The following is a 72,089-nucleotide window of genomic DNA, read 5'->3' on the forward strand; positions in this document are numbered from 1 at the left end:
TCCCGGCCCGCAGCAGCTCTCTACTCCCAGACCCCGTGGGACAGAGACCTTACCGCCTGGTCAGGTGGGCACTCCTGAGGCTGCAGAGCGGAAGAGACCACCAACACTGCCCACCCCAGCCCACATCCCTGGCCCAAGAGGAAACTGTATAAGGCCTCTGGGCTCCCGTGGGAGAGGGCCCAGGAGCGGCAGGACCCCTGCCTGAGACACCGCCGGAACCTGAAGGAAACAGACCGGATAAACAGTTCTCTGCACCCAAATCCCGTGGGAAGGAGAGCTAAACCTTCAGAGAGGCAGACTCGCCTGCGAAACCAGAAGAGACTGCTCTCTGCACACATTACTGATTCCAGAGGAAAGCACCAGAATCCATCTGGAACCCTGGTGCACGGAGGCTCCCGGAAGGGGCGGCGCAGATCCTCCTGGTCGCTGCCGCCGCGGAGAGCTGGTGGGCAGCACCCCGAGAGCGAACTTGAGCCTCGGGACCACAGGTAAGACCAACTTTTCTGCTGCAAGTGACCTGCCTGGTGAACTCAAGGCACAGGTCCACAGGAACAGCTGAAGACCTGTAGGGAGGAAAAACTACACACCCGAAAGCAGAACACTCTGTCCCCATAACTGACTGAAAGAGAGGAAAACAGGTCTACAACACTCCTGACACACAGGCCTATAGGACAGTTTAACCACTGTCAGAAATAGCAGAACAAAGTAACACTAGAGATAATCTGATGGCGAGAGGCAAGCGAAGGAACCCAAGCAACAGAAACCAAGACTACATGGCACCATCGGAGCCAAATTCTCCCATCAAAACAAACATGGAATATCCAAACACACCAGAAAAGCAAGATCTAGATTCAAAATCATATTTGACCATGATGCTGGAGGACTTCAAGAAAGACATGACTAACTCCCTTAGAGAACAAGTAGAAGCTTACAGAGAGGAATCGCAAAAATGCCTGAAAGAATTCCAGGAAAACATAAATAAACAAGTAGAAGCCCATAGAGAGGAGATACAAAAATCCCTGAAAGAATTCCAGGAAAACACAATCAAACAGTTGAAGGAATTAAAAATGGAAATAGAAGCAATCAAGAAAGAACACATGGAAACAACCCTGGATATACAAAAACAAAAGAAGAGACAAGGAGCTGTAGATATGAGCTTCATCAACAGAATACAAGAGATGGAAGAGAGAATCTCAAGAGCAGAAGATTCCATAGAAATCATTGACTCAACTGTCAAAGATATTGTAAAGCTGAAAAAGCTGCTGGTCCAAAACATACAGGAAATCCAGGACTCAATGAAAAGATCAAACCTAAGGATAATAAGTATAGAAGAGAGTGAAGACTCCCAGCTCAAAGGACCAGTAAATATCTTCAACAAAATCATAGAAGAAAACTTCCCTAATCTAAAAAAAAGAGATACCCATAGGCATACAAGAAGCCTACAGAACTCCAAATAGATTGGACCAGAAAAGAAACACCTCCCATCACATAATAGTCAAAACACCAAACGCACAAAATAAAGAAAGAATATTAAAAGCAGTAAGGGAAAAAGGTCAAGTAACATATAAAGGCAGACCTATCAGAATCACACCAGACTTTTCGCCAGAAACTATGAAGGCCAGAAGATCCTGGACTGATGTCATACAGACCCTAAGAGAACACAAATGCCAGCCCAGGTTACTGTATCCTGCAAAACTCTCAATCAACATAGATGGAGAAACCAAGATATTCCATGACAAAACCAAATTTACACAATATCTTTCTACAAATCCAGCACTACAAAGGATAATAAATGGTAAAGCCCAACATAAGGAGGCAAGCTATACCCAAGAAGAAGCAAGAAACTAATCGTCTTGGCAACAAAACAAAGAGAAGAAAAGCACACAAACATAACACACCCAAATATGAATACAACCGGAAGCAATAATCACTATTCCTTAATATCTCTCAACATCAATGGCCTCAACTCCCCAATAAAAAGACATAGATTAACAAACTGGATACGCAACGAGGACCCTGCGTTCTGCTGCCTACAGGAAACACACCTCAGAGACAAAGACAGACACTACCTCAGAGTGAAAGACTGGAAAACAGCTTTCCAAGCAAATGGTCAGAAGAAGCAAGCTGGAGTAGCCATTCTAATATCAAATAAAGTCAATTTTCTACTAAAAGTCATCAAAAAAGATAAGGAAGGACACTTTATATTCATCAAAGGAAAAATCCACCAAGATGAACTCTCAATCCTAAATATCTATGCCCCAAATACAAAGGCACCGACATATGTAAACGAAACCTTACTAAAGCTCAAAACACACATTGCACCTCACACAATAATAGTAGGAGACCTCAACACCCCACTCTCATCAATGGACAGATCATGGAAACAGAAATTAAACAGAGACGTAGACAGACTAAGAGAAGTCATGAGCCAAATGGACTTAACGGATATTTATAGAACGTTCTACCCTAATGAAAAGGATATACCTTCTTCTCAGCTCCTCATGGTACTTTCTCCAAAATTGACCATATAATTGGTCAAAAACGGGCCTCAACAGGTACAGAAAGATAGAAATAATCCCATGTGTTATCGACCACCACGGCCTAAAAGCTGGTCTTCAATAACAATAAGGGAAGAATGCCCACATATACATGGAAATTGAACAATGCTCTACTCAATGACAACCTGGTCAAGGAAGAAATAAAGAAAGAAATTAAAAACTTTTTAGAATTTAATGAAAATGAAGGTACAACATACCCAAACTTATGGGACACAATGAAAGCTGTGCTAAGAGGAAAACTCATAGCGCTGAGTGCCTGCAGAAAGAAACAGGAAAGAGCATATGTCAGCAGCTTGACTGCACACCTAAAAGCTCTAGAACAAAAAGAAGCAAATACACCCAGGAGGAGTAGAAGGCAGGAAATAATCAAACTCAGAGCTGAAATCAACCAAGTAGAAACAAAAAGAACCATAGAAAGAATCAACAGAACCAAAAGTTGGTTCTTTGAGAAAATCAACAAGATAGATAAACCCTTAGCCAGACTAACGAGAGGACACAGAGAGCGTGTCCAAATTAACAAAATCATAAATGAAAAGGGAGACATAACTACAGATTCAGAGGAAATTCAAAAAAAAAATCATCAGATCTTACTATAAAAAGCCTATATTCAACAAAACTTGAAAATCTGCAGAAATGGACAATTTCCTAGACAGATACCAGGTACCAAAGTTAAATCAGGAACAGATAAACCAGTTAAACAACCCCATAACTCCTAAGGAAATAGAAGCAGTCGTTAAACGTCTCCCAACCAAAAAGAGCCCAGGTCCAGACGGGTTTAGTGCAGAATTCTATCAGACCTTCATAGAAGACCTCATACCAATATTATCCAAACTATTCCACAAAATTGAAACAGATGGAGCACTACCGAACTCCTTCTATGAAGCCACAATTACTCTTATACCTAAACCACACAAAGACCCAACAAAGAAAGAGAACTTCAGACCAATATCCCTTATGAACATCGACGCCAAAATACTCAACAAAATTCTGGCAAACCGAATCCAAGAGCACATCAAAACAATCATCCACCATGATCAAGTAGGCTTCATCCCAGGCATGCAGGGATGGTTTAATATACGGAAAACCATCAATGTGATCCATTATATAAACAAACTGAAAGAACAAAACCACATGATCATTTCATTAGATGCTGAGAAAGCATTTGACAAAATTCAACACCCCTTCATGATAAAAGTCCTGGAAAGAATAGGAATTCAAGGCCCATACCTAAACATAGTAAAAGCCATATACAGCAAACCAGTGGCTAACATTAAACTAAATGGAGAGAAACTTGAAGCAATCCCACTAAAATCAGGGACTAGACAAGGCTGCCCACTCTCTCCCTACTTATTCAATATAGTTCTTGAAGTTCTAGCCAGAGCAATCAGACAACAAAAGGAGGTCAAGGGGATACAGATCGGAAAGAAGAAGTCAAAATATCACTATTTGCAGATGATATGATAGTATATTTAAGTGATCCCAAAAAGTTCCACCAGAGAACTACTAAAGCTGATAAACAACTTCAGCAAAGTGGCTGGGTATAAAATTAACTCAAATAAATCAGTAGCCTTCCTCTACAAAAAAAAGAGAAACAAGCGAGAAAGAAATTAGGGAAACGACACCCTTCATAATAGACCCAAATAATATAAAGTACCTCGGTGTGACTTTAACCAAGCAAGTAAAAGATCTGTACAATAAGAACTTCAAGACACTGAAGAAAGAAATTGAAGAAGACCTCAGAAGATGGAAAGATCTCCCATGCTCATGGATTGGCAGGATTAATATAGTAAAAATGGCCATTTTACCAAAAGCGATCTACAGATTCAATGCAATCCCCATCAAAACACCAATCCAATTCTTCAAAGAGTTAGACAGAACAATTTGCAAATTCATCTGGAATAACAAAAAACCCAGGATAGCTAAAACTATCCTCAACAACAAAAGGACTTCAGGGGGAATCACTATCCCTGAACTCAAGCAGTATTACAGAGCAATAGTGATAAAAAAACTGCATGGTACTGGTACAGAGACAGACATATAGACCAATGGAATAGAATTGAAGACCCAGAAATGAACCCACACACCTATGGTCACTTGATTTTTGACAAAGGAGCCAAAACCATCCAATGGAAAAAAGATAGCATTTTCAGCAAATGGTGCTGGTTCAACTGGAGGTCAACATGTAGAAGAATGCAGATCGATCCATGCTTATCACCCTGTACAAAGCTTAAGTCCAAGTGGATCAATGACCTCCACATCAAACCAGACACACTGAAACTAATAGAAGAAAAACTAGGGAAGCATCTGGAACACATGGGCACTGGAAAAACTTTCCTAAACAAAACACCAATGGCTTATGCTCTAAGATCAAGAATCGACAAATGGGATCGCATAAACTGCAAAGCTTCTGTAAGGCAAAGGACACTGTGGTTAGGACAAACGGCAAACCAACAGATTGGGAAAAGATCTTTACCAATCCTACAACAGATAGAGGCCTTATATCCAAAATATACAAAGAACTCAAAAAAGTTAGACAAGAGGGGAGACAAATAACCCTATTAAAAAATGGGGTTCAGAGCTAAACAAAGAATTCACAGCTGAGGAATGCCGAATGGCTGAGAAACACCTAAAGAAATGTTCAACATCTTTAGTCATCAGGGAAATGCAAATCAAAACAACCCTGAGATTTCACCTCACACCAGTGAGAATGGCTAAGATCAAAAACTCAGGTGACAGCAAATGCTGGCGAGGATGCGGAGAAAGAGGAACACTCCTCCATTGTTGGTGGGGTTGCAGACTGGTACAACCATTCTGGAAATCAGTCTGGAGGTTCCTCAGAAAATTGGACATTGAACTGCCTGAGGATCCAGCTATACCTCTCTTGGGCATATACCCAAAAGATGCCCCAACATATAAAAAAGACACGTGCTCCACTATCTTCATCGCAGCCTTATTTATAATAGCCAGAAGCTGGAAAGAACCCAGATTCCCTTCAACAGAGGAATGGATACAGAAAATGTGGTACATCTACACAATGGAATATTACTCAGCTATCAAAAAACAACGACTTTATGAAATTTGAGGCAAATGGTTGGAACTGGAAAATATCATCCTGAGTGAGCTAACCCAATCACAGAAAGACATACATGGTATGCACTCACTGATAAGTGGCTATTAGCCCAAATGCTTGAATTACCCTAGATGCCTAGAACAAATGAAACTCAAGGATGATCAAAATGAATGCTTCACTCCTTCTTTAAAAGGGGAACAAGAATACCCTTGGCAGGGAAGAGAGAGGCAAAGATTAAAACAGAGACTGAAGGAACACCCATTCAGAGCCTGCCCCACATGTGGCCCATACATATACAGCCACCCAATTAGACAAGATGGATGAAGCAAAGAAGTGCAGACCGACAGGAGCCGGATGTAGATCGATCCTGAGAGACACAGCCAGAATACAGCAAATACAGAGGCGAATGCCAGCAGCAAACCACTGAACTGAGAATGGGACCCCCGTTGAAGGAATCAGAGAATGAACTGGAAGAGCTTGAAGGGGCTTGAGACTCCATATGTACAACAATGCCAAGCAACCAGAGCTTCCAGGACTAAGCCACTACCTAAAGACTATACATGGACTGACCCTGGACTCTGACCTCATAGGTAGCAATGAATATCCTAGTAAGAGCACCAGTGGAAGGGAAGCCCTGGGTCCTTATAAGACTGAACCCCAGTGAACTAGACTGTCGGGGGAGGGCGCAATGGGGGAGGGTGGGGAGGGAACACCTATAAGGAACGGGTAGAGGGAAGGTGATGTTTGCCCGCAAACCGGGAAAGGGAATAACACTCAAAATGTATATAAGAAATACTCAAGTTAAAAAAAAAAAAAAAAGAAAGAAAGAAAGAAAATAGCCAAATCGCAGCAGGAGCTGCCACTCGGCCTACAACTGGACCCTTCTGGTCTCCATCAATGCCAAGAGCTGGGGCTGTTCCTCAGCCCTCAGACACAAAACTTACCTGCAGAGAGTTGCTCTGCCAGGAGCACTCTACCCCTAAGCCTGCAGCCCACAGGTAGAAGGCCACTTTCTCCCCATTGACTGTCTAAAGAGGGACATACCCAGAGTGCACAGGGTTCTGGAGCCACAGGGTGGCCTGGGATGTGACCCTTCTCATTTCTATCTGCACCCAGAGCTGGGGCTGTTCCACAACTCTCAGACCCAAAACCTGCCCTGAGAGAGCTGGTCTTCCAGGAGTGCTCTCACTCCACAAATCACAGGCTCACAGACTCACAGGCCCACAGGAAGGACAAGCTCCAGTCAGAGACAGCAAGACTAACTAACATCAGAGATAACTAGATGGCAAGAGGCAAGCATGAGAACCTAAGCACCAGAAACCAAGACTACTTGGCATCATCAGAACCCAGATCTCCCACCACAGCAAATACTGGATATCCCAAGACATGGAAAAAGCAACATTTGGATTTAAAATAACATCTTATGATGATGATAGAGGACTTTAAGAAGGACATAAATAATTCCATTAAAGAAAATCAAGACAACACAGGTAAACAGGTAGAAGCTCTTAAAGAGGAAACACAAAATTCCCTTAAAGAATTATAGGAAAACACATAGGTGAAGGAATTGAGCAAAACAATCCAGGATCTAAAACTGGAAAGAGAAACAATAAAGAAATCACAATGGGGGACAATCCTAGAGATAGAAAATCTAAGAAACATATCAGGAAACAGATCATAGATGCAAGCCTCACCAACAGAATACAAGTGACTGAAGAGAGAATCTCAGGGGCAGAAGATACCATAGAAAATATTGACACAATAGTCAAAGAAAGTACAAAATGGCAAAAAGATCCTAATCCAAAACATCCAGTAAATCTAGGACAGAATGAAAAGATCAAGCCAAAGAATAATAGGTATAGAAGAGAATGAAGATTTTCAACTTAAAGGGCCAGTAAATATCTTTAACAAAATTGTAGAAGAAAACTTCCCTAACCTAAAGAAAGGGATGCCCCAGAACATACACGAAACCTATTGAACTCCAAAAAGATTGCACTAGAAAATAAATCCCTCCCATCACATAATAGTCAAAACACAAATACACAAAACAAAATAAGAATTTTAAAAGCAGTAAGGAAAATGGGTCAAGAAGCATATAAAGGCAAACCTATCAGAATTATAACAGATTTCTCACCAGAGACTATGAAAGCCAGAAGATCCCGGAAAGATCAAAAAGACCCTAAGAGAACACAAGTGCCAGCCTAGGCTACTATATCCAGCAAAACTCTCAATTAACATAGATGGAGAAACCAAGATATTCCATGACAAAATCAAATTTACACAATATCTTTCCACAAATACCGTCCTACAAAGGTTTCCTCTTTCTAACACAAGGAGGAAAACTATACTCTAGAAAAAGGAAGAAAGTAATCTTCTTGCAACAAACTCAAAAGAAGATAGCCATGCAAAGATGATTCCACCTCGAACAACAGAAGTGATAGGAAACAACACTCATTGATCCGTAATATCTCTTAACATCAATAGATTCAATTCTCCAATAAAAGGACACAGACTGGATACCAAAACAGGACACAGTATTTTCCTGCATACAGCAAACACACCTCAGTGACAAAGACAGACACTATCTCAGAGTAGAAGGCTGGGAAAATATTTTCAAGAAAATGGTCCCAAGAAACAAGCTAGAGTAGCCATTCTAATATCAAATAAAATCAACTTTCAAGCAAAAGTTATCAAAAAGATAAGGAAGGACATGTCGTTCTCATCAAAGGAAAAATCAAGCCAGTTGAACTCTCAATTCTGAATATCTATCCTCCAAATGAAAGGGCACCTACATTCATAAAAGAAAGTTTACAAAAGCTCAAAGCATACACAATACTAGTAGGAGACCTCAACACCCCACGCTCATCAATAGACAGATCATGGAAACAGAAACTAAACAGAGACACAGTGAAACTAACAGAAGTTACGAACCAAATGTATTTAACAGATATCTATAGAATATTTCATACTAGAAAAAAAGAATATACCTTCTTCTCAGCACTGAATGGTACCTTCTCCATAATTGACCGTATAATTGGTCACAAAACAAGCCTAAACAATTACAAGAAGATTGAAATAATTCCATGTACCCTATAAGAACACCATAGACTAAGACTGGTATTCAATAAAAACAAAAACCATAGAAAGCTCACATATACATGGAAACTGAACAATACTCTACTCAGTGATAACTTGGTCAAGGAAGAAATCAAGAAAGAAATTAAAGACTTTTTTGAATTTAATAACAATGAAGGTAGAACGTATACAAATTTATGGGATTCAAAGAAAGCAGTGCTAAGAAGAAAACTCATAACTCTGTGTGCCTCCAAAAAGAAATTGGAAAGAGTATACACTAACAGTTTGACAGCACTCCTGAAAGCTCTAGAACAAAAAGAAGTAAATTCATAAAGAGGAGTTGACAGGAAATAATCAAACTCAGACTGGAAATCAACCAAGTAGAAACAAAAATAACTATACAAAGAATCAACAAAACAAGAAGCTGGTTCTTTGAGAAAATCAACAAGATATATGAACACTAAGCCAGACTAACCAGAAGGAAGAGAGACAGTATCCAAATTAACAAAACCAGAAATGAAGAGTGAGACATAACAATGGAAAACGAAGAAATCCAAAATATCATCAGGTCCTAATACAAAAGCCCATATTCAACAAAACTGGAAAATCTGGAGGAAATGCACAATTCTTGAGACAGATACCAGGTATGAAAGTTAAAGCAAAATCAAACAAACCATATAAACAGTTCTCTCACTCCTAAAGAAACAGAAGCAGTTATTAAAAGTCTCCCGACCAAAGAAAAGCCCAGGACAAGATGAGTTTAGTGCAGAATTCTATCAGACTTTCAAAGAAAGCCTAATACCAATACTCTTCAAATTTTTTTCACAAATAGAAACAGAAGGAACATCATTGAATTCCTTTTTGAAGCAAAAATTATGATTAGACCTAAACCACACAAAGATGTTAACAAGAAAGAAAACTTCAGACCAATTTCCCTCATGAATATTGATGCAAAAATACTTTATAAAATAGTTGCAAACTGAATCCAAGAGCACAACAATCACCCAACATGATCAAGTAGGCTTGATCCCAGGGATGCAAGGATGGTTCAATATACAGAAATCCATCCATGTAATACACTATGTAAACAAACTCAAATAAAAAAAAACACCACATGAACATTTCATTAGATACTGATAAATCACTTGATAAAATTCAACACTCTTCATGTTAAAAGTATTGGAAAGAACAGGAATTCAAGGCCCATAGCTAAACACAGTAAAAGCAATATACAGCAAACCAGTAGCCAACATTAAATAGAGAAAAGAATGAAGCAATCCCACTAAATTCTGGGACTAGACAAGGCTGCACACTCTCTCCTGACCTATTCAATATAGTACTTGAAGTCTTAGCAAGAGGAATTAGACAACAAAAAGAGGTCAAAGGGATATTAGAAAGGAAGAAATCAAAATATCACTATTTGCAGATATGATAGTATACTTAAGTGACAACAAAAATTCCACCAGAGAACTCTGATAAATAACTTCAGCAAAGTGACTGGAAATAAAATTAACTCAAATCAGTAGGCTTCCCCTACACAAAGGATAAACAGGCTGAGAAAGTAATTAGAGAAATAAAATCCTTCACATAGTCACAAATACTATAAAATAACTTGTGGTGACTCTAAGCAAATAAAAGATCAGTACGATTAGAGCTTCAAGTCTCTGAAGAAAGAAATTGAAGAGGATCTCAGAAGATAGAATTATCTCCTATGTTCATGAATTAGCAGGATTAATATAACAAAAAGGCCATCTTGCAGAAAACAATCAGCAAATTTAAATCAATACTCATCAAATTTCAAATTCAATACTTCATGCAATTAAAAAGAGCAATTTGCATTCATTTGCAAAAGAAAAACCTCCAAGATAGTGAAAACTATTCCAATATTAAAAGAACTTCTGGGGAAATTGCCATACCTGATCTCAAGCTGTATTACAGAGCAATCATGATAAAAAGTGCATGGTATTGGTACAGAGACAGACAGGTATATCAATGGAATAGATTGAACACTGAGAAATAAACCTACACACCTATGGTTATTTAATCTTACACAAAGGAGTTAAAACTATGCAATGGGAAAAAGATAGCATTTTCAACATGTGGTTCTAGATCACCTGGAGGTCAGCATGAAGAAGAATATAAGTTGACTGATTCTTATCTGATTGTACAAGGCTGTAGCCCATGTAGATCAAAGACCTCCACATAAAACCAGATACAGTCAAACGAATAGAAGAAAAAGTAGAGAAGAGCCTTGAACACATAGATAGACACAAGGGAAAAATTTCCTGAACAGAACACCAACGGCTCATGCTTAAGATCAAGAATCAACATATGGGACCTCATAAAATTGCCAAACACTCTGGAAGGGAAAGAACATGATCAATAAGACAAAATGATAACCAAAAGATTTGGAAAAGTTCTTTACCAATCCTACATCTGATAGAGGGCTAATATCTACACAAAGAACTCAAGAAATTAGACTAAAGAGAATCAAATAATCCTATCAAAAATGGGGTACAGTGCTAGCAAAGAATTCTCAACAGAAGAATCCTGAATGGCTGAGAAGCACCTAAGAAATGTGGACCACAACAAACAAAGAGAAGGTACTGACCCATCCAGTTGAATTAGGAAAAAGCTGGAAGAAGCTAAGGAGGATGCAATCCTGTAGGAGGACTAGCAGTCTCAAATAACCTAGACCCCTGAGATCTCTTAGACACTGGATCACCAAAAAGGAAGCATACACCAGCTGAGATGAGGCCTCCAACACAAATATGGCAGAGGACTCCCTGGTTTGTGTTCATTCATAACAGATGCACCTAATCCGCAGGAGCCTGGAGGCCCCAGGAAGATTAAAGGTCAAGTGGGGTGGGTAATGTGAGGACATGCTTGTGGAGACGGGTAGAGGGCAAACCAGGGGGGGCAGGGAGGGAGTACTTATGGGATGTGGAACCTGCAGGGGTTGCCTACCATCGTGGACTAGCATGCACATGATGTGGAGGCACAGTGTCTTGCACTCTGTTTGAAGGACACTCTATTTGAAGGAGGGAGATGACCAGAGGATGAAGAGTGAATGACTTTGGAGCAAAAACCACTGCGAACAGCAGACAAAGAAAACAGAGAATATGGAGAAAGAGATGGGATATGAGGGAGTGAGGGAGATGAGGGCTAGAGAAGAGACTGGCTGCCACATATCAAAGGATGGGGACAGAGAAAATGTAGTGTTTGCTATTCAAGTCTCATTCAGTTGCTGTGACAAGCATCAGTAATAAATGCTAATAAGGAAAGAGAAAGTTTTCTTGAAGATGACAGGTCACAGTCAAACACTGGAGAGGATCAGATCAAGAACTCCAGCAGGAATTGAAAGAAGAAGCAATGGAGGATGAATCCCCACTGAAAAAGCGTTAGGGTGCCAGCTTCCATCTTATAAGATGGTGGATGTGCCTCAGCCAGCTGTTTACAAAGGGCTGTAAACCTCTGGGCTTAAGCCCTTAAATGATCCTGATGGTAGAAACTAATTTTGTGGCAGAGAATTCTGATGTAGACACACTGACACTGTGGGGCTACTGGCTGTCACAGGTATGCATGTAGTCTCCTACACAGAACACATACAAGGCCATATGAAGCAAGGAAACAAGCCTACAGTATGTTTATGGTAGATTGGGATAATTGGGGCTGAATTTATGATTATGGTTAGAGATGCAGCTCCAAAGTAGGGACTCAGACTGCACAGCTGAGGGGCTGGCCATATCGAGAAATCTCTGGGGACAGTGCAGTGGGAAACAGATGTATTCCTGAGTTTATTTGTGCACCTCTGAAATGGGAGGGGACATGGGAGCCTTTAAGGAATGTCCTGATCAAAGAGTGGAACAGTAATGGAACCACCCTCATGAAGTAGACCTCACAATGCACAACCTTGGTAACCAGGCAACCCACTGGTCAGAGCAAGGCCCGCAGGTTCACTTGTCAGAGACAGTAGAGAGGGCAGAATGTTCTCTTGCTGTCTTCAGACTACTCGAGGCCCAGGCCTTAAGAAAGATAACAGGGAAGGCCATGATGGTGTCTGGAGGCAGAGGATTCACTCTTGCCTTCAATGCCTGTGGACATTTTCAAAAAAAAGAACAAATTTGACCAAGGCCAGCCAAGGACAGGGCAACACAGACCAAATATACACTCTTTTCTCTGTGGGTTTGGCATTGAAATAATTCAGGGAAACTTGGAATGAGGAGAACCATTCAGAAGGGTGCAGATCTGGGCCAGGTCAAGCCCTCCACTTTGATCTCTCTTCAGGTGGAGAATGCTTCTGCTCAACAGGACCAGAGGGAGCCTAGGAGACAGTCCTGCACCCAGGCAGAGACTGTGGTTGAGCAGATGAACACCCTGGTGCCTTCTCTGAAGGAAAGGGACCCCTTGTTTGTCCTTCCTTTTCTGTCTACGTACAGAAGTTTTGCCACCCTCCTACAGGTATTGGACCTGCTGTTTGTGAGGTGAGTGCCCATCATCAAGCCCAAAGTTCTCAGATCTTCCTATTCTTTCCAGGAATTTCTACCCCACCCTCTGTCTCTCTCCCTGTTTCTCTCATTGTCACCCTTGATGGCCCCCCTCAGTGTTTGTATGTGTCTAGCTTTCTCTCTCCCTTACTCATTTTCTCTCACTCCCTTCATCTTCCTTTCTTTTCCATTTTCATCTCCCTTTCTTCTCACTCTCCCTCTCCATCACATTCTCTATATCTCTATGTCCATCTCAGTCTCTTTCTCTAATTCTAAATGTCTCTCTCTTTGTCCATCTATTTTTTTGTACATAATTGTCAGAACCCATTAAGCAATTCCCTCTCCTAGGGTTGGTCTAAGCAACTGGGCTGTCCATAGCTGAGACTCTAAAATGGAAGTTACTAACCCCTCTACTTAGAAAAAGTACTTTATCATTCACGCAACATTTCTGAGGCCTCACTGAATGAAATTCTCTCATAATATATATGAGGTACTGGAAATATTGGAGTACCTGGTAGAAATGTGTCCAAAGTAGAGATCCATGAACAGTAATACAGGAAACCATATGACCAAGATGTCTGGCTAGAGATGCCTGTGTTCAACATTTGCACAGATACATTGAAAGCACCTATTGTGTACAGCTGAACTAACTATTCTGAGAGCAGCCAGAACTTCCAGCATTAGGTGAGGGTTCTGAGAAAGTACAGGTGATATTCTCTCTGGTCTCTAGGTACTCTTACTTCAACCCTTATTCTAAAGAGGACGAACAAGTAAAGAACACCCTCTGTAGCTTCCTGGAAACATGGATGGACACGAATCCTGAGGACTTTTGTGACCCAGCAGACCTGTTGCCTCTGAAATACCTGAAGGCCTACTTGAGTGTGTGCATGCCACACTCTGATCTTAGTGTCCAGGTCAAAAGGCTCCTGACCCAGTTGCAGGAAGAACATGCCAAGAATTCACAAACCAAGGATGAGGAAGCCTCAGATCTGGGGAGACACACTGCCTCAGATCAACACATTGAGTGGGTGTAAATCAGCAGGGAAAAGAGCCACTTTGGAGCCAGAACCAACTTGTATATCAGAGCTGTAGATCGCAAAAACCTCCAGAATTTCTCTGATGCATGAGGAGTTGCAGACAGATGTCAGAGCAACAGCTAGGACAGCACATGATAGCAACTGTGGAACCTGTGTCTTAGTATATCTGTAGATACAGTGTATCTTTCAGTCATGTCCTGCTTGTTACAGTGGGCCTACCTATTTAGAGAATGGCCCTGTCACCTCTGGTCATCAATTGCACTCTGTCCTATATCTGAGCTACTGCTCCTGTACCTCATGATCAGCTGCTGACTTCAATCCAGCAGCAGTTCCAATCCCACAGCCAGACTTCCCTCCCCTGAGAAACAGCCTTTTTACTCTTTCTGGTGTTTTCAAAGTTGTGTTTAAGTATTGGTTTTAATAACTTGTTAATATTTGGTTTACAATATCTAAAATGTTTTGTAAAAATGAGAGAAAATATCTGCAAATTTTGAATATTTTATTTGATAAATTATCTTAAGGTCATCATTCAAAGTGGTATAAGGAACAAAAATAATTTTAAAAAGATAAACATGAGCATTTAAAACAATTAAGTGGCATGCTTAAATTATAAAAGGTCTTAAATAGTCTTTTTTCTAAAGATATACACATCAGTAATAAATCACATACAATAACATTCAACATTACCTTTCAATAAACTTCAAACAAAACATGAAAAGTGGCTTATGTCCAGTGGTTAACAATTCTATTTACACAGAAGCTGCTGTATTGTACAACCAAATATTCCCAGGTTGTCAAGGATGGGGAATCATAGAATCATGGCACATTTCTAGGTCACATATAGAATGCCTTACCTACTTTCAGAAATATTTTGTCAGTACCTCAAAAATATAAACGCAACTAATTTGACTTTGTTCATCTAACGACGTATCAATCAACCAAAGAATTAAAACTGGAAATCCAAACTGCATAAATGGTCTCCTGTAGATGAATAGATTAATTGTAGTTGTGCTAATTCATGCTACAGCATAGGCAAAGTTACTTTTCTAGCCAAGAAGCCAAATACTAGTCTAGAATTAGGTAAGAATTTCCATGATGAATAGATCTATGCAGGCAGAGAGCTGTATGTTGACTTCCCAAGACTTTTTGGAAGGAGAAAAGGGGTTTTAATGGGAAGGAAGGTGTTTTTCAAATGAAGAAAACATTTTCTTAAAGTATAAAAGAATTTTGATTGTATCAACCCCTCATCACATCTCATCTACTCATACCATGACTTGCCAACCAGACTCCCTTCTGGTATTAATTAATTGGATTGTTTTTACTTATTTATTTATAATAATATTTGATGATTTCATATTCCAATTTTATTCAATCTCTGCATTCAACTAATGTGGATCATGTAGGAATAGGTATGTGTCCAATGACTTAGTGCACAAATACAGTCAGTCTACCACAGGTCACACCCTCAGACAAACATGATTCTCTCCCCCCCTCCCCCAGGAAACAGCAACTGCACTCAGCATTGCAGAAAGTGTGAAGATTTCAGAATCCCCTTCTCCAGGGCTAAGAATGAGCATAAAATCCCTTAAAAACAAAAACATGGAATCCAGAGTAGATACACAAAGGTCATGCAGACATAAAAGAGAAAAAGTCTATATATAAATAATAGTGAAATATAAAAAGAAAATTACACAAAGTCCTGGTAGGACATTATGAACCAGGAGCCTCATTCATAGATATAAATGCGTTCACTTTCTGTTAGCCATTTCTTGGTGAACATGATGACTGCACTTAAGAGAAGTTTCTTTCCCTAGAAATTCTCATAGGAAGATCTGAACTTTCAATTGCAAGGGTTATCAAGTGGAGATCATCCTGTGTTGAGGATGGGCGCATGAAGATACTTGTCCAGGTTAGGATTGCATGCTCCTAGTTGTCTCCCTCTACATAAATTCTGTTTATGGGTCTCAGTATGTCTTGTCATCTGCTTGTGGAGGAAGCTTCTCTGTTGTTTGAGGAAGGCACTGGTCTATGAGTATAACAGATCATAAGGAGTCACTTTTTTACTCTTTCATTTGTACAACAGTTCTATTTAGATTTCCGCCAGGTCTCTGAAGTATCTAGTCTCAGGTTCTTGCTCAGTCAAGCAGTGTCAGGTATAGGGTCCATCTCAGGGAGTGAATCTTAAGTTTAGTCCGATATCTGTTGTTTACTCCCACAATATTTGTGTCACAGTAGTATTTGCATATCTAACTGACCTGACACCATTGTAAGTCAAAGTTTTTGTGGTATGGTTAGTGTTTATGTTTTTTTCCTTGGAAACATGCAGAGCTTTCTATTGGCAAATAGATACCTGAAAGCCAAGGAAAAGCAGCTTTGGCTATGTCACATCTCAGAATGCACTTTCCACTCCTGAAGCATACATTGTCTCAATGTAAGCTCTCTGTGGTAAGTGCAGTCAAACCCTCCATGTTATGCCTCTGCAGTGGACATGCCCAAAGGCTTGGGGGACATGAACCATCAATACAAATCTAAACAGGATTCTCAACAGAATGCTCTCATTTAAATGCACTAAGACAAACATTCAGCATCCTTAGTTATCAAGGAAATACAAATAAAATGATTTTGAGAGTCCATCTTACCTGTCAGAATGGCTAAAACCAAATAAACAAGTGACAGCTCATGCTAAGAGAGATACAGAGCAAGGGGAAGAGTTTTCTATTGCTGGTGGAAGTGCAAACATGTGCAACAGCTTTGGAAGGGAACACTTTGGTTTTTTAGAAAAAAATACATAGTAGAAGTACATTTTCTAAACTATCATCATACAATCTTTAATTGGTAATGGCTAGAAACAACCTAAAGTCTTCAACTGAATAATGGATAGAGAAAATATTTTACATTTACAAACAGGAGTATTCTACACCTATTAGAATCAACATCTTGTTCCATCCTGGTAAATGAATGGAACCAGAAAACAAATATACTATAAACTCACTTAAAAGTGGAAATTACATTTAAAATAAAGAACAAATATGCTACAATCCACAGACACAGAGAAGCTAAGTAGTGAGAGGATCCAAGAAAGAGGTGCATGCACCTCTCTGTGAAAGTGAAACAAATAGACATCTGTCTTTGGTGTGTTGGGGTGGAGCATAGTTAAAGGAGGGGTCTAACTAAGGGGTAGGGATGGAAAAGGGAGGATTCAATGAGGAGGACAAGAGTACAGAGGGTTGGGAGAATAAATTATAATTGGGGGCTATCCTGGAAAAGCTGGAAACCTAGTGCAATTGAAACTACTAGGAATCTATGAGGGGTGATCCCAGCTTAGATTCCTAGTATTTGGAACTTTTGAGACTTCTCATGTAACCAGAAAAGTTTTCAGTGGACAGATTAGGATATCAGCCCAGCCAAAAAATTTTCACCTATATTTTGTATAGCCTACATGATGAACTGTAGTAAAGGGGGCAAAGAAATTGTGAAAGTATCTAAACAATGGAGCCATGAGAGTGTATCTATACCTCGCAATACCTAGAGTACCAAGAACCAGAGGCTGGACCACCCAGAGGCACAGATGCACACAGAGAGAGAAAAAAAGGAACAGAAAAAAATGATAAATTATTTCTAATAATATACTGATATACTCAGAGATTGGTCCTAATCCAATTGTCATAATGAAAGCTTCACTTACAAAGTGATGGAAACAAGTGCAAAGATACATAGCCAGATATTAGGTAGACCTTGGAAAACATTGTGGAAAGGTTAAAGAAAATAGGGAAGATAAAAAAAGATTCAGCCAAATGAGCCCATAGGATACAGGGGCTAAAATATCCACAAGAGAGACAGCAAGGTGACCTGGTAACATACATTGGACTGACAAGGGCCCACAGCACCTAGCAACACTTGTGTAGCTTCATTTTCTTGTGGAGCCTTAATAATGGGAGCAGGGGCTGTCTCTGACTCTGTTGCCTGTCTATGGAAGCCATTCCCCTCACTGGTGTGCATGCTCTAACCTTAATAGAAGAGGAAGTAACCTGTCTTAAGGCAAACTGATAAGCATGGCTGCTAAATATACTTGGAAAGCTTGCACTACTCTGAATATGAATGAAGGAGGATTTGCTAGAGATGACAAGAGTAGTGCTGATGGGAAGGGAGAGAGAATGGAGGGCGGCAGGGAGGGAGGGAGAGAGAGAAAGGGAGGGAGGGGAGAGGGAGACAGAGGCAGAGAGACAGAAAGAAAGAGGAATAGAGACAGAGACAGAGACAAAAAGAAACAGAGAGACAGACAGAATAAGAAGAAGACATAAACGAAGATACACAGAGACATACAGCAACAGGCAGATTCACACAGAAACAGAGAAGCAGAACAGAAGAGCCATCCAAGACACAAAAGTAAGAGGTTATCTCCATGAATGTTATTTTAAAGGTCTTTAGAAAGTATCCCCCTTTCTGTGCTACACTGGGACGGGTCCATGGGTATTGTTCTTGGTTCCCATCATAACTTAACAGAGAAACTTAAACAATGTCCAGAGATTGTGATGTCCTACAGATGAAGGAGGATGGTGTCCTCAAATTCCTTGCTGCAGGAACCCACTTAGGTAGCACCAACCTTGACTTTCAGATGAAGCAGTACCTCTACAAAGGGAAAAGTGACAGTATCTGCATCATGAACCTGAAGAGGACCTGGGAGAAGTTGTTCATTGCTGCTGGAGCTATTGTTACCATTGAGAACCCTGTTGATGTCAGCTTCATCTCCTCCAGGAACACTGGCTCCAGGAACTGAGCTGTGATGAAATTTGGTGCTGCCACAGGAGCCACTCCAATTGCTGGCCAATTCACACATGTGTCCTTCACTAACCAGATTCAATCAGCTTTCAGGGAGCCACAACTTCTAGTGGTGACTGATTCCTGGGCCGACCACTAGCTCCTAACAGACTCCTCTTATGTCACCCTATCCACCATTGCTCCGTATAACACAGACTCTCCCCTGTGCTTTGTGGACATTGCCATCCCATGCAACAAAAAGGGAGCTCATTCAGTGGGTCTGTTGTGGTTGATGTTTGCCTGGGAATTACTATGGAAGCAAGGAACTATCTCCTGTGAGCACCCATGGGTGGTTATGCCTGATCTTTAGTTATACAGAGACCCAGAAGAGATTGAGAAGGAAAAGCAGGCTGCTGCTGAGAAGGATGTGAACAAGGACAAATTAATCAGATGAATGGACTACGCCTGTGCCTTTGTTCCCTGCTGTTCAGATTATGGTGGCAACCAGTCTGAGGGTGTGCAGATGTTTTCTATGCCGATCCAGTAGCTCCCCATGGAAGACTGTAGTGCACAGCCAGCCACTGAGGCCTGATCACCAGTTAACCACAGCACAGGCCACTGAGTGGGTTGAAGCCACCACTGAGTGGTCCTGAGCCGCTCTGCAGAGACCTGAGTGAAGGGAAACATGGTGGAAGGAAAATAAAGTTCCTAAAAGCTGAAAAAGAAATAAAATAAAAGAAGTTTCCTTCCCTTTAATAGGGTTGGTGAGTTGAAAAATGATAAATGGGCTTGTAGATTTGGCATAAACATTTCCTCATCAGCCAGAATTCAAGTCCCATACCTAAACATAGTAAAGGCAATATAGAACAAACCAGTAGCCCACATCACACTAAATGGAGAGAAAGTTGAAACAGTCTTATTGAAATCAAGGAGTAGATAGGCTGCCTACCCTCTCCCTACCTATTCAATATAGTACTTGACATCATGGCCAGAGCACTAAGTAAACAAAAGGAGGTTAAAGAGATAGAAATTGGAAAGGAAGATGTCAAAATATCACTACTTGCAGATTATCATATGATCTGATCGTATACATAAGTGACCTCAACAATTCTCCCAGAGTACTCCTACAGCTGATAACCAACTTCAGTAAAGTAGTTGGATATAAAATTAATTCAAACAAATCAGTAGATCATATCTACTCAAAGATAAACAGAATGAGAAAGAAATTAGAGAAATGACACCCTTCACAAGAGGAACAAATAATATAAAATGATTTGGTGTGACTCTAATCAAGTGAGTGAAAGATCTGTGTGACAAGAACTTCATGTCTCTGAAGAAGGAAATCAATGGAACAAGATCTCAGAAGATGGAAAGATCTTCCATGCTCATGGATTGGCAGGATTAATGTATCAAAAATGGCTATCTTGCCCAGAGCAATCTACAGATTCAATGCAATCCCCATTAAAATTCCAACTCAATTCTTCATAGAAATAGAAAGGGAAATTTGCAAAGTTATTTGGAAAAGAAAAAAAAAACCCTCAGGATATAGAAAACTATTCTCAACAATAAAAGAACTTCTGGGGAAATCACCATCCCTGACCTCAAGTTGTGGTACAGACTAATCATGATAAAAAGTGCATGGTATTGGTACAGAAACAGGCAGGTAGATCAAGGAATAGAATTGAAGACCCAGAAATATACCCACATGCTTATAGTCACTTGACCTTTCACAAAGTAGCTAAAACTATACAATGGGAAAAGGACAGCATTTTCAACATATAGGGCTAGTTCAACTGGAGGTCAGCATGGAAAAGAATGCAAATTGACCCATTTTTATCACCTTGTACAAAGCTCTAATACAAGTACATCAAAGACCTCCACATAAAACCAGATACACGGAAACTAATGGAAGAGAAAGTGGGAAGAGCCTTGAAAAAAGAGACACGGGGGAAATTTTCCTGAACCGAACACCAATCGCTCATGCTTTAAGATATAAGAATCAACATTTGGGACCTCACAAAATTGACAAACCTCTGGAATAGAAAGGATATGGTCATTAAGTCAAAATGGCCACCAACAGATTTGGAAAAGTTCGTTACCAATCCTACATATGATAGATAGCTAATAGCCAATATATACAAAGAACTCAAAAAATTAGATTCCAGAGAATTAAATAATCCTATTAAAAATAGGGTAGACTGTTAAACAAAGAATTCTCAAGAGAGGAATCCTGAGTGGCTGAGAAGAACCTAAGAAATGTGCACCAAACCAACGAACAGAAGATGCTGACCAATCTATTGATTTAGGGAAAAGCTAGAGGAAGCTAACAAGGAATACAATCCTGTAGGAGAACCAGCAATCTCAGATAACCTGGACCCCTGAGATCTCTTAAACACTGGATCACCAGCCAGGCATCATACACCAGCTGAGAGGAGGCCTATAACACATATATAGCAAAGGACTCCCTCTATATAGCCACAAATATAAAATAACTTGGTGTGACTCTAATCAAGCGAGTGATTCATTCATTCATTGTGGGTTCATTCATAGAAGATGCACCTAACCCTCAGGAAACTGGAGGCTCCAGAAAGATTAAAGGTTGGGTGGGGTGGGTAGGGTGGGGACATACTTGTAGAGAGAGGTGGGAGCAGGGCAGGGGGCCACGGGGGACACATGGGATGTGGAACCCTCAGAGGTTGTACCTGAGGGGAATAAAATGTGGACTGTAAAAATGAATAAAGTAGAACTTCGCTGATCCCAGCCCACAGTTCCCTGCTCCCAAACCCCTTGGGAGAGAGAGCTCACCACCCAGACAGGTGGGCACTCCTGAGACTGCACAGTGGGAGAGACCACCAATACTGCCCACCCCTGCCCACATCCCTGGCCCAAGAGGAAACTGTATAGGGCCTCTGGGAACCTGAAGATAGGGTCACTCAAGCAGCAGGTCCCCTGCGGTCCAGACACCGCCCAGATCTGAAGGGACCCAGTCAACAGCTCCCTGCACCCAAATCTCGTGGGAGGGAGAGCTAAACCTTCAGAGGGGCAGACACTCCTGGGAATCAAGAAGAGACTACACTCTGCCCACATTTCTGACTCCAGAGGAAAACACCTAATGCCATCTGGGATCCCGGTGCATGGGGACCCTGGGAAAAGGCAGTGCAGGCCCTCCTGGTTGCCGCCCTCATGGAGAGCTCATAAGCAGCACCCCAGGAGCCACTTCAGCCACTGGACCACAGGTAAGACCAACTTTTCTGCTCCAAGAGACCTGCCTAGTGGACTCAGGACACGCAGAGGCAAAATACCTCTGGGACTCAACACTTCCAGTTTTTAGCTAGAGCCAGAACCTCCCTGATCCCGGCCCACAGTTCCCTGCTCCCAAACCTCTTGGGAGAGAGAGCTCACCGCCCAAACAAGTGGGCACTCCTGGGATGCAGAGTGGGAGAGACCACCAACTGCCCACCCCTGTCCACAACCCTGGCCCAAGAGGAAACTGTATAGGGCCTCTGGGAACTGAAAGATAGGGGCACTCGAGCGGCCAGTCCCCTGTGGTCCAGACACCGCCCAGACTTGCAGGGACCTGGTCAATAGTTCTCTGCACCCAAATCCCGTGAGAGGGAAAGCTAAACCTTGAGAGGGGCAGACACGCCTGGGAATCCAGAAGAGACTACACTCTGCCCACATTTCTGACTCCAGAGGAAAACACCTAACGCCATATGGGACCCTGGTACACGGGGTCCCGGGAAAAGGCAGCACAGGCCCTCCTGGTTGCTGCCCTCACTGAGAGTTCAAAAGCAGCCACCCATGAGCAACTTCAGCCGAGGGACCACAGGTAAGACCAACTTTTCTGCTCCAAGCGACCTGCCTGGTGGACTCAGGACACAGGCCCACAGGAATAGCTGAAGACCAGTAGACAGGAAAGACTACACGCCCGAAAGCAGAACACTCTGTTCCCATAACTGGCAGAAAGAAAACAGGAAAACAGGTCTACAGCACTCATGACACACAGGCCTATAGGAAAGTCTAGCCACTGTCAGAAAAAGCAGAACAAGGTAACACCAGAGACATCCTGATGGCGAGAGGCAAGCGGAGGAACTCAACAGAAACCAAGACTACATGGCATCATCGGAGCCCAATTCTCCCACCAAAGCAAACACTGAATATCCAAACACATCAAAAAAGCAAGATCTAGATTTAAAATCACATTTGATCATGATGCTGGAAGACTTCAAGAAAGACATAAAGAACTCCTTTAGAAAAACAGAGGAAAACATAAATAAAATAGAGAGGAATCACAAAAATCCCTGAAAGAATTCCAGGAAAACACAATCAAACAGGTGAAGGAATTAAAAATGGAAATAGAAGCAATAGAGAAAGCACAAAGGGAGACAACCCTGGATATAGAAAACCAAAGGAAGAGACAAGGAGCCATAGATACAAGCATCACCAACAGAATACAAGAGATAGAAGAGAGAATCTCAGAAGCAGAAGATTCCATAGAAATCGTGGACACAACTGTCAAAGATAATGTAAAATGGAAAATGTTACTGGTCCAAAACATACAGGAAATCCAGGACTCAATGAGAAGATCAAACCTAAGGATAATAGTTATAGAGTAATATAGGTATATAGCTGGGAATGAATACTCCCAGCTCAAAGGACCAGTAAATATCTTCAACAAAATCATAGAAGAAAACTTACCTAACCTAATGAATGAGATGCCCATAAACATACAAGAAGCCTACAGTGCCCCCGCCAGCGGGGACCCAGTTATTTGTGGGGGTTGAGGGGGACCCATACCTGCGGGGGAACGGGCAAGAAAGAGGAGCGAGACCAAGCAATGTACTTGTCAAGGTCTGTTTATTGAGAGGAATGTACAGCATTTAAAGCTCTGAAGCAGGAATTGAAGCTTAGGGGGGGGTAATGGGAAATGTGCAAGATATTCTCCTTAGACAATGAGGCAACGGTCTTCCGGGGACATGTTCTTTCTTTGAAAAGGTCAAGCCCTTCTCAGGAATCTGCTCAGGGCAGGGTTCTAGCTTTGCTTAGTCCAGCATCTGGTCCCAGTCCCCAACATCTCCGCCTTTCTTAAACTATCAGTGGGAGGAAGTTCTGTCTATATGGTGTGCATCCACAACCAGAACCTGGTAGGTGAAGTCCCATGTCTTAGGCTACACAGGTTGCCCCCACGTCTGGCACTCTCACTTAGGTTTCATTATTTCCGCCACGGTGGAAGTAGTGGTCTGAGATAGATCAGACATGCCTCACAGAGTGCCCAGCTCAGCCATGGCGAGCCACTCTTGCAGTTAGGACTGCACCCCAATGGCTAGGAACAATCTTATGCTTTAACATACTGTTCTGGGCTATACAGTTTTGTGAGAGTGGGCAACCCAGATCATGGACCCGTGCTAATCCCGTTGTAGGGTTACTTCACAGCGGTGAGGTGTGTGCCTGGTATGTGGCACCATAATATTCCAGTCATTGACGCTTCCACCAGCGACTGATTTTTCAGCCTGAGTTATAGGCTGTATTTAGGGTGGAGAAGTCAAGGCCAGCCGTGGGCGACCCAGGGGGAGTATCGCACTCCCCGGTTGTCTCAGCCTCCTCACAATGGAGGCGGTGGTAATGGACCGAGACCTGCTTGGTAGCTGAATCCACCTGGGCCTTGATAAAACCAGTTAACTTTTTAAGTACGCACGGACCAAAGGAGATGAATAGTAGGAGTCCTATAAAGGGACCCAGGATACTGGGTAGAAGAGTGGTGAGCAGGGTAGAGGCAGAAAACCAATTTTTATACCAGGCTTCACTCTTTTCTCTTTCTCTTTGTCTCTTTTGTAGACCTTCTCTAACTTTTTGTAAGCTGTTTTCTACTAATCCTGTCTTAATCAGCATAAAAGCAACACTCCTCATTGAGGGCTCCACAGAGCCCTCCCTGTTGGAGAAAGGGAAGATCTAATCCCCTTCTATTCTGTAGAACAACCTCAACCAAGGAAGCAACTCAATCTTTAAGATAGGTTATTCCTTGTTGAAGTTCACTGATGTCCCTGTCTATGGCGGCACTAAGCTGATGATAACTCTGTTGGGAGGTGATCAGGGAGGCAACCCTAGTTCCTGTCCCCACAGCTGACAGGCCTAGGAGTACTGCAAGAGTCACGGCAGTGATGGGTTCTCTCTTTGTACACGTGGAGGTGCCTCTTTCCTAGAACTGTGAGAACTCAAGATTGGGCCAGGGAACTCGTGCAGCGGTGGTGGAGTTGGCAGACACCACATCTCTGGCGCCATTAAGAATCACCCAGGTATAGTTGAAGATCTGGTGAGGCGATGTAGCAAGGGCAGACATGATGATGCTTCCAGGGATCCAGATGAAGGGGAACATGGTCAGCATGATCTGTAATTAAGCATAGTTAGACTTTTCCTCAGGGTTGTCCCCTGGGTGGGTTAAAGGCCTTAACAAAGCACTTGGGTAGCCAACGGGTGCCCCCAGTCTTTGAATCATAAATGCAGGCTGATCCATGTCCCCAGGTGAGGACCGGATCAGGGCCATATCACTGGGATGTTAATGGGTCCTTCCATAGGACTGGTACATAATCATAAGAATTATGGGGGTGCCACAGGCGGTCTGCTGCAGTTTTTCCATCCTTGTCCATGACAAGGTAGTTAAGGACAAAGAGTGCATGATTTATAAATTTTTGTGATTACTGGGGAGGGGGAGTAATATTCCCCCATTTGACTGTAATTTATGGATCATATTTTTAAGGGTTTGGTGAGCGTTTTCAACTATACCCTGTCCCTGAGGATTATAAGGAATGCCCGTGACATGTTTAATTCCGAGTTGGGAACAAAAGTCTTTAAAATTAGAACTAGTATATCCAGGTCCATTATCTGTTTTAACAATCTTAGGTTGAGGTAAAACTGTGAGGCAAACCAGAACATGACTTATAACATGTTTGGTGGCCTCCCCTGTCTGCGGGGATACATAGATAAAGCTGCTAAGGGTATCAATTGTGACATGAATATATTTTAATTTACCAAAGGAGGGAAGATGGGTGACATCCATTTGCCAGAGCTCTCCAGGAACCAGCCCACGGGGGTTGACCCCTAGGTGGGGGTCAGGCAGTAGGGTCACACAGCATTTGCAATTACGGACTATTTGGCGAACCTGTTCACGGGTGATCTTATATTTAATCCTAAGGGTTTGTGCATTAAGGTGATGTAAGTCATGTGCTTTTTGGGCAAATGTAAGGGGCATAGAGAAGGCCCCCTGGGCCAAGGCCACTAGCCGAGTGAGGGGATCAACGGCATCATTACCATCAGCCAAGGGGGCTGGCAATCTGGTATGTGCTCAGATGTGTCCCACAAGGAAGGGGCAAGCAAGAACGCCTCTGAATAAACTTTTGTAAGGTGGCAAACAGGGGGGCAGCATTGGTGATAGGCCGGATATAGGGCACTGTTTCTAACCAGGGGATAGAAAAGGCAAGATATGAGCTATCTGTATATAGGTTAAAGGGTGCATCAGGCAGCGTACGAAATACTGCGGGAATAGCTTGAAGCTCTACCAGCTGAGCAGAATCTAAAGGAATAGAGAACTGTTGTATTTGACCATCAATGGAAAATGCGGCTTGTCCATTAGAGGAGAGGAGCTGACTGTAAAGACAAGGTGATCCTGACATAGGGTGATCATGTGTTACCTTTGTAAAGACCACTGGGACTGTAATTTTGTGAAAAAAACTGTATCAACTTATCTGCGGAGTAATGATTATCTATCTTACCCTGAAAGGCAATGCAGCTAATTGACCATTTGTCTACATGTTGACTGAGCCAAGAGACCTGGGAGGGGCTATAGGGTAATATTAAAGCATCGGGGTCCCGTCCAAAGAGCTTATGGGACTGTTCTCTTCCAAGACGTATGATTTGTGCCACCAGCAAGGGATGGGTGGGAAGGACCCTAGTTGAGGAGGCGTGTAAATGTATCCAATAAAGAGGATATTTCAGCCAAAAAACTGCTGTTGGAGAAAAGGGGGTAGGAAGGACATCACTGGAAAATGTCGAGAATACCAGTGAAAAATCCCAAGGAGGAGCTTCCTGTTTCTCAAGATTGTTTAACTGTATGGTCCGCTAGTTCCTGGGAGAAGCTTCCTGCTTCTCAAGATTGTTCTCTAAGATTTGAATCTAACTTTATGGTCAGCTAGTTCCTGGGAGAGAGTTGTCAAACTGGTTGATGAAATTACCCATTCTATAGTCCTAGGAGAAGCTTCCTGGAACATACAATTCCAGGGCCTAAACAGTTTTTTTCTTCTACTCTGAACCTTTTTCTAGGGGGGGAGGCAACCTTAAAACTTCTACCTTTCATTCCCCACTTCTTCTAGTGGCTAGTTCTAATCATAGAACTAAAATTAAAACATGACATTGCTGACGTAACATCAAAATCTGAACAGCACTTACTCTTTCTCTAATGAAGGTAACTAGCTTATTGAACACACATGGACTTATAATCAGAAACAGAAGCAAAATTAAGAAGGGTCCCATAAGGGAAGATATCAGAGTAGTCATCCAAGGAGATCTACTAAACCAGCTCTTGAACCTTCCCTGATGCTCTCTGTCTCTCTGTCGTTTGTCTAACCTTTTTTTAAGTTTATTCATGGAGTCTTTAATTACTCCTGAATGGTCTACATAGAAGCAACATTCTTCTTTTAGTGTAGCACACAGACCTCCTTCTTTAAGGAATATCAGGTCTAATCTTCTCTTATTCTGAAGGACTATCTCTGAGAAGGGGGATAGGGATTCTTGGAGGTCAGTTAAAAAGTCTTTTTACTCTTTTTATGTCTAAGTCAATGGCAGTTCTGAATTCTCTATAAGCCTTGTGTTGCAGGGCAACAGTAGATGTACTTGTAGCTTCCCTTGCAGCACCTAGACTCAACCTTAAGATAGCCCTAAGTAATACTCAACTCTCTTTTGTGTCTTACTAAGTCTTTAGCATCAGGATTCTAATCTGGACACTATCTGAACCTGTACACAAAGGTCATGACTGCCTTTTAGAACTTCTAAACTTATACAGGTTGTGATCCCTGAGGCTCAGTCTCAAGAAGTGTTAGGAGTACTAACATATGCGATGTTACATCATTTGTAATGGAAATCAAGCCTATCTCCACACCTATCCCAATGGAACCCAGGGCAAACATGAAATTCTTGTTTCTAAAGCACACTCAAGTGAGCATTATAGATTTCCTGTAACAGCTACTAACAAGCATCTCAAGTGGGATGGTGAGAAAACAAGAAGAGAGTCCATAAAATAGAGGTCTGCCAAAAAGGACAAAACCATTCAGTAACACAGAAAGACAATCCAAAGATTAGCAGACAAAAAAAACAAAAGTGCACACAAAAACAAAAAACAAGCGGCCTCCACAAGATTGCCACAAAACCAAACTGATTCAGATGGGAGCTTCTGTGAGCTCACCAAAAACAGATGAAGGGGAACGGATTCCACATCACTCCTCCTTCCCAACAAGAATTTTCTCATTGTCAAGGTCACGAGTAACACAAAACAAAGACCTAAGACACACAGAGAAAGAACACTCTGGAAATACAGACGGCTGGGAGGGTGGGTCTTTTTTCCAATCCAGGAGAATCATTGAATCCTCACCGGCACCCAGATGGGAATCTCCCAGTCGTCCCTGGGTTCCCTCACCTCCTGGGACATCTCCCAGGGCAGCACAATAGGTGAGCTCCTGGCACGTCTACTGCTCACTCTCCTGAGACATGAGCCTCCCTCTCAGCCCGAGATTGGAGCAACTGCAAAAACAGAACTCCAGAACTCGTGAGCAAATACAGACCCAGTGTAGCAAATACAGACCCAGAGTTTAGCCGGCACAAAACACAAAGAAAAAAGACACAGATGCTATCTCCTGAATCGAAACCGTCTCGGATCCTTTTTCTTACAATAAGTCATTTCAATACTTTCCAACTTTGTCCCAACTATAGGAGCTAATTTCTGGTCCTTCAATAATAAACCAAGGACACGTTTCTGACACAAAGACAAAAAAAATTAACGAGATCCTTTTTCGTAACTCTTACTCCTCTTTCCCTGAGAGAAGCCTTAAGGTCTTTGATAAAGACCACTTCCTTAGACATTTTTTGACCATTCTCAATTAGACAGAAAACTCTTACCTGCTACATCTTTCTCCCATGAGCGGTGAGAGCCCGCAGCTATGAACACCAGATCAGTGCAACTACTTTCACTTTATCTGTGTCGGTTTCTGGACAAATACCCAGGGTCCTCAACTTCTTTTTCTGTCTGGTGAGGGTCCATACCTTGAGCCCTGCATTGAGCACCACTTGCCCCTGCCAGCGGGAACCCAGTTATTTGTGAGGGTCAAGGGGGACCCATACCTGCAGGAGAATGGGTGAGAAAGAGGAGTGAGACCAAGCAGTGTACTTGTCAAGGTCTGTTTATTGAGGGGAATGTACAGCATTTAAAGCTCTGAAGCAGGAATTGAAGCAGGAACTGAAGCTTAGGGCGGGGATGGGAGGTGGGGCGGAGTACTGGGAAGTGCCCAAGGACATGAGGTGAATCATTAAACAGCAAGATATTCTCCTTAGATAGTGAGGCAACAGTCTTCCAGGGACATGCTCTTTCTTTGAAAAGGTCAAGCCCTTCTCAGGAATCTGCTCAGGGCAGGGATCTAGCTTTGCTTAGTCCAGCAGTCCGGACCTGGTCCCCAACACTACAGAACTCCAAATACATTGGACCAGAAAAGAAATTCCTCCCGTAACATAATAGTCAAAACACCAAATGCACAAATAAAGAAAGAATATTAAAAGCAGTAAGGGAAAAAGGTCAAGTAATGTATAAAGGCAGACCTATCAGAATCACACCAGACTTCTCACCAGAGACTATGAAAGCCAGAAGATCCTGCACAGATCCCATACAGACCCTAAGAAAACACAAATGTCAGCCCAGCTTACTGTATCCAGCAAAACTTTCAATTAATATAGATGGAGAAACCAAGATATTTCATGACAAAAGCAAATTTACACAAGATCTTTGTACAAATCCAGCCGTACAAAGGATAATAAATGGCAAAGCCCAACATAAAGAGGCAAGCTACACCCTAGAAAAAGCAAGAAACTAATCATTTTGGCAAAAAAACAAAGAGAAGAAAAGGATACAAACATAATCTCACATCCAAATATGAATATAACAGTAAGCAAAAATCACTATTCCTTAATATATCTCAACATCAATGGACTCAACTCCCCAATAAAAAGACATAGATTATCAAACTGGATGCGCAATGAGGACCCTGCATTCTGCTGCCTACAGGAAACACACCTCAGAAACAAAAACAGACACTAACTCAGAGTGAAAGGCTGGAAAACAATTTTCCAAGCAAATGGTCTGAAGAAGCAAGATGAAGTAGCCATTCTAATATCAAATAAAATCAATTTTCAACTAAAAGTCATCAAAAAAGATAAGGAAGGACACTTCATACTCATCAAAGAAAAAATCCACCAACATGAACTCTCAATCCTCAATATCTATGCTCCAAATACAAGGGCGCCTACATATATAAAAGAAACCTTACTAAAGCTCAAAGCACACATTGCACCTCACACAATAATAGTAGAGATTTCAACACCCCGCTCTCATCAATGGACAGATCATGGAAAAAGAAATTAAACAGAGACATAGACAGAGTAAGAGAAATCATGAACCAAATGGACTTAACAGATATTTATAGAACATTCTATCCTAAAGAAAAAGGATATACCTTCTTCTCACCACCTCATGGTACTTTCTCCAAAATTGACCAAAATTGGTCATAAAACAGTCCTCAATAGATACAAAAAGGTAGAAATAACCCCATGTGTCCTATCAGACCACCACAGGCTAAAACTGGTCTTCAATAACAATAAGGTAAGAATGCCCACATATCCAAGGAAGTTGAACAATGCTCTACTCAATGATACCATGGTCAATGAAGAAATAAAGAAAGAAATTAAAGACTTCTTAGAATTTAATGAAAATGAAGGTACAACATACCCAAACTTATGGGACACAATGAAAGCTGTGCTAAGAGGAAAACTCATAGCTCTAAGTGCCTACAGAAAGAATCAGGAGAGAGCATATATCAGCAGCTTGACAGCACACCTAAGAGCTCTAGAACAAAAAGAAGCAAATACACCCAGGTGGAGTAGAAAGCAGGAAATAATCAAACTCAGAGCTGAAATCAACCAAGTAGAAACAAAAAGCACAATACAAGGAATCAACAGAACAAAAAGTTGAGTCTTTGATAAAATCAACAATATAGATAAACCCTTAGCCAGACTAATGAGAGGACACAGAGAGTGTGTCCAAATTAACAAAATCAGAAATGAAAGGGAGACATAACTACAGAATCAGAGGAAATTCAAAAAAATCATCAGATCCTACTACAAAAGCCTATATCCAACAAAATTTGAAAATCTGGAGGAAATGAACAATTTCCTAGACAGATACAAGGTACCAAAGTAAATCATGAACAGATAAACCACTTAAACAACCCCATAACTCCTAACGAAATAGAAGCAGTCATTAAAGGTCTCCCAACCAAAAAGAGCCCAGTTCCAGATAGGTTCAGTGCAGAATTCTATCACACCTTCATAGAAGAGCTCATACCAATACTATGCAAACTATTCCACAAAATTGAAACAGATGGAGCACTACCAAATTCCTTCTATGAAGCCACAATTACTCTTATACCTAAACCACACAAAGACCCAACAAAGAAAGAGAACTTCAGACCAACTTCCCTTATGAATATCGACGCAAAAATACTCAATAAAATTTTGGCAAACCAGGCTGGAGAGATGGCTCAGCGGTTAAGAGCACCCGACTGCTCTTCCAGAGGTCATGAGTTCAATTCCCAGGAACCACATGGTGGCTCACAACCATCTGTAAAGAGATCCGATGCCCTCTTCTGGTGTATCTGAAGACAACTACAGTGTACTTATATATAATAAATAAATAAATTCTTTAAAAAAATAACATAAAAATAAAAAAATAAAAAAAATTCTGGCAAACCAAATCCAAGAGCACATCAAAACAATAATCCATCATGATCAAATAGGCTTCATCCCAGGCATGCAGGGATGGTTTAATATATGGAAAACAATCAACATAATATACTACATAAATAAACTGAAAGATAAAAACCACGTGATCATTTCATTAGATGCTGAGAAAGCATTTGACAAAATTCAACACCCCTTCATGATAAAACTCCTGGAAAGAATAGGAATTCAAGACCCATTCCTGAACATAATAAAAACCATATATAGCAAACCGGTAGCTAATATTAAACTAAATGGAGAGAAACTTGAAGCAATCCCACTAAAATCAGGGACTAGACAAGGCTGCCCTCTCTCTCCCTACTTGAAGTTCTAGCCAGAGCAATCAGACAACAAAAGGAGATCAAAGGGATATAGATTGGAAAAGAAGTCAAAATATCAGTATTTGCAGATGACATGATTGTATAGTTAAGTGATCCCAAAGTTCCACCAGAGAACTACTAAGCCTGATAAACACCTTCAGCAAAGTGGCTGGGTATAAAATTAATTCAAATAAATCAGTAACCTTCCTCTACACAAAAGAGAAACAAGCCAAGAAAGAAATTACGGAAACGACACCCTTCATAATAGTCCCAAATAATATAAAATACCTTGGTGTGACTTTAACCAAGCAAGTGAAAGATCTGTATGATAAGAACTTCAAGCCTCCAAAGAAAGAAATTGAGGAAGACCTCAGAAGATGGAAAGATCTCCCATGCTCATGGATTGGCAGGATTAATATAGTAAAAATGGCCATTTTACCAAAAGTGATATATAGATTCAATGCAATCCCCATCAAAATACCAATCCAATTCTTCAAAGAGTTAGACAGAACAATTTGCAAATTCATCTGGAATAACAAAAAACCCAGGATAGCTAAAACTATCCTCAACAATAAAAGGACTTCTGGGGGAATCACTATCCCTGAACTCAAGCAGTATAACAGAGCAATAGTGATAAAAACTGCATGGTATTGTTACAGACATAGACAGATACACCAGTTGAATAGAATTGAAGACCCAGAAATGAACCCACACACCTATGGTCACTTGATTTTTGACAAAGGAGTCAAAACCATCCAATGGAAAAAGGATAGCATTTTCAGCAAATGGTGCTGGTTCAACTGGAGGTCAGCACGTAGAAGAATGCAGATCGATCCATGCTTATCACTCTGTACAAAGCTTAAGTCCAAGTGGATCAAGGACCTCCACATTAAACCAGATACACTCAAACTAATAGAAGAAAAAGTGGGGAAGAATCTTAAACACATGGGCACTAGAGAAATTTTCCTGAATAAAACACCAATGGCTTATGCTCTAAGATCACAAGTGGACAAATGGGATCTCATAAAACTGCAAAGCTTCTGTAAGGCAAAGAACACTGTTGTTAGGACAAAATGCAACCAACCGATTGGGAAAAGATCTTTACCAATCCTGCAACTGATAGAGGGCTCATATCTAAAATATACAAAGAACTCAAGAAATTAGACTGCAGGGAAACAAATAACCCTATTAAAAATGGGGTTCAGAACTAAACAATTCACAGCTGTTGAATGCCAAATGGCTTAGAAAAACCTAAAAAAATGTACAACATCTTTAGTAATAAGGGAAATACAAATCAAAACAACCCTGAGATTTCACCTCACACCAGTGAGAATGCCTAAGATCAAAAACTCAGGTGACACCAGATGCTGGCGAGGATGCGGAGAAAGAGGAACACTCCTCCATTGTTGGTGGGATTGCAAACTGGTACAACCATTCTGGAAATCAGTCTGGAGGTTTCTCAGGAAATTGGACATTGAACTACCTGAGGACCCAGCTATACCTCTCTTGGGCATATACCCAAAAGATGCCCCAACATATAAAAAAGACATGTCCTCCTCTATGTTCATAGCAGCCTTATTTATAATAGTCAGAAGCTGGAAATAACCCAGATGCCCTTCAACAGAGGAATGGATACAAAAAATGTGGTACATCTACACAATGGAATATTACTCAGCTATCAAAAACAATGAGTTTATGAAATTCATAGGCAAATGGATGGAACTGAAAAATGTCATCCTGAGTGAGCTAACCCAATTACAGAAAAACCCACATTGTATGCACTCATTGATAAGTGGATATTAGCCCAAATGCTTGAATTATCCTAGATGCCCAGAGCACATGAAACTGAAGAGGGATTACCAGAATGCGAATGCTTCACTCTTTCTTTAAAAGGGGAACAAGAATACCCTTGGGAGGGTATAGGGAGGCAAAGTTTAGAAAAGAGGCAGAAGGAACACCCATTCAGATCTGCCCCACATGTGGCCCATACATATACAGCCACCAAACTAGATACGATGGATGAAGCAAAAGAAGTGCAGGCCAAAAGGATCCAGATGTAGATCTCTCCTGAGAGACACAGCCAGAATGTAGCAAATACATAGGCGAATGCCAGCAGCAAACCACTGAACTGAGAACGGGACCCCTGTTGAAGGAATCTTAGAAAGGACTGAAAGAGCTTGAAGGGGCTTGAGACCCCATATGAACAACAATGCCAAGCAACCAGAGCTTCCAGGAACTAAGCCACTACCCAAAGACTATACATGGACTGACCCTGGACTCCAACTGCATAGGTAGCAATGAATAGCCTAGTAAGAGCACCAGTGGAAGGGGAAGCCCTTGGTCCTGCCAAGACTGAACCCCCAGTGAATATGATTGTTGGGTGGAGGGTGGTAATGGGGGGAGGATAGGGAGGGGAACACCCATAGAGAACAGAAGGAGGAGGGGTTAGGGGGATGTTGGCCCAGAAACTGGGAAGTAGAATAACTACATGATTGTTATCGAAATGTAAATAAGAAATACTCAAGTTAATAAAGATGAAAAATGAATAAAGTAATTAATTAAAAAAGAAATGTTCAACATCCTTAATCATCAGGGAATGGCAAATGAAAACAATCTGAGATACCAGCTCACACCTCATGGTTTGAATGCCTAAGATAAAAAACTAAGGTGACAGTAGATGTTGGTAAGTATGCAGAAAAAGATGAGTGCTGCTCTAATGTTGGTGAAATTGAGAGCTGGTACAACCATTTAGGAAATCAGACTTGAGTTTTGTCAAAATATTGGACATACTACTAACTGAGGAGCCATCTATAATAGTCCTGGGCACATACTGAAAAGATGCTCCAAAATATAACAAGGACACATGTTCCACTCTGTTCATATCAGCATTATTTATAGTAACCAGAACCGAGAAAGAACCAGATGTCCTTCAACAGAGGAATGAATACAGAAAAAGTGGTACATGGTACATTTACACACTGGAGCAGTACTCAGTAAAATCAATGACTACATGAAATTCTTAGGCAAATGGATGCAAGTAGGAAATATAATCCTGAGTGAGGGTTACCCAGTCACAACAGAACATACATGGTATATACTCACTGAGAAGTGTATATTAGTCCAAAAGCTTTGAATACCTAAGAAAAAAATTCACAGATCATATGAAGCTCAAGAGGAAGGAAGATGAAAATGTAAATGCTTCATTTCTTCTTAGAAGGGAGAAGAAAATACAGAGGGAAGGACATACAGAAAGAAAGAATGGAGATAGGACTGAAGAGAAGGTCATCCAGAGACTGCCCTACCTTAGGATCCATCCCACATGCAGCCACCAAACCCAATCACTCTTGATGATACCAAGAAATCCTAGCTGACAGGAGCCAGATATGTGTGACTCCTGAAAGGTTCTGCTATAGCCCTTCTGATACAGATGAGGATGGTTGCAGCTAACCATTGGACTGAACAACAGACATGATAGAGGACTTAGAGAAAAAATTGAAGAGGTTTGTAAGCCCATAGGAAGAAAAAAAATATCAACCAACCAGATCACACCAGAGACCCCAGGGACCAAACCACCAACCAATCACATGGAAGGTTTCATGACTCCAGCCATATATGTAGAAGAGGATGGCATTGCCCATCATCAATAGGAGGAAAAGCCCTTGGTCCTGTCAAGACTTGATTCCCCAATGAAGGATAATGGCAGGGTGTTGAGGGTGGAGTGGTTGGGTAGGACTAGAAGCATCCTCATAGAATCAGGGTGATAAGGAAGTGATATTGTTGAGGGGGGAAAGTGGATAACATTTGAAATCTAAATAAATAAAATATCCAAGTAAAACAAAATGTAAAAGAAAAGAAAATAGCAAAACAAACAAACAAACAAACAAAAAAGCCCTGTGCTGATCAGGAGATGAACTAGTTCAGGCTCCAGAGAAGCAGAAACATGGGGATGGTGAGCAACTATGGATGGATAAAAGATTCACCAGTACATGGTGCTAAATTACCAAGTTTTATGCAGGTCAAGTCAATGAAGAAGAAACTAGCCATCTTGGAAGCCCGAAATTTTGTTAATTCTATGGCTGCTCTACTGAACTCTGTCTTAAATTCAAGGTTTTTAACTCGTAATCTCACTGGGTCAGTGGTAATATTTAGTGTTCCACTGCTTTTCTATCACAATGACATTGATAAATTCCAATGTGGTGGTGCCTAAACCTGAATCATGCCTGTGCTGCTCTAAGGAAGCTATGGGAGTTTTGTGGCTTCATCTTGGTGACATGATCAGCCTCCTGGGGCTTGACTGGGACATGATCCTCATGTTGAATAATCTTTCTCCTATAGGGTTTAATGTCTGGATAATTTCCAAGTTGTCAAGTGGAATTGGCCTCTTCAAAGATGTGTCCTCTGAAATTCGATATGCCTATTCCCATTACCAATAGATTCAACAACTCAACTAGTTGTAGGCATACAGCCACCAAGAGTGCCAGAGTTTATCTATTGTGTTTTTTGTTTGTTTGTTTTGTTTTGCTTTGTTTTTGTTTTTTGGCTCAACAGGGGATGTAGCAAAAGACCATGATGTGAAACTAGGTTCTTGTGAAAGGAGAATTAGTTCCCACTATTATTTGTGTGCCTAATCACTTTGAGGAATTCTGGCTTTTGCCATAATTGGGAAAAGAATGTTACAGTATACCAACACAGACACACAGACACACACACACACACACACACACACACACACACACACACACACACACAGAGAGAGAGAGAGAGAGAGAGAGAGAAAGAGAGAGAGGCACACACAAACACACACACACTACACAAATACTCACACACAGACACATACACAAAGATGCACATGTATGATAGCATGTATGCATATAAGCACTTCCATGTAGTTTCATGCATGCACATGCACAAATACACATAACAAATGTAAGAATGATCTCATGTGCATGCCCTCCTGGAATGTACAGCAAGGAAGTAGCATGCACATGCATGTGCACATGCAAGAGATCGTGAAAAGTTTTTGGGAATTGGAACAAAAGAAACTAAGAAAACATCACAGGGAGGAGTAAAGGAGCAATGAATACAAGTCTACTTCATTTGTCAAGGGAGACAAGATAGTAATTTACTGTAACACTGCCCACCATTGTAGAGTAGCAGGGAAGTCTGAACACATGCACATGATGTGTAATCCTCTGCTCACTGGCTTGGTAAACCATGACCCAGACACTCTGTTCGAAGGAGGGGTACAATCAGAGGATGAGCAGTGAATGACTTTGGAGCAAAACCACTGGGAAGAGCAGACAAAGAAAACACAAAGTATAGAGAAAGAGATGGGATACCAGGCAGTGAAGAAGATGAGGTATTGGAGAGGAGATTGGCCACCGAATAACACAGGATAGGGACAGAGAAAGTGTAGTGTTTGCTATTCAAGTTTCATTCAGTTGCTGTGACAAACACCAGGACTAAAAGCTAATGAGGAAAGAGAAAGTTTTCTTTCAGGTGACAGGTGACAGTCAATCACAGGAGAGGATCAGATCAAGGACTCCAGTAGGAATTGAAAGAAAAAGCAATGGAGGATGAATCCCCTCTGAAAGAGTGCTAGGGTGCCAGCTTCCATCTTATAAGATGGTGGATGTGCCTCAGTCGGCTGTTTACAAAGGGATATAAACTTGTGGGTTTAAGCCCTAAAATGATCACGGTGATGGAAACTGATTTTGGGACAGAAAATTCCTATGCAAGCACACTGACATTGTGGGGCTGCTGGCTGTCACAAGTATGCATATGGTCTCCTTCCACACAGAACACATACAAGGTCACACAAAGGCAAGGAAACAGGCCTAGGCTTTACGATAGATTGGGATATTTAGGGCTGAATTTACGATTATGGTCACAAATACAGCTACACAGTTGGGACTCATCTTGGAAAGCTTAGGTGCTGTATATATCTACATATCTCTGGGAACAGTTGAGTGATTAACAGATATATACCTGTGTTTATCCCTGCACCTAGGAAATGGAAGAGGACATGGGAACCTTTAAGAAGAGACAGTAATGGAACCACCCTCTTGAAAATGACCTAACAAAGCAGAACCGTGGTAACCTGGCAACCCACTGGTTATAGCAAGCCCTGCAGGCTCACTTGTCAGAGACAGTAGGGAGGGCAGGATGTTCTCTTGCTGTCTTCGGACTACTCGAGGCTCAGGCCTCAAGAAAGACAACAGGGAAGGCCATGATGGTGTCTGGTGGCACAGGATTCACTCTTGCCTTCAATGCCTGCGGCCATTTTCAAAAAGGGAACAACTTTGACCAAGGCCAGCCAAGGACAGAAACACACAGACCAGGTAAGTGCTCTCTTTTCTCTGTGGGTTTGGCATTGAGATAATTCAGGTAAACTTGGATGAGGAGAGCCATTCAGAAGGGTGCAGATCTGGGCCAGGTTGAACCTTCCACTTTGATCTCTCTTCTAGCCTTAGACTAGACAGCACACATAGCAGCTGTGGAACATTTGTCTCAAGAAATCTGTAGATACAATGTATCTTTAAGTCACCTCCTGCTTGCTACAGTAGGCCTACCTAGTTAGGGAATGACCCTGTCAGTCTGGTCATCTATTGCAGTCTGTCATATGTCTGAACTGCTGCTCCTGCCACACATGATCACCTGCTGATTTCAATCCAACAGCAGTTCCAACCCCATAGCCAGCCTTCCTGTCCCTAAGAAATATCCTTTTTACTACTAATGTTTTCAATGTTAATTTTAGGTAAATATTGTTAGTATTTGGTTTACATTGTCAAAAATGCTAATAATGAGAGAAAATATCTGCAAATTATGAATATTCTATTTGATAAATTATTTTAAGTTTATTCAAAGTTGTATAAGGAACAAACATAATTTAAAAAATAAACATAAGCACTTAAAACAAGTGAAATATTTAAAAAATATAAAAGGGAAATGTCTTAAATACTCTTTTTTTCTAAAGAAGCTATACACATCATTAATAAATCACATACAATAATGCTCAACATTACCTTTTGGTAATCTTCAGACTAAACCTGAGAATTGCTGCCACTTTCATCCAGTGGTTAACAATTCAATCCACCTAGAAGTTGCTATAGTATACACCCAGATATTCACAGGGTTGACGAGGATGGGGAATAATAGAATCATGGCACATTAGTACCTTAAAAATATAAAGGCAACATATATGACTTTGTTTGTCTAATGATATGTAAATCCTCCAAAGAATTAAAAATCATAAATCCAAACTGCACAACAGGTCTGCAATAGATGAACAGATTAATTGTAGTTTTTGCTAATTCATGCTACAGCATAGGCAAAGTTACTGTGCTAAGCCAAGAAGCCAAATACTAGTCTAGAATTAGGCAAGAATTTCCGTAATAAAGAGATCTATGCAGGCAGAGACCGGAAAGTTAGAAAAGGGGTTTTAATGGGTAGGAAGGTGCTTTTCAAATGAAGAAAACACTTTCAAAAAGTATACAAAGCATTTTGATTTTAACCACCCCTCATCACATTCATCTACTCATACCATGACTTGCTGACCAGACTCCCTTCTAGTATTAATTAATTTAATTAATTAAATTATAATTATTTATTCATGACAATATTTTATGATTTTATATTCCAATTTTATTCACTCTCTGTATCCAATAGTGTGGATCATGTAGGAATAGGTATGTGTCCACTGACTTAGTGCACAAATGCAGTCAGTCCACTACTGGTCACACCCTCAGACGAGCATGATTCTCCCTCCCCAGGAAACAGCAACTGCAATCAGCACTTCAGAAAGTTTGAAGATTTCAGAATCCCCTTCTCTGCGTTTAAGAATAAGCATAAAAGTCCCGTAAAAACAATAACATGGAATCCAATTACATACACAAAGGACACGGAGAGTTAAAAGAAAAAGTCAATATACAAATAATAGTGAAATATGAAAAGTAAATTACACAAAGCCCTGATAAAACACTATGAAACCAGGAATATCCTCAATAGATATAAATGGATTCATTTTCTCTTGGCCACTTTCTGATGACCATGAGGACTGCACTTAGGAGTAGTTTGTTTCCCTAGAGATTCTCTTAGAAAGAACTGAACTGCAGGGTGTTATCAAGTGGAAATAATCCTATATTAAGGATGGGTGCATGAAGACACTTCTCCAGTTTACTTTTTCTTTTGTAGAACAGTCAGATTTAAATTTTCCCCAGGTCTCTGAACTATGTAACCTCAGGTTCTTGGTCAGGTTCTAGGGTCCATTTCAGAAAATGAATCTTAAGTCAAGTCAGACTTTTATCACAAAAGTACATGCATATCTAACAAACCTGACACCATTGTAAGTCAAAGGTTTTATAGTATGGTTATTGTTTACAGGTTTTTTTTCTTGTAAAGCTGCAGAGCTTTCTGAGGCTGACTAGATACCTGAAAGCCAAGGTATGGCTATCTCCCATCTCAGAATGCATGTTCCACTCCTGGAGCATCCCTTGTCTCAATGCAAGCTCTCTGGGATAAGCACAGTCAAAGTCTCCATGTTATGCCTCTGCAGTGGACATGCCCAAAGGCTGAGGTAACATGGACCAACAATACAGATCTAAACAGGATTCTCAACAGAATACTCTCATTTAAAAGCACTAGGAAAAATGTTCAACATCCTTAGTCACCAGGGAAATGCAAATAAAATGACATTGTGATTCCATCTTCCTTTAGAATGGCTAAAACCCAAAAAACAAGTGATAGTTTATGCTTACGGGGATATAGAGCAAGGTGAACACTTTTCCATTGTTGGTGGAAGTGCAAAATTGTGCAACAGCTTTGGAAGTGAACACTTTGGGTACTGGATGTTCACTTGCTAAACTACCATCATATAGTGTCTATTAGTAATGGCTAGAAACAACGTAAAGTCCTACTGAATAATGGATAAAGGAAATGTTTTACATTTATACACTGGAATATTCTTCAGCTGTTAAAATCAACATTTTGTTCCATCCTGGCAAATGAATGGAACAAGAAAACAAATATAATACTCTTAAATGTCGAAATTACTTTTAAAGTAAACAACAAAAATGCTACAATCCACAGACACAGGGACTTTAGGTAATAGGAGGGCCCAAGAGACAGATGGATGCTTCTCAGTATGAAGGGGAGACAAAACAGACACCTATCTTGGGTATATTGGGGTAGAGGGGTAATTAAGGGACGGGTATAAATGAAGGCTAGAGATGAGAAAAAGAGGAACCAATTGGGACAATGGGAGAGAGGGTTTGGAGAATAAATTAGAATAGGGGGTATCTCTGGGACAAGCTGGAAACCTAGTACAAGGGATACTACTAGGAATATATGAGGGGGAAAACCAGCTAAGATTCCTAGTATTTTGGGATATTGAGCCTTCTCCTATAATCAGAAAGACTTCCAGCAGACACATTAGGATATCAGCGCAGACACAAAACATTTCACCTACATTTTGTACAGCCTATGTGATATACTATAGTAGAGGGAGCAAAGAAAGTATGAAAGTGTCTAAAGAAAGCCTTGACACCTTTGAGCCCCATGCCATGAGAGTGTACCCACCTCTTGCAATGCCTGGAGTACCAAGAACCAGAGGTTGGACCACGCAGAGACACACATTTACACAGAAACATGATATAAAAAATGCCAATGAAATGATTTCTAATAATATTCTGGTATACTCAGAGATTGGTCCTAACCCAATTGTCATCAGAAAAAGCTTGACTTAGAAAGTGATAGAAAAAAGTGTAAAGACACACAGTCAGACAGTAGGCAGAGCTTGGAAAATACTGTGGAAAAGTTGTAGAAACTCTGTAGGAGCTGGGAGGTAGAAGACACCACTGGAGGTAAAAAAAAAAAAGAGATCCAGCCACATAAGCCCAAAGATACAGAAACTGAAATGTCCACCAGAGAGCCTGCGTGGTGATCTGGTAGCCTACATTGGACTTACAAAGGCCCTCAGAATGTTGCAACATTTTTGTAGCTTCATCTTCTTGTGAAGCCTTAAGACTGGTAGTAGGTGCTCATTCTGACTCTGCTGCCTGTCCATGGGAGCCATTCCCCTCACTGGTTTGCATGCTCTAACCTTAATAGAAGAGGAGGTGCCCTGTCCTAACACAAACTGATAAGCCATGACTGCTGAATATACTTGGAAAGCCTGCCCTATTCTGAATATGAATGAAGGGGATTTGCTAGAGATGTCAAAAAGAGTGGTGAGAGAGAGAGAGAGAGAGAGAGAGAGAGAGAGAGAGAGAGAGACAGAGAGAAACAGAGACAGAGACAGACAGAGACAGACAGAGACAGAGAGACAGAGTAAGAAGTAGAAAGACACACAGAGTCACACTGCAACAAGCAGATTCACACAGAAACAAAGGAGAACAGAAGAGGCATCAAAGAACACAAAAGTAAAGGGTTGTCTCCATAAATCTTATTTTAAGGATCTATAAGAAGTTTCCCCTTTCCCCACTACCGCGGGATAGGTCCATATGACATTGTTCTTGGTTCTCATCGAAACTTAAAAGGGAAACTTACACAATGTCCAGAGACTGTGATGTCCTACAGATGGAGGAGGACAGTGTCCTCAAATTCCTTGCTGCAGGAACCCACTTAGGTAGCACCAACCTTGACTTTCAGATGGAGCAGTACCTCCACAAAGGGAAAAGTGACAGTATCTGCATCATGAACCTGAAGAGGACCTGGGAGAAGTTGTTCGTTCCTGCTGGAGCTATTGTTACCATTGAGAACCCTGTTGATGTCAGCTTCATCTCCTCCAGGAACACGGGCTCCAGGAACTGAGCTGTGATGAAATTTGGTGCTGCCACAGGAGCCACTCCAATTGCTGGCCAATTCACACATGTGTCCTTCACTAACCATATCCAATCAGCTTTCAGGGAGCCACAACTTCTAATGGTGACTGATACCCCAGATAATCTACAGCCCCTCACAGAGTCCTCTTATGTCAACCTGCCCACCATTGCTCTATGTAACACAAACTCTCCGCTGTGCTGTGTGGACATTGCCATCCCATGCAACAACAAGGGAGCTCACTCAGTGGGTCTCATGTGGTAGATGCTGGCCCAGGGAAGTACTGCGCATGCAAGGAACTATCTCCTGTGAGTAACTATGGGAGGTTGGTCCTGATCTTTACTTCTACAGAGACCTAGAGGAGATTGAGAAGGAAGAGCAGGCTGCTGCTGAGAAGGCTGTGACCAAGGAGGAATCCAGGGTGAATGGACTGCACCAGAGACTGAGTTTACTGATGCTCAGTCTGTAGTGGGTGACTGGTCTGAAGGTGGGCAGATGCCCTCTGTGCCCATCCAGCAGTTCTCCATGGAAGACTGGAGTACAAAGGCAGCCACTGAGGACTGATCACCAACTCCCACAGCACAGGCCACTGGTGGGTTGAAGCCACCACTGAGTGGTCCTGAGCTGCTCTGCAGAAACCTAAGCAAAGGGCGGAAAGGTAGAAGGAAAATAAGGTTCCTAAAACCTGAAAAAATAAATAAATGAAAATAAGTTTTCCTCCTGTCTTTAGGGTTAGTCAGTTGAAAAAGAATGAATTCAAAGTTGAATAAGAAATGTGTACCTAATCAATGAACAGAAGGTGCTGACCCATCTAGCTGAATGAGGGAAAATCGGGAGGAAGCTAAGGATGAAGGCAATCTTGTAGGAGGATCAGCAGTCTCAAAGAACCTGGATCTCTTAAACACTGGATCACCAACCAGGAAGCATACACCGGCTGAGAGGAGGCCTATGGCATCTATATAGCAGAGGATTCCCTGGATTAGGTCCATTCATAGACGATGCACCTAACCCTCAGGAAATGAGTGGCCCCAGAAACATTAAAGTTCCTGTGGAGTGGGTATGGTGGGGAAATCCTTGTTAAGATGGGTCAGGAGCAGACCATGGGGGCAGGGAGGACGTATGGGATATAGAATCCTCAGAGGTGGGACCTGAGCAGAATAAAATTGGGGGTGTAAAAATGAATAAATAAATTAATTAATTAATTTTAAAAAATCCACATCCTAACTCATCAGTGAATGAAAACAACCCTAGGATGTCAGCTCACACCTCACAATCAGAATGAATAAGATCAAAAACAGTAGATGCTGGTGAGGGTAGGGAGAAAGAGGAACACTCCTCCATTGTTGTTGAGATTGAGAGCTGGTAAAACCATTTTGGAAATCAGTCTGGCATTTTCTCAAAAAAATTGGGCATACAAATAACTGAGGATCCAGCTATACCACTTCTGGGCATATACCTAAAAGATGCTCCAACATACAACAAAGACACATGCTCCACTATGTTCATATCAGCCTTATTTACAGTAAGCAGAAGATGTAAAGAACCAGATGTCCTCCAAAAAAGGAATGGATACACTTACACACTGGAGTAGTACTCAGATATTAAAAGCAACGACTACATGAAATTCTTAGGCAAATGGAGGCAACTATAAAATATCGTCCTGAATGAGGTAACCCAGTCACAACAGAACATACATGGTATGTACTCACTGAGAAGTGGATATTAGCCCAAAATGTTTGAATACCTAAGAAAAACTTCATAGAATATATGAAACTCAAGAAGATGATGTAAATGTTTCATTCCTTCTTGGAAGGAAGAATAAAATAGTGGAGGAAACACAGAAACAAAAAATGGAAATGCGACTGAAGAGAAGATCATATAGATACAGCCCCACCTGAGGATCCATCCCATATGCAGCCTCCAAACCCAGTCACTCCTCCTGATGCCAAGAAGACCTACCTGACAGGAGCCAGAGATGTGTGACTCCTGAAAGGCTCTGCTGTAGCCCTAGTGATACAGATGAAGATGGTTGCAGCTAACCATTGGACTGAAAAAGCAGACCCCAAAGGAGGAATTAGAAAACAGACTAAAGGAGCTGAAGGTGTTTGCAACCCCAGAGGAAGAACAACAATATCAAACAACCAGATCCCACCAGAGCTCCCAGGAACCAAACCACCAACCAATCAGTACACATGGAGGGACCCATGACTCCAGCCATATTTGTAGCAGAGAATGGCATTGTTAAGCGTCAATAGGAGGAAAAGCCCTTGGTCCTGTGAAGACTTGATTCCCCAATGTAGGATAATGCCATTGCTCGAGGGTGGTGTGGGTAGGTAGAAGTGGGAGCATCCTCAAAGAAGCAGGGTGATGAGTGAGGGGATATAGTTGAGGGGGGAAATGGGATAACATTTGAAATCTAAGTACATAAAACTTAAAAGAAAAGAAACAAGCAGAGTGCTGATCAGGACTTGAACTAGTTCAGGCTCAAGAGCAGCAGGACTACTGGTGAGTGACTACTGATGGAGAAAAGATTTACCACATTTTTGTGTTAAACTACCAAGGTTTATGTAGATCAAGACAATGAAGAAAAAGTCAGCTCTCTTGGAAGTCCACAGTTTTGTTGATTCTCTGGCTATTTTACTGAACTCTTTGCCTTAAACTCAATGTTTTCAACTTCTAATCTCACTGGCTCAGTGGTAATATTTAGCGTTCCACTGCTTTCCTATCACAACGGCATTTATAAGTTCCAGTGTGTTGGTAACTATACCTGATTCATGCCTGTGCTGCTGTTAAGAAGTTTTGGGAGCTTTATGGCTTCATCTTGATCACATGATCACCTCCTAGATGCTTGGGACATGATCCTCATGTCATATAATCTTTCTCCTTATAGGCTTTTCATGTCTGGATAATTACCAACTTATCAAGCGGAATTGGCCTATTCAAAGATGTATCCTCTGAATTTAGATAAACCTGTTCCCATTACCAATAGATTGAACAACTCATCTAGTTGTAGACAAACAGCCACCAAGAGACCCAGAGTTTATCTATTGTCCTTTATTTTGTCTCAACATGGGATGTAGTTCAAGACCATGATGTTGAACTATGTTCCTTCAAAAGAAGAGTTAGTTCCAACTATTGTTTGTGTACTAAGTCAGTTTCAAGAAACTCTTGCTTTTGTCTTAACCACAAAATGAATTTTACAGACTATCAACATGCACACACGCACACACACACACGCACACACACACACACGCACACACACACACACTCATGGACACACATAGACACACAGACAGATTCACATATATGTTAGCATGTGTGCATATAAGCACTCACATGTACCTTCATGCATGCACAAGCACAAATATACATAACAGATGTAAGAATGATCTGCTGTGCATTCTCTCCATGCATGTACAGCAAGGAACTAGCATGCACATGCATGTACACATACAGGAGATCCTGAACAACTTTTGGGAATTGGAACAAAAGAAACTAAGAAAACATCACAGAGAAGAGTAAAGGAAAAATGAACTCAAGTCTACTTTATATGGCACAGGAGAGAATATAGTAATTTACTATAACACTGCCCAGCATTGTGGAGTAACAGGAAGGTCTGAACATGATATGGAATCCTCCGCTCACTGGCTTGCTAGACTGTGACCAGAAACTCTGTTTGAGGGACAAAGATGATCAGAGCATGAACAGTGAATGACTTTGAACCAAAAACTACTAGGAACAGCAGAAAAGAAAACACAGATTGTAGAGAAGGAGGTGGGATATGAGAAATTTAGGAAGATGAGTGACTAGAAAAGAAATTAGCTGCAACATAACACAGGATGGGGACAGAGAAAGTGTACTGTTTCCTGTTCAAGTTTGACTCAGTTGCTGTGACAAGCAACAGGACTAAATGCTGCTAAGGAAAGAGAAAGTTTTCTTGCAGGTGACAGGTCACAGTCCATCACTGGAAAGAATCTGAACAAGGAATCCAACAGGAATATGAAAAAAGAAGCAATGGAGGATGAATCCCCTCAGAAAGAGTGCTAGGGTGCCAGCTTCCATCTTATAAGCTGGTTGCATGTGCCTCAGCCAGCTGTATACAAATGGCTGTAACCTCTGGACTTAAGCCCTAAGATGACCATGGTGGGGGAAACTGACTCTGGGACAGACAATTCCTATGCAAACACACTGACATTGTAGGGCTACTGGCTGTCACAAGTACGCATATGGTCTCCTTCCACACAGAACACATACAATGTCACATAAAGGCAAGGAAACAGGCCTAGGGTATGTTTATGGTAGATGGGGATAAGTAGGGCTGAATTTATGATCATGTTACAGACGCAGCTCCACAGTAGGGACTCAGCCTGCACAGCTAAGGTAATGGCTATATCAAGATATCTCTGGGGACAGTGCAGTGGGAAACAGATGTATTCCTGAGTTTATTTGTGCACCTAGGAAATGGGAGGGGACATGGGAGCCTTTAAGGAAATTCCTGTTGAAGAAGGGACAGCAATGGAACCATCCTCTTGAAAATGACATAACAATGCAGAACCTTGGTAACTAAGCAACCCACTGGTTACAGCAAGCCCTGCAGGCTCACTTGTCAGAGACAGTAGAGAGGGCAGGATGTTCTCTTGCTGTCTTTGAACTACTCGAAGCTCAGGCTCCAAGAAACACAACAGGGAAGGCCATGATGGTGTCTGGTGGCACAGGATTCACTCTTGCCTTCAATGCCTGTGGCCATTTTCAAAAATGGGAACAACTTTGACCAAGGCCAGCCAAGAACAGGAACACACAGACCAGGTAAGTGCTCTCTTTTCTCTGTGGGTTTGGCATTGAGATAATTCAGGTAAACTTGGATGAGGAGAGTAATTAAGAAGGGTGCAGATCTGGGCCAACCCTCCACCTTGATCTCTCTTCAGGTGGAGAATGCTTCTGTTAAAAATGACCAGATGGAACCCCAGAGAGAGGCCTGGACCAGGGCACAGACTGTGGTTGAACAGATGAACACCCTGGTGTCTTCTCTGAAGAAATGGGACCCCTTCGTGGTCCTTGCCTTTCTGTCTACATACAGATATTTTGCCACCCCCCTACAGGTGTTGGACCTGGTGTTTGTGAGGTGAGTGCCCATCTCCAAGCCCAAAGTTCTCAGATCCTCCTGTTGGTTTCAGGAATTCCCATCCCCCCAACTCTGTCTCTCCCTCTCTGTTTCTCTAATTGTCTCCCTTTTCCTTCCACCGTCTCTGTATGTTTGTCTGTGTCTCTTGCCGTCTCTCTTTCTCATTTTCTCTCTCTGCTATTCTCTAGCTTCCTTTGTTTTCTGTTTCCCTCTCACTTTCTTCTCTCTCTCCCTCTCCCTCTCTGTCTCAGTCTCTATCTCTGTCTCTATCTCAGGCTCTGGCTCTGTCTAAGTCAGAGTCTCTGTCTCTGTCTCCATCCTTTTCTTGTCTACATAATTGTCAGAACCCATTAGCATGCTTTAAGCAAATCCTTCTCCCATGCTTGGTCCAAGGGATTGGGTTGTACAGAGCTCAGACCATAAAAATGGATGTAACTATCCCCTCTACTTTGAAAAAGCTCTTTACCCTCCAGGCAATATTTCTGAGGCCTTAGTGAATGCAATTCTCTCATACATGAAGGAGGTACTAGAAATACTGGAGTACCCATTAGAGATATGTCCAAGTAGAGATCCATGAAAGACAATGCAGGAAACCATGTGACCAAGGAGATGTCTGGATACAGACACCTGTGTTCATCTTTGGCACAGATACATGGAAAGCACCTATTGTGTACATCTGAACAAATATTTCTGAGAGCAGCCAGAAGTGACAGTATTAGTTGAGGGGACTGGGACTTTAGAGGTGACATACTCTTTGGTCTTCTCTAAGTACACTTACTTCAACCCTTATTCTAAAGAGGATGAACAAGTAAAAAACACCCTCTGTAGCTTCCTGGAAACATGGATGGACACGAATCCTGAGGACTTTTGTGACCCAGCAGACCTGTTGCCTCTGAAATACCTGAAGGCCTACTTGAGTGTGTGCATGCCACACTCTGATCTTAGTGTCCGCGTCAAGGTGCTCCTGACCCAGTTGCAGGAAGAACATGCCAAGGATTCCCAAAAAAAGGTTGAGGAACAATCAGATCTGGGGAGAGACTCATCAGCTCCACACATTGAATGGGTGTAAATCAGCAGGGAAAAGAGACACTCTGGAGCCAGAACTAAATTGTGAAACAGAGCTGGAGGGAACAAAACCTCCAGAAGTTTCGCTGATGCATGAGTAGTTGCAGGCAAATATGGTAGCCTTAGACTAGACAGCACTCATAATAGCAGCTGTGGAACCTGTGTCTCAGTATGTCGGCAGATACAATGTATCTTTCAGTCACCTCCTGCTTGCTACAGTAGGCCTACCTATTTAGAGAAAGGCTCTGTCAATGTGGTCATCAATTGCACTCTGTCCTATATCTGAGCTTCTGCTCCTGCCCCTCATGATCAGTTGCTGATTTCAGTCCAAAAGCAGTTCCAACCCCATAGCCAGCCTTCCTCTTCCATGAGAAATATACTTTTTACTCCTTTGATGTCTTAAATGTTGATTTTATTTAAGTATTGGTTTTAATAAATTTTTAGTATTTGATTTACATTGTCAAAAATTCTGTCTAATAATGAGAGAAAATATCTGCAAATTATGAATGGTCTATCTGATAAATTATTTTAAGTTTATTCAAAGTTGTATAAGGAACAAACATAATTTTAAAAAGATAAACATAAGCACTTAAAACAAGTGACATGCTTAAATTGTAAAAGGTAAATGTCTTAAATAGTGTCTTACTCTTTTCTAAAGAAGGTATACACATCACTAATAAATCACATGTAATAATGCTCAGCATTACCTTTCGGTTACCTTCAGACTAAACCTGAGAATTGGTGCAAATTTCAACCAGTGGTTGACAATTCAATCCACATAGAAGTCACTATAGTTTACACCCAGATATTCCAAGGGTTGGCAAGGATTAGGAATCATAGAATCACAGTGTATTTCTAAGGCACATGTAGAATGCCTTACAACTTTCAAAAACACTTTGTCAGTACCTCAAAAATATAAACGCAACTAATTTGACTTTTTTCATGTAATGATGTGTAAATCCTCCAAAGAATTAAAAATCAGAAATCCGAACTGTACAAATGATCTGCTGTAGATGAACAGATAAATTGTAGTTGTGCTAATTCATGCTACATCCTAGGCAAGGTTCAAGAAACCAAATACAAGTCTAGAATTAGGCCAGAAGTTCTATTATGAATAGATCTATGCAGGCAGAGAGCTGAAAGTTGACTTCCCATGATTTTTGGAAGGAGAAAATGGTTTTTACTGGGAAGGCCAGAGAGCATGTGAGGAGTGAATGTGAGAGTAAATGAGAGAGCTAATGTAAGAGCAAAAGAGGGTGAATAAGAGAGCGAATCTCAGCAAATGTGAGAACAAGTGAGAAAGCATGAGAAGAGCATGTGAAGAGTGAGTGAAGAGAGAATGTGAGGCATGTATGAACATTGTGTGTGTGAGTGAAAGGAGAGTGCATATGGTGTGTGTGAGATATGTGTGAGGAGTGTAGGAAGAGTGTGTGTGAGAATGAAAGGTTAATGAACAGAGGTTTGCAATAGTTTGGGAGTTCGAGAAAAAAAAGCACAATGGAGAAAAGCAGAGTGCACAAGAGAATGAAGAGAGTGTGCAGCCTCAAGCTGAGAGAGAGGGAGAGAGAGAGAGAGAGAGAGAGAGAGAGAGAGAGAGAGAGAGAATATAAACCTTGAAATTGCCTGTCAGTTTGTACCCAAAGAATAGTCTGTGTAAATTTATTATGGGCCTTCCAGATACCCCTGCTTCCAGTTGAGAACTTTGATCCTCTGTTGAGACTGGACCCCAGCAAGAAACCCCTTCTCAATGACTAAAAATAAAGATAAAAATCCCTTAAAAACAATAACATGGAATCCATATTACATACACAAAGGACAAGGAGAATTAAAAGACAAAAAGCCAATATATGAATAATAATGAAATATAAAAAGTAAGTTACAGAAAGCCCTGGTAGAACACTATGAAACAAGGAGCATCCTCCATAGATATAAATGGATTCATTTTCTCTTGGCCACTTTCTGATGACCATGAGGACTGCACTTAAGTGTAGTTTGTTTCCCTAGAGATTCCCTTAGAAAGAACTGAACTATAAACTGCAAGGGTTATCAAGTGGAGATAATCCTGTATTAAGGATGAATGCAGGAAGACACTTCTCCAGTTTAGGACTGAGTATTCCAAGGTGTCTCACTCTACATAAGGTCTGCTTATAGGTCTAAGTATGTCTTGGGTTCAAGGAAGCTTCTCTGATGTAGGTTGAGAAAGACACTGGTCTATGAGTATAACAGATCATAAGGAATCACTATTATACCCTTTCTTTTATGGAACATTCCTATTTAGATTTTCCCCAGTTCTCTGAACTATCTAGTCTCAGGTTCTTGGTCAGCCATGCAGTGTCAGGTATTGGGTCCATCTTAGGGAGTGAATTTTAAGTCAGCTATCTCTTACTTACTCCCAGAGTCACAGAAGTACATGCATAACTAACCAACCTGACACTATTGAAAGTCAAAGGTTTTATAGTACGGTTATTGTTTACAGGTTTTTTTCTTGTAAAGCTGCAGAGAATTCTGGGGCTGACTAGATACCTGAAAGGCAAGGAATCCCAGCTTTGGCTATCTCCCATCTCAGAATGCATTTTCCACTCCTGGAGCATCCCTTGTCTCAATGCAAGCTCTCTGGGATAAGCACAGTCAAAGTCTCCATGTTATGCCTCTGCAGTGCACATACCCAAAGGCTGGGTGGACATGGACCAACAATACAGATCTAAACAAGATTCTCAACAGAATGCTCTCACTTAAATGCACTAAGAAAAACGTTCAACAACCTTAGTCATCAGGGAAATGCAAATAAAATGACTTTGAGATTCCATCTTACCAGTCAGAATGGCTAAAACCCACAAAACAAGGAATAGCTTATGCTAACAGGGATATAGAGCAAGGCAAACATAAATTTCCATTGTTGGTGGAAGTGCAAATTTGTGCAACACTTTTGGACGTCAACATTTTGTATCTTATTTAAAAATGCACACTAGATGCTCACTTGCTAAGCTAGCATCATACAATCTTTATTCGCAATGGCTAGAAAGAACCTAAAGTGTTCAACTGAAGAATGGATTAAAAAAATTTTACATTTATACACTGGAGTACTCTTCAGCTGTTAAAATCAACATCTTGTTCCATCCTGGCAAATGAATGGAACAAGAAAACAAATATAATATAAAGTCACTTAAATGTGGAAATTACTTTTAAAGTAAACAACAAAAAATGGTACAATCCAAAAACACTGAGAATCTAAGTAATAGGGGGGCCCAAGTGAAAGATGCATGCTTCTCAATATGAAGGGGAAACAAAACAGACATCTATCTTTGGTGTATTGGGGTGGGGTGTAGTTAAGGGAGGAGTATAAATGAAGGATAAGGATGAGAAAAGGGGGAATGAATTAGGGAAGACAATGGGAGAGAGAGTTGGGAGAATAAATTAGAATTGTGAGGTACCTCTGGGACAAGCTGGAAACCTAGTGCAATGAAAACTATTTGGAATTTATGAGGGAAAAACCCAGCTCAGATTCCTAGCATTTGGGGATATTGAGCCTTCTCCTATAATCAGAACGACTTCCCATGGACACACTAGGATATCAGCACAGACACAAAACATTTCACCTACATTTTGTACAGCCTATGTGATATACTGTAGTAGAGGGAGCAAAGAAAGTATGAAAGTGTCTAAAGAATGCCTTGACACCTTTGAGCCCTGTCATGAGAATGTGTCCACTCCTTGTAATACCTGGAGTACCAAAAACCAGAGGCTGGACAGCCCAGAGGGAAAGATGAACACAGAGACATGATAGAAAAAAATGAATAGAAAAAATATTCTGATATACTCCAAGATTGTTCCTAACCCAATAGTCATCAGAAAAGCTTCACTTAGAAAGTGAAGGAAACAAGTGCAAAGACACACATCCAGGGCATTAGGTAGACCTTGGAAAACATTGTGGCAAAGCTGGAGGAAATTTTGTAGGAGCTGGGAGGTAGAGGATACCACAAGGAATAATAAAGATTCAGACAAAGGAATCCACTGGATACAGAGACTGAAATGTGCAAGAGAGAGTCTGCGTGGTGACCTGTTAGACTACATTGGACTGACATGGGCACTCAGCACTTGCAACACTTGTGTAGCTTCATCTTCTTGTGGAGCCTTAATAGTGGGAATAAAGGTAGTCTTTGACTCTGTTGCCTGTCCCTGGGGGTCATTCACTGGTTTGCATGCTCTAACCTTAATAGAAGAGGAAGTTCCCTGTATTAAAGCAAACTGATAAGCCATGACTGCTAAATATACTTGGAAAGCCTGTACTATTCTTAATATGAATGAAGGAAGATTTTATAGAAATGAAAAGAATAGTGCTGGTGGAAAGAAGGAGGGAGGAAGGGAGAGAGAGAAAGAGAGAGAGAGACAGAAAGAGAGACAGAGACAAAGACAAATACAAAGACAGAGACAGACATTAAAACAAAAGAGACAGAATAAGAACTAGAAAGAAAGAAAGTCACAGAGAGACACAGAGCAACAGGCAGATTCACACAGAAACAGAAATGGAGAACAGAAGAAGCATCCAAGAACACAAAAGTAAGGGGTTGTCTCCATGAATGTTATTGTAAGGGTCTTAAAGAAGTTTCCCTGCCTTCTTGAGGGTTGACCAGTTTCAAAAAACTCTAAATGGGTGACTGTCATATAGGTTTGTCATAAGTATTTTCTGATCAGCCATAATTCAAGTCCCATACATAAACATAGTATAAGCAATGTACAGCAAACCAGTAGCCCACATCACACTGAATGGATAGAAACTAGAAACAATCCCATTGAAATCAGGGACTAGACAAGACTGCTACTCTCTCCCTACCTATTCAGTATAGCGGCTGATGTCATAGCCAGAACACTTAATCAACAAAAAGATGTCAAAGGACATAAATTGAAAATGACGATGTCAAAATAATCACTATTTAGAGATGATACGATAGTATATTTAACTGACCTCAAAAATTCCACCAGAGTACTCCTACAGCTGAGAAACAACTTGAGAAAAGTAGTTGGATACAAAATTAACAAACAAAATTAACACAAACAAATCAGTATTCTAGTAAAGGATAAACAGGATGAGAAAGAAATTACGGAAATGGCACCCTTCACAATAGCCACAAATAATATAAAATAACTTGGAGTGACTCTAATCAAGCAAGTGAAATCTCTGTATGACAATAACTTCATGTCTCTGAAGAACTAAATTAAAGAAGATCTCAGAAGATGGAAAGATTTTCCATACTCTTGGATTGGCAGGATTAATATATTAAAAATGGCCATCTTGCCCAAAGCAATCTACAAATTCAATGTAATTCCCATTAAAATTCCAACTCAATTCTTCATAGAATTACAAAGGGCAATTTGCAAATTCACCTGAAAAAGGAAAAAAGGCCTCAGAATAGTGAAAACTTTTCTAAACAATAAAAGAACCTCTGGAGAAAACACCATCCCTGACCTCAAGCTGTATTACACAGCAATCGTGATTAAAAAGTGCATGGTATTGGTACAGAAGGTAGATAAACAACATAGAATTGAACACCCAGAAGTGAACCCAAACACTTATGGTCACTTGATCTTTCACAAAAGAGATAAAACATCGAATAGAAAAAGGAAAGCATTTTCAACATATGGTGCTGTTTCAACTGGAGGTCAGCATGGAGAAAACTTCAAATTGACACATTCTTATCTCCTCGTAGAAAGCTCTAGTCCAAGTTGATCAAAGACCTCCACATAAAGCCAGATACACTGAAACAAATAGAAAAGAAAGTAGGCAAGAGACTTCACCACATAAACACAGGGGAAATTTTCCTGGACAGAACACCAATGGCTCATGCTTTAAGATCAAGAATCAACATATGGGAACTCTTAAAATTGCCAACCCTCTGAAAGGGAAAGGACATGGTTAGTAGGACAAAATGGCAACCAACAGATTTGGGAAAGTTCTTTAACAATTCTACATCTGATAGATGGCTAATAGCTAATATATACAAAGAATTCAAGAAATTAGACTCCAGAGAATCAAATAACTCTATTAAAAATGGGGAAAAGTACGAAACACAGAATTCTCAATAGAGGAATGCCAAATGGCTGAGAAGCACCTAAGATATGTACACCCAACCAATGAACAGGAGGTGCTGACCTATCTAGTTGAATTAGGGGAAAGCTGGAGGAAACTAAGGAGGAAGTCAATCCTGTAGGATTGACTCAAAGAAACTGGTCCCCTGAGATCTCTTAGACACTGGATCACCAACCAGGAAGCATACACCAGCTAAGACAAGGCTTCTAAAACATATACAGCAGAAGATTCCCTGGTCTGCGTTCATAAATAGAAGATACACCTAACCCTCAGGAGACTGGGGAACCCAGGAAGATTAAAGATCTGGTGGGGTGGGTAGTGTGGGGACATCCTGGTTGAGAGGGGTCAGGGGCAAATCAGGGGGTCAAGGAGGAGGTTTGGGATGTGGAACCCTCAGGAGTTGGAATAGAGCAGATAAAATCTGGAGCATTAAAAGGAATAAATAAAGAAATAAATAATTTTTAAAAGATATAGTCAACATCCCTAGTCATCAGGGAATGCCAAATGAAAGCAACCCTGATACACAAGCTCACACCTCACAGTTCAAATAGCTAAGATCAAACACTCAGGTGACAGTAGATGGTGGTGAGGATGTGGAGAAAGAAGAATATTCCTCCATTGTTGGTGAACTGAGAGCTAGTAAAACCATTTTGGAAATTAGTCTGCCACTATCTCAAAAAACTGAACATACTACTAACTGAGAACCAAGCTATACCACTCCTGCACATATACCCAAAAGATGTTCTAACATATAACAAGAACACATGTTCCACTATGTTCATATCAGTCTTATTTATAGTACCCAGAAGAAGTAAAGAACCAGATGTCTTTCAACAGAGGAATGGATACAGAAACTGTGGTACATTTACACACTGGAGTGGTAATCAGTTATTAAAATCAATGACTACATGAAATTCTAATCAAATGGATGCAACTAGAACATATGATCCTGGGTGAGGTAACCCAGTCACGATGGAACACACATGGTATGCATTCACTGAGAAGTGGATATTAGCCCAAAAGATAAGAACACCTAAGAAAAAATTCACAGAACATATTAAGTTCGAGAAGAAGGAAGATGAAAATGTAAATGATTCATTCCTTCTTAGAAGGGAGAACAAAATACTCAGGGGAGAAAACATGAAACAAAGAGTCAAGATGCGACTGTAAATAAGGTCATCTAGAGACTGTCACACCTGAGGATCCATCCAATATGCAGGCACCAAACCCAGTCACTCTTGCCAATGCCAAGAAGACCTACCTGACAGGAGGCAGATATGTGTGACTCCTAAATGGCTGTGCTGAGCCCTACTGATACAGATGAGGAGGGTTGCAGCTAACCATTGGACTGAACAAGCAGACCCCAGAGGAGGAGTTAGAAAAGAGACTGAAGGAGATGAAGGTGTTTGCAACCCCAGAGGAAGAAAAATAATATCAACCAACCAGAACCCACCAGAGCTCCTAGGGACCAAACCACCAACCAATCAGTACACAAGGACTCCAGCCATATATGTAGCAGAGAATGGCATTGTTAAGCATCAATAGGAGGAAAAGCCCTTGGTTCTGTGAAGACTTGATTCGCCAAGGTAGGATAATGCCATGGAGTTGAAAGTGGAATGGGTGGGTAGGAATGGGAGCACCATCATAGAATCAGGGCTATGGGTGACAGTATATACTTGGGGGGGGGGAGGGATAACATTTGAAATCTAAATACATTAAATATGCAAGAAAAATAGAATTAAAAAGAAAATAACAAACCAAAATCACATGTGCTGATCAGGACTTGAACTAGTTCAGGCTCAAGAGCAGCAAGAAGATTGGGATGGTGAGCGGCTACTGATGGAGAAAAGTTTGCCAGTCCTTTGTGTTAAACTCCCCGTTTTATGCAGGTCAAAACAATAAAGAACAATCCAGCCATCTTGGAAGTCCACAATTTTGTCAATTCTATGGCTGTTCTATTGAACTCTCCACTTTAAATTCAAGGTTTTGAAGGCCTACCATCTCTGGGTCAGTGGTAATATTTAGTGTTCTACTGCTTTTCTCTCACGTTGACATTTATAAATTCTAGTGTGAAAGAACTCAAGAAATTAGACTCCAGAGAGACAAATAACCCTATTAAAATTGCGGTAGTGAACTAAACAAAGATTTCTCAGCTGAGGAATATCGAATGACTGAGAAGCACCTAAAAAATGTACAAAATCCTTAGTCATCAGGGAAATTCAAATCAAAACAAACCTGAGATTCCACCTCACACCAGTCAGAATGGCTAACATAAAAAACTCAGGCTACAGAAGATGCTGGTGAGGAGGGGAAGAAAGAGGAACAGTCCTCCATTATTAGTGTGATTATAAGCTGGTACAACCACTGTGGAAATCAGTGTAAAGGTGACACAGAAAATTGAACATTCCACTACCTGAGGACCCAGGTATACCTCTCCTGGGCATATACCCAAAAGATGCATCAACATATAACAAGGACACATGCTCCACTATGTTCATATCAGCCTTATTTATAATAGCGAGAAGCTGGAAAAAACCCAGATGCCCTTCAACAGAGGAATGGATACATCTACACAATGGAGTACTGCTCAGCCATCAAAAACAATGACTTCGTGAAATTCACAGCCAAATGGAATGAACTAGAAAATATCATCCTGAGTGAAGTAACTCAATCAAAGAAAAACACATAAGGTATGCACTCACTGATAAGTGGATATTAGCTCAAAAGCTGGAATTACATAAGGTGCAATCCACAAACCACATGAAGCTCATGAAGGATGAACAAAATGTGGATGATTCACTTCTTCTTAAAAGGAGAACAAAAATATCCACAGGGGGGATATGGAGGCAAAGTTTAGAACAGAAACTGACAGAATGTCCATTCTACGCCTGCCCCACATGTAGCCATATATATATCTCCACCAAAACTAGATAAAATTGATGACCCCAAGAAGTAATTGCTGAAAGTAACCAGATACAGATCACTCCTGAGAGACACAGCCAGAACATGTCAAATACAGAGGAGAATGGTAGCAGCAAACCACTGAACAGAGAACAGGACCACAGTTGGAGGAATTAGAAAAAGAATAGAAAGACCTGAAGACTTGCAAACCCATAAAGACAACATGCCAACCAACCATAACTTCTAGGGACTAAACCACTACACAAAGACTGGACATGCCCTGACCCATGGATCCAGCTGCATATATATAGCAAAGGATGGCCTTGCTGGGCAACTGTGGAAGGAGATGTTCTTGGCCCTGCCATGGTTGGGCCCAGAGTGTAGGGGAATTGTGGGGTGGGGGTGGCGGAATAGCAGTAAGGATGGGTAGATGCAGAGGGGAACACCCTTATAGAAGGAGGGGAAAGGAAGGTGAAAGTTAGCTTATGGAGAGGAAACAAGGAAGGGGAATAAAGAAATATTACATGGAAATGTGAATGAAGAAATATCTAATAAAAATGAAAATACACTTAAATTCTACTGCAGTTGTGCCTCTACCTCGTTCATGCCTGTGTTGCTGTAAGGAGTTATGGGGTATCATCTTGTTGATATGATCAGCCTCCTAGATGCTTGGGGCATGATCCTCGTGTTGCATAATCCTTCGCTTTATCAGCTTTTCATGGCTAGATTATTTGCGGCTTATCAAGTCGAATTGGCCTCTTCAAAGATATATCCTCTGAAATTGGATATCCCTTTTCCCATTACCAATGGACTGAACAACTCAGTCCATGGAGTGTGAAGAAGAGATTAACCCTTTTGTCTCCCCCAAGTTGCTTTTGGCCAGTGTTTTATTTTTTTTTTATTTTTTTTTCTTTTTTCTTTTTTTTTTTAATTTTTTTTTCAATTGGTTATATTTTTTTTTTTCCTTTTTACTTTTCAATTGTTATTCCCTTTCCCGGTTTCGGCAAACATCCTCCCCTCCCCTTCTTATGGGTGTTCCCCTCCCAACCCTCCCCATTTGCCCTCTCCCCAACAGTCTAGTTCACTAGGGGTTCAGTCTTAGCAGGACCCAGGGCTTCCCCTTCCACTGGTGCTCTTACTAGGATATTCATTTGCAACCCTACGAGGTCAGAGTCCAGGGTCAGTCCATGTATAGTCTTTGGATAGTGGCTTAGTCCTGGAAGCTCTGGTTGGTTGGCATTGCTGTACATATATGGGGTCTGAGCTCCTTCAAGCTCTTCCAGTTCTTTCTCTGATTCCTTCAACAGGGGGTCCTGTTCTCAGTTCAGTGGTTTCCTGCTGGCATACGCCTCTGTATTTGCTGTATTCTGGCTGTGTCTCTCAGGAGCCACATCTGCATTCACATTTGATCATCCGTCTTTTGAGTTTCATTTGTTCTAGGCATCTAGGGTAATTCAAGCATTTGGGCTAATAGCCACTTATCAATGAGTACATACCATGTATGTCTTTCTGTGATTGGGTTAGCTCACTCAGGATGATATTTTCAGTTCCAACCATTTGCCCTATGAATTTCATAAAAGTCATTGTTTTTGATAGCTGAGTAATATTCCATTGTAGATGTACCACATTTTCTGTATCCATTCCTCTGTTGAAGGGCATCTGGGTTCTTTCCAGCTTCTGGCTATTATAAATAAGGCTACGATGAACATAGTGGAGCCATGTCTTTTTTTATATGTTGGGCATCTTTTGGGTATATGCCCAGGAGAGGTATAGCTGGATCCTCAGGCAGTTCAATGTCCAATTTTCTGAGGAACCTCCAGACTGATTTCCAGAATGGTTGTAGCAGTCTGCAACCCCACCAACAATGGAGGAGTGTTCCTTTCTCCACATCCTCCCAGCATTTGCTGTCACCTGAGTTTTGATCTTAGCCATTCTCACTGGTGTGGTGAAATCTCAGGGTTGTTTTGATTTGCATTTTTCCTTATGACTAACGATGTTGAACATTTCTTTAGGTGTTTCTCAGCCATTCGGCATTCCTCAGCTGTGAATTCTCTGTTTAGCTCTGAAACCCCATTTTTTTAATAGGGTTATTTTGCCTCCCCTGCTGTCTAACTTCTTCAGTTCTTTGTATATTTTGGATATAAGCCTCTATCTGTTGTAGGATTGGTAAAGATCTTTTCCCAATCTGTTGGTTTGCCGTTTGTCCTAACCACAGTGTCCTTTGCCTTACAGAAGCTTTTGCAGTTTTATGAGATCCCATTTGTAGATTCTTGATCTTAGAGCATAAGCCATGGGTGTTTTGTTCAGGAAATTTTTTCCAGTGCCCATGTGTTCCAAATGCTTCCCTACTTTTTCTTCTATTAGTTTGAGTGTGTCTGGTTTGATGTGGAGGTCCTTGATCCACTTGGACTTAAGCTTTGTACAGGGTGATAAGCATGGATCGATCTGCATTCTTCTACATGTTGACCTCCAGTTGAACCAGCACCATTTGCTGAAAATGCTATTTTTTTTCCATTGGATGGTTTTGGCTCCTTTGTCAAAAATCAAGTGCCCATAGGTGTGTGGGTTCATTTCTGGGTCTTCAATTCTGTTCCATTGGTCTATCTGTCTGTCTCTGTACCAATACCATGCAGTTTTTATCACTATTGCTCTGTAATACTGCTTGAGATCTGGGATAGTGATTCCCCCTGAAGTCCTTTTATTGTTGAGGATAGTTTTAGCTATCCTGGGTTTTTTGTTATTCCAGATGAATTTGCAAATTGTTCTGTCTAACACTTTGAAGAATTGGATTGGTATTTTGATGGGGATTGCATTGAATCTGTAGATCGCTTTTGGTAGAATGGCCATTTTTCTATATTAATCCTGCCAATCCATGAGCATGGGAGATCTTTCCATCTTCTGAGATCTTCTTCAATTTCTTTCTTCAGAGTCTTGAAGTTCTTATTGTACAGATCTTTCCCTTGCTTGGTTAAAGTCACACCGAGGTACTTTATATTATTTGGATCTATTATGAAGGGTGTCATTTCCCTAATTTCTTTCTCGGCCTGTTTCTCTTTTGTGTAGAGAAGGCTACTGATTTATTTGAGTTAATTTTATACCCAGCCACTTTGCTGAAGTTGTTTATCAGCTTTAGTAGTTCTCTAGTGGAACTTTTGGGATCCTTAAATATACTATCATATCATCTGCAAATAGTGATATTTTTGACTTCTTCTTTTCGATCTGTATCCCCTTGACCTCCTTTTTGTTGTCTGATTGCTCTGGCTAGAACTTCAAGAACTATATTGAATAAGTAGGGAGAGTGGGCAGCCTTGTCTAGTCCCTGATTTTAGTGGGATTGCTTCAAGTTTCTCTCCATTTAGTTTAATGTTAGCAACTGGTTTTGTATGGCTTTTACTATGTTTAGGTATGGGCCTTGAATTCCTATTCTTTCCAGGACTTTTATCATGAAGGGGTGTTGAATTTTGTCAAATGCTTTCTCAGCATCTAATGAAATGATCATGTGGTTTTGTTCTTTCAGTTTGTTTATATAATGGATCACGTTGATGGTTTTCCGTATATTAAACCATCCCTGCATGCCTGGGATGAAGCCAACTTGATCATGGTGAATGATTGTTTTGATGTGCTCTTGGATTCGGTTTGCCAGAATTTTATTGAGTATTTTTGCATCGATATTCATAAGGGAAATTGGTCTGAAGTTCTCTTTCTTTGTTGGGTCTTTGTGTGGTTTAGGTATAAGAGTAATTGTGGCTTCATAGAAGGAATTCGGTAGTGCTCCATCTGTTTCAATTTTGTGGAATAGTTTGGATAATATTGGTACGAGGTCTTCTATGAAGGTCTGATAGAATTCTGCACTAAACCCGTCTGGACCTGGGCTCTTTTTGGTTGGGAGACCTTTAATGACTTCTTCTATTTCCTTAGGAGTTATGGGGTTGTTTAACTGGTTTATCTGTTCCTGATTTACCTTCGGTACCTGGTATCTGTCTAGGAAATTGTCCATTTCCTGCAGATTTTCAAGTTTTGTTGAATATAGACTTTTATAGTAAGATCTGATGATTTTTTGAATTTCCTCTGAATCTGTAGTTATGTCTCCCTTTTCATTTCTGATTTTGTTAATTTGGACACTCTCTGTGTCCTCTCGTTAGTCTGGCTAAGGGTTTATCTATCTTGTTGATTTTCTCAAAGAACCAACTTTTGGTTCTGTTGATTCTTTCTATGGTCCTTTTTGTTTCTACTTGGTTGATTTCGGCTCTGAGTTTGATTATTTCCTGCCTTCTACTCCTCCTGGGTGTATTTGCTTCTTTTTGTTCTAGAGCTTTTAGGTGTGCTGTCAAGCTGCTGACATATGCTCTTTCCTGTTTCTTTCTGCAGGCACTCAGCGCTATGAGTTTTCCTCTTAGCACAGCTTTCATTGTGTCCCATAAGTTTGGGTATGTTGTATCTTCATTTTCATTAAATTCTAAAAAGTCTTTAATTTCTTTCTTTATTTCTTCCTTGACCAGGTTATCATTGAGTAGAGCATTGTTCAATTTCCACGTATATGTGGGCATTCTTCCCTTATTGTTATTGAAGACCAGTTTTAGGCCGTGGTGGTCTGATAGCACGCATGGGATTATTTCTATCTTTCTGTACCTGTTAAGGCCCGTTTTTTGACCAATTATATGGTCAATTTTGGAGAAAGTACCATGAGGAGCTGAGAAGAAGGTATATCCTTTTGCTTTAGGATAGAATGTTCTATAAATATCTGTTAAGTCCATTTGGCTCATGACTTCTCTTAGTCTTTCTACGTCTCTGTTTAATTTCTGTTTCCATGATCTGTCCATTGATGAGAGTGGGGTGTTGAAATCTCCTACTATTATTGTGTGAGGGGTAATGTGTGTTTTGAGCTTTAGTAAGGTTTCTTTTACGTATGTAGGTGCCCTTGTATTTGGGGCATAGATATTTAGGATTGAGAGTTCATCTTGGTGGATTTTTCCTTTGATGAATATGAAGTGTCCTTCCTTATCTTTTTTGATGACTTTTAGTTGAAAATTGATTTTATCTGATATTAGAATGGCTACTCCAGCTTGCTTCTTCCGACCATTTGCTTGGAAAGTTGTTTTCCAGCCTTTCACTCTGAGGTAGTGTCTGTCTTTGTCTCTGAGGTGTGTTTCCTGGAGGCAGCAGAATGCAGGGTCCTCGTTGCGTATCCAGTTTGTTAATCTATGTCTTTTTATTGGGGAGTTGAGGCCATTGATGTTGAGAGATATTAAGGAATAGTGATTATTGCTTCCTGTTGTATTCATATTTGGATGTGAGGTTATGTTTGTGTGCTTTTCTTCTCTTTGTTTTGTTGCCCAAGACGATTAGTTTCTTGCTTCTTCTAGGGTATAGCTTGCCTCCTTATGTTGGGCTTTACCATTTATTATCCTTTGTAGTGCTGGATTTGTAGAAAGATATTGTGTAAATTTGGTTTTGTCATGGAATATCTTGGTTTCTCCATCTATGTTGATTGAGAGTTTTGCAGGATACAGTAACCTGGTCTGGCATTTGTGTTCTCTTAGGGTCTGTATGACATCAGTCCAGGATCTTCTGGCCTTCATAGTTTCTGGCGAAAAGTCTGGTGTGATTCTGATAGGTCTGCCTTTATATGTTACTTGACCTTTTCCCTTACTGCTTTTAATATTCTTTCTTTATTTTGTCGTTTGGTGTTTTGACTATTATGTGACGGGAGGTGTTTCTTTTCTGGTCCAATCTATTTGGGAATTCTGTAGGCTTGTATGCCTATGGGTATCTCTTTTTTTAGGTTAGGGAGGTTTTCTTCTATGATTTTGTTAAAGATATTTACTGGTCCTTTGAGCTGGGAGTCTTCACTCTCTTCTATACCTATTATCCTTAGGTTTGATCTTCTCATTGAGTCCTGGATTTCCTGTATGTTTTGGACCAGTAGCTTTTTCTGCTTTACATTATCTTTGACAGTTGAGTCAATGATTTCTATGGAATCTTCTGCTCCTGAGATTCTCTCTTCCATCTCTTGTATTCTGTTGGTGATGCTTGTATCTACAGCTCCTTGTCTCTTCTTTTGGTTTTCTATATCCAGGGTTGTTTCCATGTGTTCTTTCTTGATTGCTTCTATTTCCATTTTTAATTCCTTCAACTGTTTGTTTGTGTTTTCCTGGAATTCTTTCAGGGATTTTTGTGACTCCTCTCTGTAGGCTTCTACTTGTTTGTTTATGTTTTCCTGTGTTTCTCTAAGGGAGTTCTTCATGTCTTTCTTGAAGTCCTCCAACATCATGATCAAATATGATTTTGAAACTAGATCTTGCTTTTCTGGTGTGTTTGGATATTCCGTGTTTGCTTTGGTGGGAGAATTGGGCTCCGATGATGCCATGTCGTCTTGGTTTCTGTTGCTTGGGTTCCTGCGCTTGCCTCTCGCCATCAGATTATCTCTAGTGTTACTTTGTTCTGCTATTTCTGACAGTGGCTAGACTGTCTTATGAGCCTGTGTTTCAGGAGTGCTGTAGACCTGTTTTCCTGTTTTCTTTCAGCCAGTTATGGGGACAGAGTGTTCTGCTTTCGGGCGTGTAGTTTTTCTTCTCTACAGGTCTTCAGCTGTTCCTGTGAGCCTGTGTCTTGAGTTCACCAGGCAAGTCGTTTGTAGCAGAAAAGTTCGTCTTACCTGTGGTCCCCAGGCTCAAGTTTGCTCGCGGGGTGTTGCCTATGAGCTCTCCACGGCCTCAGCAGCCAGGAAGATCTGTGCCGCCCCTTCCGGGAGGTTTGGTGCCCCAGGGTTCCAGATAGCTTTTGTTTTCCTCTGGGGTCAGTATTGTGTGCAGCGTGCAGTCTCTTCTGGTTTCCCAGGCGTGTCCGCCTCTCTGAAGGTTTAGCTCTCCCTCCCACGGGATTTGGGTGCAGAGAACTGTTTATCCGGTCGGTCCCTTCAGGTGTGGTGTCTCAGACGCAGTGGATCTGCTGCTCCTGGGCCCTCCTCTACGGGTACCCAGATGGCCAGTGTTTTATTACAGCAACAGTGACCAAACTAGAACACTTGTTTGTTACTGGCTATGGTTTACACTGTAATACCGATACCAATAATATGTGAGTTTTGTGAAGGCATAGGCCTTTTCTGTGTTGTCTACACTTTATGTCTCATACCTACACCATCACTGAACACCTACGGAGTTTTCAATATTAATATCCAGTGAATGAACGTGCCTCAGGGCTATTCAAATACGTGAGTTCCCTCTCTCTTCCTTTGTATAATTTCTGAGATAGGCTTTTGAAAATGCTTATCAGGGCTGACCTTAAATCCACAAGGTCCCCGCCTCAGCATCAAGTCTCCGGTTTGTATTCCCATCCTTAATAATGAGGTTTTTCTACTTAGGTATACTTGATGCTTTGAGTCATATAATTCTTTCCTGCGGAGCCTCTAATGTGTTTCCTGTATTTTCCAGCATCTCTTTTCTTGACTCACTAGATGCCAGCATTACCCTTCTAGTCATGACAACCAAAGCCATCCTTAGGGGAGGGAGGGATCTAACTGACCCCGGTTAATACTCAATTTAAATATTTTTTCTACCAAGGCTGAATAGATATTCTTTCACTTTGAGTTAGGACCAATGTATCTGTGTTTGGAGCTCTCAGTCCATCCTCAACTCAAGGTGTTTAGTGAATCTTATTTCAACCATATTATAGCATGTGTATATGAATAGCTTTTCATACATTTACATTTTTCTCCTATTTATCTATAATCACTAGGTTGTAACATCTTCAAACACATACGTTATGACTTTTTTCTCCTTGTCCCATGTCTTAAGCATCATGATACCACACAAAGGGATCAACACATGCCTCAGAGTGTTTGAATGAACAAGTGCCTCTAACTCCCTTTGTGTAGGTAAACCACGCAAATGCAGGAGCGGTAAGCCTCCCCATTCTGGTAGTCAAGAAACCAACTAGGGCTTTGACAATCGTATGACACCATAAGCAACTGTGCAGTAGAAAATTCTGAGAAATGGAGTTCTGAAAATTAGAGCCAAGTCTCCTGCTGTACAGAAGCATCTCATATCAAAGAGAATCATTCAAAAGTCAGCGCAAGCTTAGGTGGTTTGGTTTGTTTGAATAATTTAGGCATCTACATCCAATGCACTAGGGCTGGGTAATTTTCTGCTCTATTTTCCCAGAACATGAGATGAAGCTATCACGGACATTATTTCTCCCTTCCAAAATGTTCCTGAAAAGGCAGATCTGAGATAATTGACACAAAAACAAGCTCGTGACTCCTCCTCTCTGGGTGTTGCTGAGCCATTTCTAGGAGAGCAACAGTGATTTGATTCTCTCATTTGGACTATTTCACTGAAAGGAGGATGTGCAATTTAATGTTTTGTTTCTAAAGGATTGTTTTTTTGTTTCTTTCCTGCTTTTCTAAAGAATAAAAGAGCTTGTCTTATTCTGTATTTTTTTTTTTACCCAAATGTTCAAATTGATTTAACGTTGTGATAATAAATTCAGCAAAAAATGAATCAAAAAATTTTAAGGTTTTTTATTTTTACTTTTATCTTTTCATTTATTTTTGCTTTCTCTAATTTTTTCTTTTTATCGAGTCTGGGACCCTAGCCCAGCTATGGTGCTGACCACATTCACATTTCACAGTGAAGAGTAACTGTCCCAAGTCCCATCCTTGACAATTTGACTCAAACACATCCCTTTTGAATCATGACACTTTATCCCTGGGTCCCCAAAGTCTCATGCTCAGCCCGTAACCCAAATTCATTTTGTTAATCTCGAAAAGTACTCCAGGTCTTCACAGTTCCCACAGTGTTCTGAAGTCCCCAGTGTTTAGTCTCTTTTGAGACGCAAGGGAGATGCTCGATAGAAATAAGTCATATATTTCCAATATATAATGGAATAGAGCAAATATTATCATTCTAAGAGAGAAGACAGCGTGGAAAGATTGAGCCAAAAAATAAGACCATATCCCAGCAGGACAAATGCCAGAACGTGCAGTTCCAAATGCTCTCAAAGATGCAGAAAGGCAGATGTGAGATCTCTCTCTCTCTCTCTCTGTCTCTCTGTCTCTGTCTCTCTCTGTCTCTGTCTCTCTCTGTCTCTCTCTGTCTCTGTCTCTCTCTGTCTCTCTCTGTCTCTGTCTCTCTCTCTGTCTCTGTCTCTCTCTGTCTCTCTGTCTCTGTCTCTCTCTGTCTCTGTCTCTCTCTGTCTCTCTGTCTCTGTCTCTGTCTCTCTCTGTCTCTCTGTCTCTGTCTCTGTCTCTGTCTCTGTCTCTGTCTCTCTCTCTCTCTCTCTCACACACACACACACACACCCCCTCCTCATCTGTCCCTTGTTTTTTTTTTTTCTTAAGCCTCCGATCCTCTAAGAACAACTATTCTGTTTTCTTCCTCCCTGAGCGCAACCCTTTTACAGTCCGTTTACCAACAGTGTATGGTAGCCTGATCTTCCCCACCAATGTTACTGAATGGCATAGGAGACCATACCTAATGAGGCTGAGTCAGGAGGATGGCTGAGAGTGTGAGTCTGTCTGGAGCTAGATTGCGAGAATCTGCCTTAAAAAAGAGGTCACAGCTTGGAGAGCTCCTTCAGGGATTTAACTTTTATGTTAAAATCACTTGAAAACTACCAAAATGACAGGGCAGAGATGAAATAATCAGAATTATATATTTTTTTCTTTTTTTCGGAGCTGGGGATCGAACCCAGGGCCTTGCGCTTGCTAGGCAAGTGCTCTACCACTGAGCTAAATTCCCAACCCTCAGAATTATATTTTATTGTATTGACTTTATCAGTATAAAGAAAAAGGCAGAGAATTGAAATCACTCGTTGGTCATCCAAAACTGAATGTTCAGCCCTGAAAACATAGATAACACAATACAGACTGAGCAGGTTACAGTTAGGAATATACATGCATATACATATATGTGTATGACAACTAATGAAAAAAAGAGGCCATGAATTTCCAAGAAAGCATGGAGAGAGATATATGGGAGATTTTGGAGGGAGGAAAGGGAAGGAATAAATGTTTCAATTATATATATTCTCAAAAATAAAAAGAAAAGAAAACCAGAATATGGATCTAAAAACTGTTTCCTGTTATTTAGTCTATGGAAATATTCAAGTGATCAAAAAAAAATAAACAAGTAAAGAATCTAAGATATATATTTGAAGTGTTGACACCAGCCATTCTTGTTTTATTCAAGGTTCTTGCTGAGAGAATGGTTCTGTGTCCATTCTCTTATTTTTGGGTCCTATTTTTGCCTTAAACAGAATGTTTAAACAAGTGGTGAATGTTGTCAGAACTTTTCCTGGTAAAAGAATTTTAAGGATGCATGGGTAGAGGAAAAAGAAAGACACAAAAGGAAGGGGGAGGCAACACGGAGAAAAATCTGACTGGACACAAGTATGATCTTAGCCACATTTGAGACCCATAAGTGTGTTCACCTGGGGACAAAAAAAGCCTAGTTAGTTAGTCAGGCCTTAGGGCATGTTTGACATGTTTGTAGAATTAATTAACTGATTAATAAAACATTCTTTTTTTTTTTAAAGATTTATTTATTTTATGTATGTGAGTACACTGTAGCTGTCTTCAGATACACCAGAAGAGGGCATCAGATCTCATTACAGATGGTTGTGAGTCACCATGTGGTTGCTGGGAATTGAACTCAGGACCTCTGGAAGAGCAGTCAGTGCTCCTAACCGCTGAGCCATCTCTCCAGCCCTTAATAAAACATTCTTATCTTTTCTGGAAGTTTTACATTTCCAAAAGAAAAAATGGTGGAAGAGGTTTCATCCTTGCTGGCCCCTGCGTTCTCCATGCATTGGGGTGGAAACGGCGGTTGCAGTTCATGGGGACCCATCTTTTGCTGGTCGTTTCTTTATTTTGTCTTGCCCTGGTTGTGGGGTAGAAAACAATAAATGCAGCAACGCTGCCTTTTCTGCTCCCAGCACAGAGTTGATTTCGTTCATTGCTTTCCCATTTCCTGTAGGCTGGAAAGAAGCCAACTGTAAACTCAAATGCCCAGATGCCACGCTGGCTTCCCATGGGACTGGTGCGTGCACGGGTGAAGACTGGCATTGTGTGCCTTCATGAGCCTCCATGTTGGTAGGCAAAGGCAGAGGAGGCCGTGACCTGGCTTCAGTCACTCTGTTGTGTATGTGGCTTATTTACTTCGACAATAACTGTATGTAGCTTCTGAGTCTCCAGTCATATTTGTCTGGTAATGAAATGGTTCTTGTCTCATTGGGGGTGTGCATGAGATTAGACTGGGAATACTTCAAGCTGTCTTTCAGCCCTCCATCACAGTTAGAGTAACCAGCAAATCCTTGGAAAACGTACTCCACGTACTTCACAAAGTACCCACAGCTAAATTAAGATGCTAATGACTGTGTTGATGACGCCAGCACGGAGATGCCCGAGTGGTACCCAGAAGGAAACGCTTTCTCCTGCCAAATCTATTTAGAATATTTTAAGCGATTGGGCGTTTTATTTCAGTGAAGTCTCCTGCCTGAGGGATGTGGTGATAGATACATTTTATTCTTTTTTCACCGGGAAGGACTGTAATGGCTGTGGTGCTTCAGAGGTAAAAATGGGCTGTTCTAAATGTCATCTCAACACCTTTTCTCCCTCTGCACGAAATGTCGCCTTGTACTTAAGGTTCCCTTAGGACACTTCTTGCAGAGGATATTTGGTATCTTGTCTCCATCCTCAACCGTGTCAGTAACCCTTCATCTCTGTCCTCTGTAGCTACCCTTTCAGTTGTGGCTCACATGTTGTGTTTCAAGAAGGATACACCCTTATAAAGTAAGTTCTTTACAAAGACTGTTATTTAGAAAGAAGAGGTTTTTAGTGTAAATTTACCACTGAACTAAATTTTTATTCCTCCCATTATGCCTCCATATCAATGTATTTATCAATTATTCCCCCTTTTAACCAATGACACCTCCATCCCTCAAGGTAAATACACAGATACTGTCTGTCCTCAGTAGCTCTCTTGTCAGGATCCCTACATCTGTCCATCAAGTTCTTTCAGTCATAACTTAAAGAAATTTCATAATTCTGAGTTTCCCTTCATTCCCATGGTTACCTCCTATTTCAGTATTTAATATATGCTCCTATTCTTCCAGTGGATTATTATGATAGCCTCCTAATGGGATACAATTTAAATGTAATAATGGTGCATTTATGAAGATAAGTTTTTACACATCTTCCATGCGCACATGGAAATATGGTATTAAAAATTCTCCGGAGTAAGGCTGATAAGAGATGTTCTTACTTTGCCTGCCCATAAATAAAATCTCAAAGGATTCTGGTATATTGAGAATGCAGAGGAAATAATGAGTAAATCCAGCCTCATGACATTCTCTTGGCTATGATAGATATCTGTTCTCTCTGTGTTTTATATTTGTAGCTCAATCTCAATTAAAATGTGATGAAGATTAAGTTTTAAATTTTGCAAGATATAAATCAAACAGAATGCGTAGTGTTTCACAAACAAATGAATGATGGCATAAATAAGTCTATGAATATTTGAAAACATAGCCCAACTTAAAACCAATAGATAAATCACCGGGAGGCAAAAACAAATAGAATAGGTAATATCCCAGCTGTGATCAGGGGCAGCAGCCAAGGGGCTACTGAAAATGTATTGAGATCTTAGAATCTTGGCTTGATGTTTTACATACTCACAAAAAGAGAAATGATTGTCTATGAATCTCAAATGCCAGAGAACAGGACTAAACTTCTTGACTAAAACTCAGGCTCATTAAGGATATTTACACAGCCCCAAATGAACAATTTTGAGTAACTTCAACAGTCTTTGGGAAAAAGTGGACATGTATAAGTGTTTGCCTTCAAATTCACTTGTCCAGTGGGGGAGAATATCTTTGAGAAGTTAAGCTTTAGAGTGATGTCTGATGGCTATGCTAGGGAAGGAAATTAAGGGTCAGTGAAATACCCTAAGCCTTGTAATGTGGAGTAGGTAGCTGCACTGAAAGATACTTACATTGTTCAGGGCATATTTGACATTCCTACTGTAAGGCCAGTATTTATTGGCCAGATAGAAATGTCATCTCTGAGGCTCACTGATGCACAGCTCACCCTTTCTAGTTCATTCTGAACTCTGACTGGCTAGTTCAACTCAGTTGTTCTGGCTCAAACTCCTCTCCAAGCTGACTGGTTCAATCTGGCTTCTCTCAGCTTCTCACTGAATTGCTCTGCTTGGTCTTTAACTCTGGCAATTCGTTCAAATCTTCTGGCTCCTTGTTATTCTCTGGCTTCAACTGCCTCTGCTGACCTGCGCGGAACTGTATGAACCCAACTCCACTGTATTGGACTCACTGCACAGACTAGTTCTCTCTCCCTATGATGCTCCTAAATAGCTTCTCTTTCCTGTGCTGTTCTCTTAAGTAGCCTCTCTTTACTGTCTTTTCTCATGAGAGGTGGGCGCCTCCTATCTCCGACTCATTCTGTCAAATCTTCCTCTGATTTATCATTTTGTCTGCCCCTCAACTAGGTGTCACTTTATAATCTGGCTGTTTCCTACAATCTAATTTTATCTCAAAGGTATATACAAAGGGCATGGCTGTATTCCAACAAAAAGGATTAAAGGTATGCGATGTGTCTGCATTCCAGTTGGATCACGCAACCTAGGTCCTTGGATATGATCCCTTGCCAGAGCAGTTGTGTTGCTGGATTCAAATTTCTCTATACCCACAAATAAA

The 72,089-nt window shown here is 41.0% G+C and overlaps 1 protein-coding gene and 3 pseudogenes across 1 annotated transcript; all 4 read left to right on the forward strand.

Annotated features, from left to right (window-relative positions):
- The first annotated feature begins 12,689 nt into the window (after positions 1–12,689).
- On the forward strand, positions 12,690–14,224 carry LOC116884356 (ral guanine nucleotide dissociation stimulator-like). Its single transcript, XM_032885484.1, has 3 exons — positions 12,690–12,884; positions 13,015–13,187; positions 13,921–14,224. The coding sequence occupies exons 1-3, from the start codon at positions 12,690–12,692 to the stop codon at positions 14,222–14,224; spliced, it is 672 nt and encodes a 223-aa protein (XP_032741375.1).
- Positions 14,225–18,743: 4,519 nt separating this feature from the next.
- Positions 18,744–19,638, forward strand: LOC116884655 (annotated as a pseudogene).
- Positions 19,639–42,939: 23,301 nt separating this feature from the next.
- LOC116884673 lies at positions 42,940–43,832 on the forward strand (annotated as a pseudogene).
- Positions 43,833–47,838: 4,006 nt separating this feature from the next.
- LOC116884357 lies at positions 47,839–49,400 on the forward strand (annotated as a pseudogene).
- The last annotated feature ends 22,689 nt before the right edge of the window (positions 49,401–72,089 follow it).

The sequence above is a fragment of the Rattus rattus genome, chromosome 15 (assembly GCF_011064425.1).
Source record: "Rattus rattus isolate New Zealand chromosome 15, Rrattus_CSIRO_v1, whole genome shotgun sequence".
Taxonomy (NCBI): domain Eukaryota; kingdom Metazoa; phylum Chordata; class Mammalia; order Rodentia; family Muridae; genus Rattus; species Rattus rattus.

Coding starts and splice junctions, on each gene's coding strand:
- LOC116884356 (XM_032885484.1), top strand. CDS start 12,690: ATGTTCTCTTGCTGTCTTCAGACTACTCGAGGCCCAGGCCTTAAGAAA. Junction 12,885..13,014: donor AAATATACACTCTTTTCTCT/GTGGGTTTGGCA, acceptor TCTGCTCAACAG/GACCAGAGGGAGCCTAGGAG. Junction 13,188..13,920: donor TTGGACCTGCTGTTTGTGAG/GTGAGTGCCCAT, acceptor TCTGGTCTCTAG/GTACTCTTACTTCAACCCTT.